We start from the raw sequence: 72,089 nt of genomic DNA, 5'->3' as shown, positions 1-72,089 counted from the left end.
AAATTCAACAAGTCAATAATAGAAGCTCAAAAAATTTTATTTGGCATTTTAATAATTAAAATCAACTAAAATACGCATTAAATTAAATTATAGTTTATCAAAATCCTAAAACCTCATCAAAACACCAAAGAAATGGCCATGAGATTTATCATAGGTCAAACAAGGTCAAAGGACCTTGGAGATTTTTTTTATCATTTTTGGAAACTTAAAACTATTTTTAAACAATTAAAAATATTCACAAAATCAATTCAATCATGAAAAATATTAATAATGATCCAAAAAATAATTTTAATTCAGAAAATGAAAGAGGAAATTATTTGAATTTTTTTAGTGAAACTCTCATATTTTTTGGATCAATATTAAAATTAATATGAATTAATGAAAATCAAATAATCAGAATAAACGTGGACCACTTGATCTCCTTCATTAATTGAGGTGGCAGATCAAGTGGTCACAAGCGCGCAATTCATGATGGACTTGAGTCAGCGCGCCACAAACATGGTAATTCAAACCAACGCACGAGATTATTTCATTTCAAATGGATCATGTGGCTCTGAACCTGCCAACTCACCATCGGAGCTACAACTCTGGTCTCCTTCCCCGGTGAGCTTCACCGGACTGGTTCAGTCATAACCATCACCAAAATTAAAAAGAATGACATGATTTAAAATAAAAATTGCACTGAGCTCGAATCTGGCCTCAATTCATCCTAACTCCAAGTATATTGAGAGATACAGGGAGCTAAAATTTGAGGTACACGATCTGAGTTGCTTCGATTTGACCTCAAAGCAACTCAATCTTGTTGCCTACATTGGTAGGACTTCAGACAACCAAAGATCCAAGAGAAATATGGAGAATTGAGTGAGAATCGAAGAGATGAAATTTTCTGAAAAATACCTTCAATGCAGGTCTGGATTCGATTGTTCTTGCTTTGGCTTGTGCTTGATCTTTCTCTGAATGCTTAAAGGAGTATATTAGAATGATCAAAAGGCTTTGGATCCCTGGAGTTTTGAATCTCAAAACAGTGAGATTCAAACTCAATTTCCAATGGAAATTCTCAGGTTTATCCTCTCAAATGGAAGGGTTTGGAAGTGTGGATTCAAAGTTGGCGCGCCGGCTCCTCCTTTATGAGGCTTAGAGCCTCTATTTATAGCCAATTCAATTGATATTTGCACACTTGAAGTGAACTTCCAAATTTAGCAATGTGTGATGCATGGGTGCATGGGTGTATATAGGCCCATGAAATCATTCCTTCAGGTCCATAATTGAGTGTACGCAAGTCTGAGATCCTGTTGGAATGCTAGGCAAATGTGCATGGATGTTGAAGTTCAATCTTGCCAAGTGATAATGCAATGTTCAAGCCATGCGCAGCCCATTCAAATTTTGTCCAAAATGGATGAAATTGGACTTTTAGGAAAGGTTAGATCAAGAGGAACAACTTTCATGTTGGACACATTTTCATTTTAAGCTTATATCATGATGAATTTTGAGGTGGAAGTTTGGAAAATTAAACATATCAAAACAACTTCTAAGTGTCAAGCCATATGTTCACTTATTCCACCTTGGCTAACTTTTTATGTGAGCTTCAACTTAGAAACGTTCCTTAATAAAAGTTGTAGCTCTCTAAAAGTCCTTAAAAATGGTCATAAATTTGACCTCATTTGGATTTGATATGAAGGAGTTATTCATTTTTGAAGTTGAGGAAAATCATGTGTTCAATGGTATTGGTCCAAAATGACCTATAATGTATCCTCATATCATATGCTCATAAAAGTTGAATTGGATTTTCATCCAAACATCAAAGTTGAATTGGCCACCTTTAATTTTATTGTGAAACTTGTAAATCTTTCATCTCATAAAAATTGAGCAAGTTATGACCTTGGGAAGTTGACCTCCAAATTAGGGTTTAGACAAAATAACCTATAATCTTTCACCATAAAAAAATGACTTTAAAAGCAAAACTAGATCTAGACCTCAACATGAAAGTTGTTTGGAATGTCATTTAGAGTAACTTTGATCTTGGAATCATTTTCATATGATAAACATTGTAGGAGATAGGCTCTAGGGAACCCCGGATTTGATTAGATGAATTCCTCTGGTCAACCACCATAAACCAACTTGCTAGCTTGCAATTTTATTGACTTTTTGGACTCATGGAGGATCATATATGCATAAGATGATTAAATTTTAAGTATCCCTTGAAACATTTTATCAATTGTTGGAGAAGCTTATTGGAGAAGTTACACAAGATACCTAGATGAATTAAGGTTTCCAAGGTAAACCAATTCCAAACTCTTGATGATTTCTTGATCAAAATAACATGTGAGGTTCATGGGGATCCATATATGATGCCTAGAGCCATTGTAGATCATCTTGATTGATCTCTTAGCAATGAGGGTCTTAAACCCTATATATGAGCTTGATAGATCAAAGGTGAGCACATCCCCTACCTACAAAAGAGTTAGACAAATACAAACACATATTTTCGGTATTTTGGTTAGTAAAGATGCTAAAATACAAAGTATGATACAATCTAATGGTGCTTGGTGATCTCTCCCAATGCAAACCCAATGAATGAGGGGTAAGGAGGATACCAAGATGTGATGACAATGCCAATGCATATGATGAGATAGCATGAGGGATCTTAGGGTCAAAATTGAGGTCTTACAGGTTCCTTCTTAAAATTTGTATCTCTTTCACTCCTCTTAAATTTGGTCACAAATTTGACACCATTTGAATCTTGCATGAGCGAGTTATGGATTTAGAAGTTGAGGAAAATTGCTTCTTCAATGATGGTGAAAATTGCTTGGTACATGCCCTTGCAGTTATATTTTGAAATTTATCAAAGAAGAAAAGTTGTAGAAGACATCTTGAAATTGATCATGAAACTTAGATGGCCTTCATATCATAACAAATGAGCAAGTTATGATTCTTGGAAGTTAACCTTCCATTTAGGGCACAAACAAAATGACCTATAATCTTTCACCATAAAAAGTGACTTTCCAAGCAAACTTAGCTCTTTATGCCAACATAAAAGTTGTTTGTAATGTCATAAAGAGTAAGTTGTCTCTTGGAATAATTTTAATATCACACAAATTGTAGGAGATATGGTCTAGGGAATCCTAGATCTGACCAATTGACTTTTCTGATCAACCTCTTTGAACCATCTTGCAAACTTGAAGTTCTTTTGACCTTTGGGGCTTATGAAGGATCATATATGATTATGATGATGTATAATGGAGTATACCTTGATAGTTGACCAATTTATGAAGAAACTTGTTGAGGAAGTCACACAAGATACCCAGATGAATTAGGGCTTCCAAGGAAAACAAGCTTCAAACTCTTGATGAATTCTTGATCAAAATAACAAATGAAAAGCATGGGGATCCATATATGATACTTAGAACCATTGTGAACCTTTTATTGATTGATCTTTTGCCTTTAAGGTCTCAAACCCTAGATATGAGCTTGGTGGGGGCACAGATGGACACACACACACACACACCTACAAAAGAAACAAAGGTACACATAAACATATTTTTGGTATTTTGGTTAGTAAACAAAATAAAATAAAGTATGATACAATCAAAAGTGCTTGGTGATCTCTCCTAATGCAAACCCAATGAATGGGGGGTGAGGAGGATGCCAATGTGTGATCCCAAAGTCAGTGCAAATGATGGGATATCATGAGGGATCTTAGGGTTAAAATTGGGGTCTTACATTAATGACAGGTTCATTAGGAAAAAAAATACTACGTGGTTTCCCAACATGGTGTTGGTGAGGAAATCAACAAATAAATGACACATGTGGATGGAGTTCATCAACCTGAATGTTGCATATCCTAAGGACTTATATCTAATACCAGATATTGATCACTTAATTTATGCGTCCTCGAGATACTGCACATTGAGCCTCATGGATGCCTAATCTAGGTACAACTAGATTTGAATGGATCCACTCGATGCCCCTTAAAACTGCCTTCATGTTGAATCAAGGTAACTATTACTACAATGCCATGGCCTTCGGCCTCAAGAACGTTGGAACCACCTACCAGCGACTCATTAATGTCGTGTTATTCCACTAGATTGTTCGGAACCTAGAATTCTATGTAGACGACATGATAATAAAAACTACCAAATGGCACATCCACGCTAAGAACTTGGAGAATGTGCTTCAATCGGTCAAAAAATACAATATGTTTTTTAATCCTGCCAAATGCTCTTTTGAAGTTCAAGCTAGAAATTTCCTAGGACTCTTGAAGAAAAAGAGAGGAATTGAAGCGAATATGGATAAATTACAGGACATCATTAATATAAGGAGTCCCATCAATGTCAAATAAGTGCAACAACTTACCGGTCTCCTGGTCGCTTTGTCTCGATTCCTCTCATGTGCGAGCGATAAAGTTCTCCTTCTCATTGTCACCCTGAAGAAAAAATAGAGCTTCGAGTGGACCAATGAGTGCGAGGAATCTTTCTTGAAGATAAAGGCATTCCTTAAATAACCAATCATTCTCACTCGCTCGAGAGAAAACTCACTGTTACTCCTCTACCTCGTAGTCACAAATCATGCGATGAGCTTAGTGCTCATCCAGGAGATATATAAAATCGAAATATTTGTGTATTTCGTTAGCAAGGTGTTCAAAGGCGCCAAAACACGCTATTAGAATATCGAGAAGGTAACATTGGTCTTCGTCATCGTTGCGAGAAAGATAAGACCTTACTTTCAGGGTTATAAAATCCTTGTTAAAACTAACTACTTTATTTTTTAAGTCCTGAAGAATTCGAATCTGGAAGGAAGAATATTATCTTTATAGGTGGAACTCTCAGAATATGACATCCAGTACGGCTCAAAAGGGAGCATCAAACCCCAATATCTAGTAGATTTCCTGGCATAATTGAGCTCATATATAGATGAGGAGACGCCCTGGGAATAAACATTATCTCTCTATGGCGCCTCGAACGTGAAAGGGAGTGGTGCATGAATAATCTTAGAAGGACCTAGTGACATACTCATCGAGCATGCGCTAAAGTTTGAGTTCAAGGCCAACAACAATCAGACAAAATACGAGGCACTCATTGTCGATATGGATCTTGCCTTAGAAATGGGAGTCTTCTGACTAAAGGCCAAAAGAAACTCCTAATTAGTTGCCAACCATGTCTCAGGGCAATACCAGGCTAAAGATCCTTAGTTGGTAAAGTATCTACATAAGGTACAGAGTATATTGTCTTGCTTTACATCTTTTGAAGTTAAACATGTTACCTGTTACTAGACCTTTAGAGCAAACCTCATGTCCAGGCACTCTAGTTCGAAAACAATAGGGTTTAACAAAACACTGATCTATGAGACTCACATCGCCTCTAGAATTAAGTCAAGCAAAGTTTACACCCTGGAAGTTATCTTTGATTTTTGTTAGATGTCATCCTTGTTGAGGTATGTAGGAGTAAAAACTTCCTCTAGATGAAGGAGAAGCAAGGAAGGTCCGAAAATAAGCCTCCAAGTATACCCTCATTGTAAGAAATATTTTTAAATGGGGAGAGTCTCCCTAATGTTGTAATGGCTAGGAGAACATGAAACCGGCCTGGTACTCATTGAGGTTCACAAATGAGCCTAGGACAGTCATTTCGGTGGGAGGGCTCTCTTGCCCCTAAATTACTTAGGACATGATACTACTGGCTTACTTTGATGAAAGACACCACTTCCTTTATAAAGAGGAACAACCTGTGCGAGAGGCATGTTGACCTTCACCATGCTCCAACCAAACTTCTTCACCCTATGACATTTCCATGACCTTTATATCAGTAGGGGTGGATATCTTGGGTCCATTCGCCTAGGCGTTAGGCTAACTAAAATTCTGGATTATGGGAGTATATTATTTCACAAAATGGATAGATGCGAAGGTTTTCACCAAAATCATGGTTAAAAGTTACTGTTTTTTCTATTAGCAGGAGCTATGTGTAGGTTCAAACTACCTGGAGTCATCATCTCTGACAACAGAATCCAGTTTTCCAGTGCTACAATCACCAATTTCTGTCAAGAACTAGGAGTTCAAACACAGTTCACATATGTTGCCCAACCTCAAGCTAATGGATAGGTTGAGTCGGCAAACAAGGTTATATTAAAGGGGCTAAAAAATAATCTTGATGATGACAAAAGGTTGTGGTCAGAACTACTCCATAAAATATTTTGGTCATATTACATGACCCCTACTATATTCTCAAAGAAACTCTATTCACCATGGTATACGGAGATGACACTATGTTACCTATGGATAATGAAACACCCTCATGGCGACGTTCCATATTTGACCAGGAGGTAAATAGAGCAGGAACAAAATGAGCAGTAAACTTGGTCGATGAGATAAGAGAAGTCCCCCACGTTCATGAATTCGCCACCAAACATAGAGCCTCCAAAAGGTACAATTCCAAAGTAACGTTGAGGGAGATATGGGAAGGCGACTTGGTCCTGAGAAAATGGTTCTACCTACACAACAAGGAAAGATACAACCAAATTGGGAAGGACTTTATCACATATACAAAAAGCTTCCCCACGAGGCGTACAAGCCGCATGAATTAGACATGAGGTTGCTACCTTGAACTTGGAGTGCCCATTGTCTTAAATATTATTTAAGTTAGATTGTTGTAATTCCCTAAGGAACATAAGTACCTGCCTTTGAACAATTTTGTGAATGTTCATTAAATACAAGAATATTTTCTTATATTTTGTAAGTTGAACTTCCTAGCGAAAATCCTTGTCGCCTCTTAAGGCAATATTTTGTAAGTTGGGCTTCCTGGCGAGGATTATTTCTGCCTCTTAAGGAAATATTTTGTAAGATGAACTTCCTAGTGAAGATCCTTGCCACCTCTTAAGGAAATACTTTGTAAGCTAGACTTCCTGACGAAGATCTTTCTCGCCTCTTAAGGCAATATCTTTATGTTGGACTTCCTAGTGAAGATCCTTTCCGCCTCTAAAGGAAATACCTTGTAAGTTGGGCTTTCTGGCGAAGATCCTTGCCTCCTCTTAAGGCAATATGTTTATGCTGAACTTCCTGGGGAAGGTCCTTGCCACCTCTTAAGGAAATATTTTGTAAGCTAGACTTCTTGGCGAAGATCCTTGCCGCCTCAAAAGGAAATATATTATAAGTTGGACTTCTTGGAGAAGATCATTGCTTCCTCTTAAAGGTAACAAACTATTTTAACTCTCTGCCTGAGAGACTTGGAGTTTCTTTAGGCAGGACCCAACATATAAATCTTGTACAGCAGGCACGACTTAAGTCTAGCCTAAGAGACTTAGTTTAAGAGTCTTGTCTGAGGGTTTGAAAGAAGTTATACCCAAGAGGTCCAATGACTCGCGTGAGGGACTTAAAGTCCCATCGGCTAAGTTCAGTATAACCCCGCCTGATAGACTTAGATTTTCCTCAGGAGGGACCAAACATATAAAATTTTCCCATGAGAAGCGACTGAAGTCTAGCCTAAGGGATTTAGTTTAAGAGTCTTGTCTGAGGGCTTGGTAGAAGTTCCGCCCAAGAGGTCTAATGCCTCACGTGTGGGACTTGCAGTCCCATCGGCTAGGTTCAATATAACCCGTCTTAAGAGACTTGGAGTTTCTTTGGGCGGGACCTAACATATAAATCTAGACCAAAAGGTGCGATTGAAATCTAGCCTTAGAGACTTAGTTTAAAGTCTTGCCTAAGGGCTTGGTAGAAGTTTCGCCTTAGAGTTTTAACACCTCGCCTAAGGGATTTATAGTCCCATCAGCCAAGTTCAATGTAACTTTTCCTGAGGGACTACGAGTTCCCATCGAACAAGCTTTCTAAATTTCTCTCTTAAGAGATTTAGAGTTTTCTCGGGCGGGACCCAACATATAAATCTCTCCCAGAAGGCGCGACTGAAGTCTATCCCCAAAGACTTAGTTTAAAGTCTTGTCTTAGGGCTTGGTATAAGTCCCACCATGAGGTCTAACACCTCACCTGAGGGACTTACAGTCCCATCGACTAGGTTCAATATAACCATGCCTGAGAGACTTAGAGTTTCCTCGATTGGGACCCTACATATAAATCTCACCTAAGATGCGTGACTAAAGTCTAGTCTAAGAGACTTAGTTTAATATTCTTGTTTGAGGGCATGGTAGAAGTTTAACCTGAGACGTCTAACGCCTCTCTTGAGGGACTTAAAGTCCCATCAGGCAGGTTCAATATAACCCCATCTAAGATACTTGGAGTTTCCTCAGGCACGACCCAACACATAAATATCACCCATGAGGCACGATTCAAGTATAGCCTAAGAGACTTTGTTTATAGTCTTGTCTGAGGGCTTGGTTGAAGTCCCACCCAAGAGGTTCAACTCCTTGCTTGAGGGACTTACAGTTCCATCAGACATGTTCAACATAAATTTGCTTGAGGACCCAATGCCTAGTAGATTTGGTTCGTCACACATCACCAAGAAACATAGGGCCTCATTATACTCCAACACTCTATGGTCTAAGAACATTATGACGTTTACCAAATCCTTCGCGCTTGAGGGACTATGTAGTGTTATATTTGTAAAGGGCCTAAAATGGGCAGGAGCTTTGCATCCTCTAGGAGAAGCTATAGCCATTATCACACTCCATGAGCAATCACCTCGCCCTAGGTACCTCTCACCCGCCCAATTATGGAAAACGTGAGGAAAATACATTTCTTGGTCAGAGAGAAGTTTGGGTCAATAGTTGATCCATGCCTCCCAGGGAAAACCTAGGCCCAAAGGCCTCTATAGATACTTCTTCTTTATATAGGAGATGGGAGAAATCATTACACCCTAAGCATAATGCTTACATACAAAGTCTTTCACCTCACGTGAGTTGACCTTATAAAACCACTGTAACCACCATAAACATCACCATACAAGTCATCTTACTGTCGCGGACAAGTCCTAGTTATCATAAACCTACTAAGACCTCTGAGTATCCCTTACTTGTGTAGGGATACCACACACACCTGTACTTTTTGACAAATACACTTGCGAAGCATATTAATTATCAATATGAATGTACTTAGATTTTAAGTATTTAAAAAAAGTTATTTAAGTTAGCAATTCATTATTTACTCAAGGTTTAATCTATTTTGTTGTAGTAGCAGTCCCTAGGAAAACATGCCTATTGGAACTAGAAAATATGGATATGACCTTATCTTAGATGAGATTTACTCTGAAAAATTCAGTACAGAAAAGGTATTTGATGAATTGACACAAATAAATTTGATTTGGTGAAAAATTTAGAGACCAAAAGAATTAGTCATTAAAAATGACGTTCCAGTTAACATATATGCTAATATCTACATCAATGTCACATAGACTACGTCATTGACTTTGACTAATAGATTAGACGGAAATGATTAACATTATATGTTTTAAAAAATTGAAGGACCTAAATAATATTTTTAAAAGTGAAAGAAATAAATTGAACCTCAAATATAAGATAAAGGATGAAAAACAATATTTAACCATCTTTACAATAAATTTGATGTTGAAAGAGATTAGAACTTAAGTTTGGTCTATGAATGCAGGACTGAATGGTATACTAGCGTGAGAGTTAAGACTAACCCCATCACAAATAACATACATCTATTCACCAAACTTATCTTTTGCTTAAAATTTACAGCCTTGCTTATTATTTCAAATCATTTGATGACTCCGCCTACATGTTCCAAATTAGGTGTTTTATAGATAAAATGATAAATTAAGATCCTTAATCTTTACAAATTCAAAGGTCATCTAATCTTGCAATTTCCAACAAGTGGATCTTGTACATATTATTCAATCTCTGAATCTTTAAGTCCCTGAAATGGCTTAGGAGGTATACTATTTTGGATTGTTTTTAGTTTATCTAAAGATTTGTTCGAGAGTTTGAAGGATATTAATCGAGAGGAATCTAGAGAGTTTGTTTTTATTCATGACACTAAAAACATTCTAATTTGAAAAACTTAAAATTTGTATTGAATGTGAGTTTTTTTTAGGATTTTGATGAATTTACATAAATTTTTCAAATATATTTTATGTTGTTATAGTATTATGAAAATTAAAATATAATAATTATTAATATTATTTTATCATTCTATATAAATTCAGTCTTCCAATATTTTTTTTTATATTTATCGTTCTATATAAATTCATTCTTCAAATACTCTTCTTTTATTTAAAAAAATTTGTTTTCGAAAATCTTTTTTTCTTCTCCCCTCAAAACTCCCAAACAAAATTTAAGGGCATGTTGTTTTAAAATACATCATGGAAATCCCTATTATAAATGAAAATCTCTTTAGGCATGTTGCATGTTTAGTTTCATCCTCTTGTGATTTTTTGGTGTAAATCAAAATGCACTATTTGCATTTGTAATTTTATGGAAAAAGACCTATATCATATCACAATATATAAAATTTAACCATGTGAAATAATCAATTAGAGGACACGAGGGTGAGGTCACAAACCTGCTACTGTGTTTATCTAATTTTTGAAAAGGGGAGGTTGGAATCATAATTCAAAAGATTTTTAAAGTGATTTAGATTAGAATAAAAAACTTTAGTTCATATTTTATATTTATGGATAGTTCTTACAAAACTGAACTACTTTTTAGTAGTAGAATCTGATGTTTTTTTCTAATTTTTTATTTTATTCTACATTAGTTTTTGCACCGGTATGGTGTTAGATTTTGTGTATAGGTCATTTGTTATTTATGATTTATATGTAGTCATAATTTGAGAAAGAAAATGTCTTTATTGTGTACATCACATCATGCTCTTTTTATGATTAGTATGTAATCATTGAGATAGTGCAAGAGTATAGTGATCCTAAAAGAATAGTCAACAGGTGACCCATTCTTAAGAAAAAAATTGTGCAAATGTTTTAGTTAAATTTGGAGTCACTAGTGGGGAAGACATGATATTTGGAAGACATGATATTTGGAGATGATATTCTAGATTATATTAGGCATTTAGTGAATTATGATGTTATAGGAACTTTCATTATGAGGTTAATTTTATTATAGGTTTTCTTTTTTGTTGAGCCTCGGCCCTCCCCTCCTTCTCACAAAAAAAAGTCACCTCCAATTAATAAAGAGCAAAGACACAAAAGAAGATTAAACTACAATTGAAAGAAGATTAAACTGTACTTGAAAGTTGAGAGTTGTTGGTGCAAAGGTAGAATAAAAGATGAATATTCTATTAAGAGAATGACGGCTACAAAAAGGATTAAAAGTTACAATGATTGACACCCTATTTATAAGCCTCTAACAAACTTAAATATGAATCAAATCTAATATTTAAATCTAATATCTAACAAACTTAAATATGAATCAAATCTAATATTTAAATCTAATATCTAACAAATATGAATTAAATCTAATAATTAAATCTAATACCATCCCTTAATTCATATTCCATCAAAACTTGTAACACCAATTCCATCCCTTAATCTGAGAAATTGATCAGTCTTGATAGCTTTCGTCAGAACATCTGCCAACTGCTTCTGAGTGCTGCAGTGTACAACTTCTAACACTCCCCTCTGAACTTGATGTCTCAGAAAATGATACTTGGTCTCAATGTGCTTGCTTCTCCCATGCAACACTGGGTTTCTGGCAAGATTGTTTGCAGACTTGTTGTCAATCATCAGCTTCAGAGGTTTGTTTACTTTAATCTTCAGATCCTGCAATAGATTCAGAATCCACACAGCTTGGCATGCAGTAACAGCAATCTTACAATTCTTCAGATCAAATCTCTTCAGAAGTTCTAATTCATACTTGAGCTGATGCAAAATAATACCTTTCTCAGAGTATCTGAACTCCATCCCTAGAAAGTATGTCATTTTGCCTAGATCAGTCATTTCGAATTCATTCATCAGAACTTTCTTGAACTTGGCTATCTCTTGTTCAGAACTTCCAGTCTTGTTTCTCTCTATAGCATCAAGTTCTTCTTTCATGGCCTTCAGCCAGAGCTTCTGCTTAAGAGCCTCTTCTGTACTTATGGGTTCAGAGTCTACTAACATGGCACACTGAATAACTTCTCCTTCAGAGTCTACTTCAGTGTCTTTCAGCATGTCAAATTCTGCATATCTTCTGGGGATGTTTCTGATTCTTTGTGGTCTCTGAACTTGTTCAGAGTCTTGAGCTTCAGAGTTTCTAGCTTCAGATGGTTGACTTCCTCCAGAGCCTTGACCATCTTCAGAGTCTGGCATATTTCCAGAGTCTGAATTGCCACCAGAATCTGGATTACCATCAGAGTCTGGGTCATCAGAGTCTGGATCATCAGAGTCACCTTCATCTTCTGAGTCTTCTCCAGAGTCAGAATCACTATCAGAATCAGAATCAATATCAGAGTTTACTCCAGCCTCAGAAATTCTGAACTCTGACCTTTCTTCAGATGTTCTAACATCAGAGTCAGATTGAGACTTATCCCAATTCCAAACTTCTGATTCCTTCACAATCACATCTCTGCTGAATTCAATTTTATTGGTTTCTGGACAATAGAGCTTGTATGCACCTGTACTGTGGTACCCTATCAGAATCATCACTTTGCTTCTATCATCCAGCTTCTGTCTTCTGGCTTCTGGAACATGTTTATAGCAAACAGAACCAAACACCTTCAGATGACTAACACTTTGCTTATCTCCAGTCCACTTCTGTATTGGAACTATTTCCTTCAACTTCTTCGTAGGACATCGGTTGAGTACATACGTTGCGGTGGCAACAGCTTCTCCCCAGAGCTTCTGAGGAAGCTTCTTCTCCTTTAGCATGCTTCTCACCATATCAAGCAAAGTTCGGTTTCTTCTTTCAGCAAGACCATTGTGTTGAGGGGTATAAGGAGCAGTAACCTCATGCTCAATTCCATTCTCCTCACAGAACTTCTGGAACTCTTTGGAGTTATACTCACCTCCACCGTCAGTTCTAAGAATCTTCAGCTTTTGACCACTCTGATTCTCAGCCTTCATTCTGAACTTCTTGAATTCATCAAACACCTCGTGTTTGAACTTAATAAGGGATACCCATGTCATTCTTGTGAATTCATCAACAAATAACACAAAGTATTTATTCCCTCCCATCGATGCTACTGGAAATGGACCACACACATCAGAATGTACAACTCCCAAGGCATGTTTTGCTCTTGGAGCAGTTTCTGACGCAAATGGCAATCGTGGTTGTTTTCCTTCCATGCAAACTTTGCATGACTTTTCAGGCTTCTTAATTGCAGGAATTCCATGTACCAACTTCTTTGAATTCAGATGTTTTAAGCTTCTGAAATTCAAATGACCAAATCTTCTGTGCCACAGCTCACTCTCCTTCTCAGCACTTGTTGCACTAAGACATTCTGAGTCTGCAGTTCTGACATTCACCTTGAATGTTCTATTCCTTCCCTGTTCTGACTCCATAATCAACTTCTGATTGCAGTCATACAGCTTCAGAAGATTGTCCTTCATGGTAACTGAGAAACCTTTCTCAATTAATTGTCCCACACTCATCAGATTGCTTCTGATGCCAGGTACATACCACACGTTCTGAATCAATGTTGTTTTCCCATTGTTCAGAGTCACTCTGACATTTCCCATACCTTCTGCATTAAGATATTTGTCATCAGCACATCTGATCTTTGTCCTCTTTTCAGAGTCAAAGTCAACCAGCCATTTCTTGTTTCCAGTAAGATGATTTGAACAGCCAGTGTCCATATACCACCAGTCTATCAGATCCATATCACCAGATTCAGAGGCCATTAATAGCACAGATTCGTCATCAGAACTTCTGGCTATATTTGCTTCTTCTGATTTTCTCTCCTTGTTTGACCAACAGTCTCTAGCAAAGTGACCAAACTTCTTACAGCAGTAACATTGGATTTTCTTCTTGTCATACTTCTCTTTTCCCTTCTGAGCATTCTTTTGTCTATCAGAGGTTGAGCTTTCTGACTTCTGACCACCATCAGATCTTCTCCTGGCTTCTGACTGCTTCTGATACCTCCTATCAGAAGTTGCTTTCAGAGCCTGCTGCTCTACTTCCCTTTCAGAAGTTCTCTCAGTCAAACGCAACTCTTGCGCTTCTAGACTGCTCTGCAGCTCTTCAATTCTCATGGTGCTCAGATCTTTGGAATGTTCTATTGCTACCACGATGTAATCAAATTGAGAGGTAAGGGATCTCAATACCTTCTCCATGATTGTTTCTTCAGAAAGAGTTTCTCCACACGCTTTCATCTCATTAGTGATCAGAATCACTCTGGAGATGTATTCAGAAACTTTCTCATTATTCTTCATGTTGAGATTCTCGTATTGCTTTCTCAAGGACTGAAGCTTCACCTTCTTCACTGATGCGTCACCACCATAACATCTAACCAGTGTGTCCCACGCAGCCTTTGCTGTCGTTGAATCTGCAATCTTCTCAAACACATTTACATCAACACATTGATGAATGAAGAACAATGCTTTCTGATCCTTCTTCCTTACTTCCTTCTGCGCGTTTTTCTGTTCATCCGTCGCATCTGCTGCTACCGGAACATAACCATCAGTGACAAGATCTAGAACATCTTGAGCACCGAACAGTACACGCATTTGGATCATCCAACGATTCCAGTTTTTACCGTCAAATACTGGAAGTTTGGTGTTCATGTTGCCGTTTCCGTTCATCTTTCTACCTTGCACAGTACACTCAGATTTCTCACACAGTGTTTCCCAACCCACAGAATTAAAATTCTGATCAGATTTTGTTCAAGATTCAACACGAATCTAAGAATCAAAATCAAACACACAAGACCTCACGTTCACTCGTGTTTCCCGTGTTTCCCAATGAATCCGAACCGGAGCTCTAGATACCAATTGTTGGTGCAAAGGTAGAATAAAAGATGAATATTCTATTAAGAGAATGACGGCTACAAAAAGGATTAAAAGTTACAATGATTGACACCCTATTTATAAGCCTCTAACAAACTTAAATATGAATCAAATCTAATATTTAAATCTAATATCTAACAAACTTAAATATGAATCAAATCTAATATTTAAATCTAATATCTAACAAATATGAATTAAATCTAATAATTAAATCTAATAAGAGTAACATCAACAACTTCGGATTGAATAACCCAACGATCTGTAATTTAGAATTTAGAGTTTGGACAAAGGTTCAAGCTTGTGAATATACTCACTAATACAAAATATATATTTTATAATATTTTTTTACAATAATCATTAATACGGTCGAAGTAATATTTATTCGTAAAATTTATTAAATAGGATTTTTTTATATATTTTTTAATTCATTTTTTTCTACATTCCAAACAAACAATTGTGGTGAAATTTTTAAGGGGCATACTTCGAATCCCAATAACACAATTTTATGTTTTTCTTTACAAAAGGGTGTTTTCACCACAATCCATATTAATATTCGTGGTTAAATATCAAAAACATTTTATCAGAGTTCCTTTATCAATCATAGTGAATGGTTTACCTATATAAACTTACTTAAATCATTTCAAATAGAACAAATGACGCTCTCTAAAGTGAAAACTTAACTTCTATCGTTTTATCCCAATCTCACATAACTCCAATATATATTTACAAAACTCCAACATAATTTCTCCAACGAGTATGAATCAATGAAATGTGTCACAGATCTTTCCAAGACGAAACACAAAACTAATTTTTTTTGTTCATTTTCCATGAATCTTTTCAAGAAAATGTACGTCGTGAAATATTTTCCACCATTCATTTTATGAATTATGTTGTTGTTGTTGTTCAAAATTACTTTGTCCTTTAGGATTTGTTGTTTTTCTTGTTTTTAAGATGAGATTATATGTTTTATAATGTTGTTTTTGTTGAGTTATGTTGTTATTTTTGTTGATATAAGTAATAGTTTTCGTTAATGTTGATGTTTTTGTTGACTAATATTGTACTTTTTGTTAAGTTATGTGTATGATTTTGCTGATACAATTAAAAGGTTTTTGTTAATGTTGATATTTTAGCTAAGTTATGTATTTTTTTTTTGAGATAAGTAAATATGTTATGTTATTGTCAAGATTTTTGTTAGTCTGTGTTGTTGTTATTTTCCCTATGTTGTTAATGTTGAGCTTTATGTGTTTTTAATGTTTAGTTACATTATTAATGTTTAGTTATGTTGTTATGTTTTTTTGCAATATCTTGTTAATATTTAATTTTGTTGATAATGTTAGAGTTGTCGCAGCTTAAAAATTACAGAATCGTCATAATTTTTTATTCGTTTCTAATGAACAGAAAAATAATGATAAAACATAAGGTTAAGGATGAGATCTAGGATTCGGGAGTCAGTTAAGTAAAGGGAAGATGTTAAGCACCTCTCACCTCTATTGTACTCAATGAGAGTCTTCTCTAGTTCTATGGTTACTATTTTATCTAGGGGTGTACGCGGGTCGATTGGACCGCGTTTGACCTAACTCGTTACTCAACCCGTTCAAACTTTAATGGGTTGGGTTCGTTGTCCAACCTGTAATTCCATTGTCAAAATCGACCAGAACCGACCCGTTCATTAATGGGTTGGGTTGGGTTCATAGGTTGTGTATCCAATTAAAAAAAATTATGATTCTTTTTATCGGTTTTAAAAAAAATAACACAACTCAATACAATCATACTCATTTATAACACTCAAATTCAATGAAACACATCATATAATGTCTAATAAAATTCATCAACACGACATAATACTTTATAATAGTATAAAATTCAATAAGACACGTTATTTTTTTAAAATACATAAGTTGAAAATAATACAAAAGAAAATAAGAAACAACATTTGATCTTAGAATGACGTAAACTTATTGGTCTAGTAGTATTATTGGTGGATAATAAGTTTTTTTGAAAATATTATGGTTATTAGGGACATATTAAATTTTTATTTTTATTTAAAATAATAATAAAAATAATATAAAGTTATTAAAGTCATATCAATGGGTTAGGTCAACGGATCCACGAGTTGCAAAATTCAAACCCGATATCCGAACCAAAATTATATGGGTTGTTGTGGGTTGGGTTGGGTATACCCGTAAATGAATGAGTTCGGGTAATTTATGGATTGGATTGGTTTGGGTCAACGGGTTCGTGGGTCGACCCGCACCCATGAACACCCATAATGTTATCTATGAGATGTTTGTTTAATTTTTATCTACTACTTTCCTAATTGTTTATTTACAGGGGATTATTTCATTATTATTTATAAGAAAATTAAATTATCGATAAAAGAACATTTTAATCATGAAAGAGGATAAAGAAAATATTTTTTTTGTTATTGTACTCGTCAGAGTGTTACAACTTTGTGCCTACGTGCCCTTAAATCATATTGGGGGTCAGAATGTCGTAGTTCGTCTAGAAAATGCTTGAGTGTTTTTTGGTTTTAGATTTTGAAAAATTCTCAATGCATCGGGACGGAGAAAAGTTTGTTTTGGAAATGTTTCCGTGCACACGAGCCTACAACATGAAGTTTGAATGAGTTGAAATTTGATTTTAGATTGATTTTGTTGATTGGTAAGGTGTGACACCAACCAATCAATTTACAAAAAAATATGCTCTTTGATTTAGAAAATAAAGTCATTTTTTTGAATATCTTTTGTATTTTTATTGATGATTAAAATTAAGCTTAATTTTTTTATCAAACTAATTGAAATTAAATTAAAATAAAAAATTAATCCAATTAATTATAACTAATATCTTTTGTATCTTTATTCTTTTTATTATTATTTTTTTTGTTTTTGTTTTTTTTACACCCCAACTAATAGAAACTTGACAAGTGGAAAGTTTAATTTTAAAAGTATGATTATTAAATAAGTCACGTGAGAAGAGAGAGGATCGATTTCTCATATCCGAATCTCCTCGTCTCTTTCGTTCCTACTATTTCACTCCCCCAATATTCTTCCTTCCTTACTCCTTTCTCAAAATTGAAACAACAAAAACTCACAATTCCTTTGAATTTCAGACATCAATAATCAACACAGCACCATACTTACATAACATCAAAGAGAAAAAGAAAGAAAAGGCTTATCTGAGATCAAATTTCACGGCGGCGCAAGACTGAAGCGGCAAGGATGTGGTTGGCATGCTTAATGCGTCGGAGTTGGAAGCATGGTACGGAGAACGAAGTGTTGTGGATGTGTTTCGAGGATGTGCGATGTTTCGACGACAAAGTGCGATTAGTCTGAGTGGTGCGGGCTTCATGGTGGTCAGTTTTGCAACAGTTGCACGGTGGAGGTCGGAGCAGTTCAATTTGGATGGTGGAGCGCAGTCGCATTGTGGGCTTCGATCGGAGGGGCGTGGAGCTTGCGACGGTGTGATTCGCGCAGTGATTTCGACAGTGTTGAAAGACTGTGGTTTTTTTGATTTGCTTCCTATTTACCCTTCACCTTTGTCTTTGACTTGTTGTTGCATAGATTTGGACAAAGTTTATGATTTTTGGTTCTTTGCTTTAGATTTCATAGGCTGTTGGTTTTGCTTGCAATTTGTTAGGATGATAATGAAAAAATTGGTTTTGTTTCATGTTTGGATTTAGTTTTGGTTTAAGATGACATTGTGTATGATTATGGGTTATACTCAAGGTTTATGTATGAAGGGTGGTGATGGTTTCTTAAATGGTATTTGTGATGAGTTTACAGGTTGTAATGAAATTGGTGAGTAGTGAATAAAGTTGGAAGAATAATTTTTAGACGTTTATGGATTTTTGTCAAAGTGATTTTTTTTGGTAGTGAAAAAGTATTGTTTTTGTGTGTGCGGAAAGTTTTGTATAGAAATTAGGTTTAATGGATGTGTGTGATACGTACAGTAGGGTTTTATGTATAATGTATGTAAAAGGATGTAGCAGGTTCTTTTGTGGTGTAATGGTTAAAAGTGGTTGTTAGAATTATTAGTGTAAAATTTGTATGTGAGTGAAAGGTTGTGTATGCACAAATGTGAATGCGAATATGTTGGAAATATGTACAAGTGGGGTTACTAGTGTGTTAGAAAAAGTTTATACTGTATACGTGTATGTGTGAATATGTTAGTAAGGGGTGAGTTGTTATTTTGTTTTAAATGATGAGAAAATGGATGAAGTGGTGAGAATGGATTTTGGTGAAAAAAGTTACTTAACATGTATAGGTTAGTTGTTGTTTTTTTTGTACAAGTGAGTGCAAGAATTATCAAGTGTATTGTTAGTTACAAACAAAGGTTAAAAAAATACTTAAAAAAACATGAACAAGAAATCGATTTAATGTATGAAAAAAAAATATAAGTTATAATAATAAAAAACATGTAAAAGAAAAAAAAAAAGGATTGAGACTCGAGTGTTTGGGACTCTGTGTAATCGTGTCCGAAAAATTGTGAGAAAAAGATCATATTTATAGGACAAATTAGGTCACTACAATGCAAAGGAATTAACTATGACAAAACACATCCATTCAGAAATCAGATCTGAAAAAATTGACCAATCAAAAAAGATTATGACAACATTCATTGAATCTGAACACTTTTTGATATTTTATTTGTTTTTAATATTTTTGATTATTTTTTATTAAATAAAAGGAAAATAAAAAAATAAAAAAAAATATTTTAAAAATAACTATTAAAAAAACAAAAATTAATTTAAAATATATACCTTTTGTGAAAAAGGTACAAAGAGAAAAACATAAAAAAGTGGAAAAGGTGCGACTTAAACCCATGACCTAGTCTTTGCTTGTAACTCCTTACACATGTTCTTTTATCAACCGTGTCATTTCACTCATTCAAAATAAAGTGGCACTAAAAAATATAGGAAGAGTAAGCAAAATTTGGGGTATGACAAAAGTTATATGTGTTGTTGCTTTTGTTGATATAAGGCAACAAAAACAACAACATTAACATAACATTTACATATCGATAAATTTTTATATTATTGTTTTACAAATTATATTAGTATAGAATGGAGTGTTAGATTGAAGAATTAGAAGAATTAAATCAAATTCTAACCGTCAAAGAGCGAATATGGATAATATGTTATAGAAAGCTAAAAAAAATAATGATTTTTGTAAATTATTCTTCAAATATACCTCTTTCACTATGATTGGACATAAAATTATGGTGAAATATTGTCAAATCTCCCAAAATTCTGGCGCTGTGTAACAAACTCATGACCATTCAACTATTTACTATGGTTTGTTTGTTCAATTGAGGTGATATGGTATGCATTATTGCCTTTTTAGCATGGCTACTAGCCTATGATGGTAAAAAGGATACACACACACGCGCGCACACACACACACACACACACACACACACACACACACACACACACATATATATATATATATATATATATATATATATATATATATATATATATATATATATATATATATATATATATATATGTGTGTGTGTGTGTGTGTGTGTGTGGTTTTAAGGCTAGCTCACAGTGAGGAAAACCTTATTTTTAGATGATGGTGATGAGGAGAGAGCAAACTCACGTGAGATGAAAAGATATTTATTTTTGGGGTATTTCGTGTGTATCGAATTGTCCTTCCTCATTCTAGGGATGAAATATTTATACATCTCAATGGGTCTGAAGTTAGGATTTTCTAGAGTGACAATCGCCCACCTAGTCATGGTAGCGTATCGTTGAATCCATATTTTCTAGGAAGACGTGGTTAAGTCTCTTGACTCTAAAATCTCTCTAACCAAGACATATCATTTCCCATGTTTCCATAAATTGGGAGAGTGGGGAGTGTTTAAGGCAATGTTGTCCCTATTGTGGACAGTTGAAGGATGTCCTCCTTTATTGGAGGCACAATCTCATCACCCTTAACGAACCCTTCACAAATATATCACTATATATTCCCTCAAGCACGAGGGCTTGATAAAAGGCATAGTGATTTAATTTATTATGCGGCAGGGTTGTCTCTCTGATGAAACCTTCAGTCCCTTAGGAGAGAACATACGTTGAGCATATCTGATGAGATTCCAAGTCCCTCAGGTGAGGCATTGATTCTCTCGAGCAAGACTTCAGCCAAAACCCTCAAGCAATAATTTTAGTTTAAGTCTCTTGGGGAAAACTTTGGTCGAGTCCCTTAGGCTAGACCTTGTCCGGTGAGACTCTAATTCGCTCACACGATGCATTTAGATGACCCTATTCAATGGGACTTTAAGTTTTTAAGGCGAGATTATACATTCAGTCTGTCTAATGAGACTTCAAATCATAAGGTGAGGCATTGAGTCTCTCGAGAAATATTTCATTTGAAACCTTCAGGCAAGAATTTTAAGTTAAGTCTCTCGATTCAGACTTTGGTCGAGTCCCTTAGGCGAAACATTAGCCTGGATTTGTCTGAGGAGACTCTAACTCCCTTATGCAACACGATTAAATGAGCCTATTTGATGGTGATATAAGTCCTTCAAGAGAGATTATATATTGAGCCTATCTGGTGAGACTCCAAGTCTCCTAGGTGAGGTGTTTAGTCTCTCGGGCAAGATTTTGGTCGAAATCCTCATGTAAGATTTTTAACTTAAGTCTCTCGGGTCAGACTTTGGGAGAGTCCCTTAAGTGAGACCTTAGGTTGAACATTGTTTGAGGAAACTCTAAGTTCATCAAGAGAGGCATTTAGATAAGGTGACCCCCATCGTATATCCCATTTGTATTTCCCTTAAAGGCAACAAGGAACCTCCTATGGAAGTCCAACATTTTTGTATCACCTTAAGAGGAGACAATGATTTTCATGTGGAAGTTTAACATATTTGTATTTCCTTCAGAGGCGGAAAAAATCTTCCCGTGAAAGTCCAATGTGTTTTGTTTCCTTAACAGGCAAAAAAGAACTTCATGTTGTAGTCTAACATACATAACAGTAAAACTAAAATGTTCTCATTACTCATAAACATTCAAAAATTCGTACATAGGTGGGCGATATTCACCATCTAAAAAATAATAAATAACTTAACTATAATAATATTTTAAATAGATGGAATTCCAAGTTATGGGAATGAGTCGTCCATCAAATTCTTATAACTTGTATTCTCTAAGTGGCAGCTTCTGGAATTTGCGATATGGTCCTTCCCCATTGGGATGCAATTTTCCCTGCTCCGCAAACATAACCACTTGTCTTATCACCAATAAACCTCTTGAATTTCCCTTGTCATTACTTTAAAGTTGTATCTTTTAGTTGTATCTTTTAGTTGTTCTTTGCTTAAAAGAGAACTCCCGGACTTGGGCAGCGTTTCTTACTTCATGGATCAAATCAACAACACACTTTAGCCCCATATCATTCACTTCCTAATTGAACTGAGGATATCGCCATGAGGGCATATTGATCTCTTTGGGTAGCATAACATCTGCCCTGTATACTATGGTGAAAGGTGTCTCCTTATTAGTTGAGGCGGGAGTGGTATGGTATGACGTTAATAATTCACAGAGTAATTCATCCCATAACTTTTTGGCATTGTCCAACTTCATCTTGACCCCCTTTAAGATCACCTTGTTCATCGAATCTGCTTGTCCATCGGCTTGGGGATGGGCGATAGAGACGAAATTTGATTAAACTCCTAATTTGCAGAATAAGTCAATGATTTTGGTGTTGGCGAATTGTGTTAAATTTTCGGAGACGATAATGCCTGATATTTCGAACATACACATGATTTTCTTCTTGTAGAAACGAAGAACTCTTTCCATTATAATCTTGGTGAAAGTCTCCGCGTATATCTACTTTGTGAAGTAGTCGATTCCCACAATCAGAAATTTCAATTTCCTAGGACCTAGTCTTTGCTTGTAACTCCTTACACATGCTCTTTTACCAACTATGTCATTTCACTCATTCAAAATAAAGTGGCACTAAAAAACATATGAAGAGTGAGCAAAATTTGGGGTATGACAAAAGTTATATATGTTGTTACTTTTGTTGATATAAGGCAACAAAAACAACAACGTTAACATAACATTTACCTATCGCTAAATTTTTATACTATTGTTTTACAAATTATATTAGTAGAGAAGGGGGTGTTGATTGAAGAATTAGAAGAATTAAATCAAATTCTAACCGTCAAAGAGAGAATATGGATAATATGCTATAGAAAGCTCAAAAAAATAATGATTTTTGTAAATTATTCTTCAAATATACCTCTTTCACTATGATTGGACATAAAATTGTGGTGAAATATTGTCAAATCTCCCAAAATTCTGGCGTTGTGTATCAAACTCATGACCATTCAACTATTTACTATGGTTTGTTTGTTCAATTGTGGTGATATGGTATGCATTATTGCCTTTTTAGCATGGCTACTAGCCTATGATGGTAAAAAGGATACACACACACACACACACACACACACACACACACACACATATATATATATATATATATATATATATATATATATATATATATATATATATATATATATATATATATATATATATATATATGTGTGTGTGTGTGTGTGTGTGTGTGTGTGTGTGTGTGTGTATGTGTGTGTGTGTGTGTGTGTGTGTGTGAATGTGTGTGTGTGTGTGGTTTTAAGGCTAGCTCACAGTGAGGAAAACCTTGTTTTTAGATGATGGTGATGAGGAGAGAACAAACTCACGTGAGATGAAAAGATATTTATTTTTGGGGTATTTCGTGTGTATCGAATTGTCCTTCCTTATTCTAGGGATGAAATATTTATACATGTCAATGGGTCTGAAGTTAGGATTTTCTAGAGTGACAATCGCCCACCTAGTCATGGTAGTGTATCGTTGAATCCATATTTTCTAGGAAGATGTGGTTAAGTCTCTTGACTCTAGAATCTCTCTAACCAAGACATATCATTTCCCATGTTTCCATAAACTGGGAGAGTGGGGAGTGTTTAAGGCAATGTTGTCCCTATTATGGACAATTGAAGGATGTCACCCTTTATTGGAGGAACAATCTCATCACCCTTAACGAATCCTTCACAAATATATCACCATATATTCCCTCAAGCACGAGGGCTTGATAAAAGGCATAGTGATTTAATTTATTATGCGGCAGGGTTGTCTCTCTGATGAAACCTTCAGTCACTTAGGAGAGATCATTGAGCATATATGATGAGATTCCAAGTCCCTCAGGTGAGGCGTTGATTCTCTCGAGCAAGACTTCATCCAAAACCCTCAAGCAATAATTTTAGTTGAATTCTCCTGGGGAAAACTTTGGTCGAGTCCCTTAGGCTAGACCTTGTTCGATGAGACTCTAATTCGCTCACACGATGCATTTAGATGACCCTATTCAATGGGACTTTAAGTTTTTAAGGAGAGATTATACATTCAGTTTGTCTAATGAGATTTTAAATCATAAGGTGAGGCATTGAGTCTCTCGAGAAATAGTTCATTTGAAACCTTCAGGCAAGACTTTTAAGTTAAGTCTCTCGATTCAGACTTTGGTTGAGTCCCTTAGGCGAAACATTAGCCTGAATGTTGTGTGAGGAGACTCTAACTCCCTTAGGCAACGCGATTAAATGAGCTTATTTGATGGTGATATAAGTCCTTCAAGAGAGATTATATATTGAGCCTATATGGTGAGACTCCAAGTCTCCTAGGTGAGGTGGTTAGTCTCTCGCGCAAGATTTTGGTCGAAATCCTCAGGTAAGATTTTTAACTTAAGTCTCTCGGGTCAGACTTTGGGAGAGTCCCTTAAGCAAGACCTTAGGTTGAACATTGTTTGAGGAGACTCTAAGTCCCTCAAGAGAGGCATTTAGATAAGGTGACCCCCATCGTATATCCCATTTGTATTTCCCTTAAAGGCAACAAGGAACCTCCTATGGAAGTCCAACATTTTTGTATTACCTTAAGAGGAGACAATGATTTTCATGTGGAAGTTTAACATATTTGTATTTCCTTCAGAGGCGGAAAGAATCCTCTCATGGAAGTCCAATGTGTTTTGTTTCCTTAACAGGCGGAAAAGATCTTCATGTTGTAGTCTAACATACATAACAGTAAAACTAAAATGTTCTCATTACTCATAAACATTCAAAAATTTGTACATAGGTGGGCGATATTCACCATCTAAAAAATAATAAATAACTTAACTATAATAATATTTTAAATAGATGGAATTCCAAGTTATGGGAACGATTCGTCCATCAAATTCTTATAGTCGATGATGAGAGGTTTGTATTCGGCCTGGTTGTTGTTAGCTTTGAATTCAAATTTCAATGCTTGTTTAATCAGTATGTCGGTCGGCCTTTCTCACATTATCATAATGTTTCTTCCTTTAACATTTGAGGCACCATTGAATGTTAGTGTTCATTCTGAAGGCGCATATGTCGTCTATTGGAAAGCTGAATTCCGCCAAGAAAAACTGCCAGAACTTGGGATTTGATGCTTCCTCTTGGGACATACTAGATATCATACTTGAGTGTTTTACCGCCCAAGATACCATTCTTCCCTCCAGGTCAAGTTTCTTAAGGACCTGTCAGACATGGTGGTTGGTTTTTATGAGCATTTCATTACCATGAAAATAGGGTCATAGCTTCCTCGTTGTGACGACGACGACCATAACTAGCTTCTATATCTTCTAATAATGTGCCTCAGCACCTTTGAAAACTTTGCTTAAAAAATACACAGTCCATTCTACCTTATATGTCTCTTGGATGAGTCTTAAACTTATCGATTAATCTATGACTAGAAGGTAGAGGAGCAGTGAAGGCTCTTGTTGGTGTAAGCCCTAGAGGCCAATACTTTTGGTACTTGTATCGAATTATTATTAATAATAAAGGCTTTTTCTTTATTATGTTTGTTTAATAAAGTTCCTAGAATAGCTAGTCCGTTTAATGTATCAAGTGTGACTTAATCATGAGATCCCATTAAACATAAGGACACTATTCTTAAAGTATCTGTAGTCGAGCTTTGTTGTGAAGTGGGATAACATTAAAGCATTAAGACTATTATGTATATAGACTTATGATCACATATCATGGATCATAGATAAGGAGTTATCAAGTCTTAAACATAGGTATAAATATTAGGAGTAATACTTATACTGGATTGACCCGCTATGAGAATACTACGTAGAATATTATGCAAAGTGTCATAAGTTATTCTCATGGTGATAATGGTGTATACCACTCTTCGACTGAAACCACTATGGACCGAGATGTAGAGTTACATGCTTTATTGTTGATCAAACATTGTTTGTAACTGGATGACCATAAAGATAGTTGATGGGTACTACACGAAGCATGCCGAGGAACATGAGTGACCTAGATGGAATTTTCCCATCCTGCGTAATAGGATAAATGTCTAAGGGGCCAATATTGAACTAGAAAAGGATGACACGGTCTATGCCTTGTATTCAATATAGACATAAGGGAAAAAAGGGTAATTATACACACACGTATTATCACAAAAAGGGATTTGTCAGATCACATGACATTTTCGTATCTTTGGTAGTAGTGATGTGTTGCTAGATACCGCTCACTGTTTATTATGTTAAATACATGATTTAATATAATTGTCAATATCACGAAAACCTACAAGGTCACACATAAAAGGACGAATTGATGAGAGACAGAGTAAATAAGGAACACCATAAGGTACGGTGCACTTAAGTGAATTGTAGAACATCGTAAGGTACAGTGCACTTAAGTAGAATACGAAATATGGTAAGTGTAAGACCCCAAATTTGACCCTAAGATCCCTCATGAAATTCCATCATAAGCATTAACATTGGGATCATACCTTGGCATCCTCCTTACCCCTCTTTCATTAGGTTTGTTTTGGGAGAGATCACCAAGCACTTTGTGATTATATCATGCTTATATTTTATCATTTTACAAACCAAAATACCAAAAATATGCCTTTGTAGTTGTCTAATTCTTTTGTAGGTGAGGGACATGATTTCCTTGATTCATTGATCACATATAGGGCTTGAGACCCTCATGAACAAAGAGCACCATCAAGAGTTGATTCAAGAATGGTTGTAAGCATCATGTATGAGTCCCAATTGTTTCTACATATTATATTTATCAAGTTTGCTTCAAGAGTTTGAGGGTGATTTGCCTTGGAAACCCTAGTTTGACTAGGTATCTTGAGTAACTTCTCCAACAAGCTATCTCACCAATTGATCAAATTTCTCAAGGGAAACTTCAAATTTCATCATCTTATGCATATATGATCTACCATGAACCAAGAAAGTCAATAGAATTGGAAATTAGCAAGTTGGTTGATGGTGGTTGGCCAGATGAATTCATCTGATCAAAACTGGGTCTCCCTAGACCTTATCTCCTACATTTTTCACCATATGAAAATGATTCCAAAATCAAAGTTACTCTAAATGACATTATAAACAACTTTTATGTTAATACCTAGAGCTATTTTTTCTTGGAAAATCATTTTCTATGTTGAAACATTATAGGTCATTTTGTCTAAACCCTAATTTGAAAGTCAACTCCCCAAGGCCATAACTTTCTCAATGTTTATGAGATTAAATATTTCCAATTTTCACAATAAAATTCAATGTGTCTACTTCAACTTTTATGTTTAGAGTGTGAGCTAATTCAACTTCTTTGCACATATGATATGAGGCTACATTATAGGTTACTTTTGACCTATACCATTGATCAAGTGATTTTGCCAAACTTCAAAAATGCATAACTCTATCATTTCAAATCCAAATGATATGAAATTGGTGACCATTTTGAATTTCTTTGAGAGAGATACGACTTTTATGAAAACACTTTTCTCATTTGAAGCTCCCATAAAAAATTAAGCAAGGTGGAATATTGAGACATATGGCTTGACACTTAGAAAATTTTCAATATGTCAAATTTTTCCAAACTTCCACCTCAAATATCTCCAAGTTCCAAGCCCCAAGTGAAAAAGTGTTCAACATCAAACTTGTTCCTCTTGATCTCACCTTTCCAAAGAGCTAAAATTCATGCATTTTGGATGAGAAATGCATAGGTTGCGCATGGCTTAAACAGACTGGTATCATGTGTCATGGATCAAACTTCAAATTCAAATTCTGAATTGCCTTGCATTCCAAGCTTGCTTCAACATATCTAAACTTCAAATTTGGACTTTTAGCAATCATTTGATGGGCCTAGGCGCGCCCATGCAGTTGCTTACCTCACTTTGCCAATTTTAGAAACTTGAATGGAGTGTGCAATTAACACTTGAATCCTCTATAAATTGAAGCTCATTTGCTCACAATCAAGACACACACTGCGCCAACTTTGATTCCCCACAAAAAACCCTTCACATTGAGAGGATAAACCTGAGAAATTCAACTGAATTTGAGCTTGAATCTCCACTGTTTTGGAATTCAATTCTCCAGGAGTCCATTGATTCTAAGCCATTCCATTCCTCTTGTGCAAGCTATTGGAGTGAAGCAAAGCACAATTCAGATCGAGATCTAGCAAGTTCAGACCTCCTTTGAAGGTAAATTTCAGAAAATTTGATCTCTTCGATTCTCCTTGTTTCTTGCTCAATTCTCTTGATTATTGTGTTGGCTGAAGTCCTACCAATGTAGGCAAGGTGTTTGAGTTGTTTTGATGATGAATCGAAGCAACTCAGATCATGAACCTCATTTTTCAATTCCACATATCTCTCAATATAGTTGGAATTGGAAGAAATGGAGGTGATATTCGTGCTCAGTGATGTTTTCTCTTTAAAATCATGTCCTTGTTTGAAATTTTGGTGATGGTTGATGATGACCAGTCCGGCGAGGCTCGCCGGAGAAGACAACTGGAGCTCTGGCTCCGGTGATGATGTGTCTAAGGTCCAGACCGTGTGATCCAACTCTTGCGTTCTAATCTTGGTCGTGCATTGTGATTACCATGTTTACAGCGCGCTTGACTAAGGTGTTGGTGGAACGCGCGCTGTGGATCATCAGATCTGCCACCTCAATTAATGAGGGAGATCTGATGGTCCACGTATTTTTGTGATTTCTGATTTTCCATTTAATTCCATTATTTTCAATGACTCATAATAAATTTAATATTGATCCAAAAAATATGGGACTTTCACCAAAAATTCTCAAATATTTTTCTCTTTCATATTCTGAATTAAAATTATTTTTTGGATCATTATTAATATTTTTCATGAATTAATTGATTTTTCATTTGTTTTTAATTGTTTAAAAATATTTTTAAGTGTCCAAAAATTATAAAAAAAATTATCCAAGGTCCTTTGACCTTGTTTGACCTATGATAAATCACATGGTCATTTACTTGGTGTTTAGACGTGATTTTAGGATTTGGACAAAACATATTTGAATTTAATGCATTATTTTAATATTTTTAATTGAATAAATGCCATTTTAATTGTGTTGCCCATTTGGATTGACTTATTTGAGTTTCTCATTTGTTGTTGGGCCTTGGTCAAGGTTGGTTTGACTTTGTCAAGTTAATATTATTGGATTTAGGGGACTGATGGAATGTACATTCCATCTCCGAAAATGAATGAATAATATTAATTTGGTAAAAATCCTCCTTTGACCAATTTGTGATTCCATTCATCCATTTCCCTTTTCATCTAATTCCCCTTCTTTATCCATTCATTTCAATTGGCCAATGATATCTCTAAGTCCTAATGCTAGTTGATTGAAAGATAAACATGAGTATTGATGAGATTAGGCCACACCTTTGCATATTTTTTTTGTGTGTGGTATGTTTAATGAGCATAGTTTTTAATACTATGTTTCCAACATGCATTAACACCAAAAGTTTATTGTCCGACCTCAAATAGTTGTGACTTCTACATAAGTCCAATTATGATTGCTTAACATAGCGCTAAATTTGTGACACAAAGGCATAAGCATTCTAGTTAGTGAGATTGTAAGTCTCCCCTCTTCCATGGTATCGTGTGGAAACTTGGCCTTCTTTCCTTACTTTGAAAGATGTTTTGGTTCAAGGATCCATGCTTGTGGCAAGTGGGTTGAGTGTTCTCCAAATAATGTCTTGAATGAAAAAGCAAAGCAAAACTAACTATTGACTTACTAACCATTAACCTTTACTTTCAAGCTTTTATTCTTAATGCAATTTATTTTTATTATCATTTGTCATTATATATATCATTCTAATTGTTTATGTTTATGCAATTTTCACTTTGTCCACGTGGACCATATTGTGTGATATACTTTGTTGCCTTGTTTGTTTGGTCTTTGACCATTAATGCACATAATAATAACAAGAACCCTAAAAGACTTTTTTGAGTGGACTGTTGTTTTGATCTCCCCAATTGGACTTAGAATTTAGGCAACATTCCTTTGCTAATGGACTTGTCCAATGCCAATTTGTTGAAGAATCAAGTCTTGCAAGTTTGAATTCATCTGATACATCATTCAAGATCTCTCCGGTTCATCTGCAACATTGATCCTTGTTAAGCTGTTATGTTGAACATGTGACTTGTGGATTTCATCTGCTACATGGACTATATTTGAATGAGATCATTGAAGTGGATAAGCTTGGACGAGGCCATCTTTATTTGATGTCTTTGCTCTTCAAGATTGATATAATTTTGCATTTGTGTGTTGCTTGATTCTAAAAAGTCCAAGAAAATTCTGGGTTTCTATTGACATACTTGTCTATTGGATTGCTCCCATTTGGTCAGATCTTTTCAACTTTAAACTTTTAAATTTCTTGTATCTAGGGTAGTCTCTTCATCTTCTCCCCATTTCTTTAATTTCAAAATCTCTCCCTCCATTTTCAAAATTTTCTTTGTGTGAACTACTTTTGTTCTAAAACTTTGACCATTTTCAAAAAGGTAGAAACTTTGGCCTTATGCCATTGCATTTTCAAACTTATTTTCTTAAATCAAACTTGTAAATGAATTTAACTATACTTGACCTAAACTTTCAAAAAAGCCAAAAAGAACTAACTCATTTAAACCATTTTTAGGCCCTTGTGCCATTCAAACTTAAATTTTGTTAAAAAACCAACATACTCACTTTGAAATTTCTAGCATGAACTACGAGGTTTTGATCCCTCATGTATATGTTGGTACGTAGGCACAAGACCGAAGGTCTTGTCAAACACAAAAAAATATAATTAATCAATTCTTTTCTCATCCCCCAATTCTATTTGTTTGTAAACATCACTTTTGTACAAAAATACATATGCACACAAAAAGGGCTCCCTAGGAGTACCTAGGACACTTTGGGTGCTAACACCTTCCCTATTTGTAACCAACCCCCTTACATGTGATCTCTGATTTTTATTAGTTTTTATTTGAAAACTTCTTACTATTTGGGTTTTGTTCGCATTTTTTCCCTTTTCCCTTGGAAACAATAAAACCGTGGTGGCGACTCTTATTAATTGATCTTTAGCTTGTCAATAACTTAATGATCATGAATTTCCCGCTACATAAATTAAGCGGCGACTCTGCTGGGAGTAGTCTCTAGTGGGTTTAGCCTACTTTTTATGTCAATATATTTGTATATATGTGATGTTTGTATATATGTATGTGTGATATAATCTGCTTGTTGTGCTTGGTGATCTCTGAGTGGTGAGATAAGTTCTAACCCAAACTTGAGTGCAATTAAGATAGGAGGATGGTATAGTCATGTTCGACTTGTGTGGAGTAGTTCTTAACAAGTTGGCTTGAGATTCATCTGCTCAGTGGAGACTCCTTTGGATTTGGAAATGTCACACAAGTATTTATGGTTAGGCATGACTATTTCTAATTGGGTCTGAGAAGCTGAGGACTTTAGAACATCTAACCCATCTTGGCCTATTTAGGACGTAGTGCGGAAACTGTTCAAGTGTAGACTTGATAACAGTTGTTACGCGATACTACACTCAGACGAGTTTCTCTTGAGAATATTATGGGTCGATGAGTCAGTCATCTTAACCTGTAATATCCGATAGATGGAATTAAGACTCTAGGAACTTTTTAGAACATGATCTATAGGTTTTACCCTTAGTTCACTCCTTTGGTATGGTTCTTACCCAGACTTCATGCTCGTGACTTGCAACAAACCCTTGATTCTTGGTTGATCCAATCAAGTCTTGTCAATGTCAATGGAACTTGGGTATTGATAAGGTGTAAACCATGATCCACCAAAATGGATGATTGATCTTAACAGTGATGGGATTCATCCCTTGACCTTTGTTTGCCTTGTGTGTGGTCCCTTATTTGTGATTGTTGCATTCATGCATTCATGTGCATCATGACATTCATCACATAAGATTTCAAGGAACTAAGGTATCATTTGCAAATATTTTTAGACCATGGATTATGGACGAAGGAACACTAAGAAGTACAGTTTCAGATGCCCCGACTTGAAAGAGTTAAGGAAGCTAGCATCTTTTGTATTAGATCCCTTGGACTTCAAACAACGTCATGGGAAGCTTCTGTCCATTTTGCTTGCTGATGTAGTGGAAGGATTGTTGAGTGTGCTAGTGCAGTTCTATGATCCTCTCTACCATTGTTTCACTTTCCCAGATTTTCAGCTTGTGCCTACCTTGGAGGAATATTATCATCTTTTGGGGATACCTGTTTCTAGTAGAGTACCTTTTAGTGGATTGGAGGAGATTCCCCGGTCTAGTATTATTGCTGAAGCTCTTCACTCGAAGAAGTCTGAGATAGAGGCTCATTGGGTGAAGAAAGGAGGGTTATTTGGGTTGCCATCTGTTTTCCTCATCAAGGAAGCTACTGCTTTTGCTCAAGCTGGTAGTGTGGATGCTTTTGAAGCTATCTTTATGTTGCTCATCTATGGATTAGATTTGTTCCCTAACATTGACAGTTTTGTTGACGTTAACGCCATTAGACTTTTCTTGATTGGGAATCCTATGCCTACTTTGTTGGGTGATATGTATTTCTCTTTGCATCTAAGGAATTCTAAAGGTGGTGGAACTATTGTCTGTTGCATTCCTCTTCTGTACAAGTGGTTTATTTCGCACTTGCCTCAGACGCCTGCTTTTGTGGAGAACAAACAATGTCTAAGATGGTCTGAGAGACTTATGTCTCTCACTAATGATGATATAGTTTGGTATGATCCGTCCTTAAGCAGTTTGGAGATTATTGATAGTTGTGGTGAATTCTCTAATGTGCCTCTCATTGGTACACAAGGAGGAATTAACTACAACCCTGCTTTGGCTCGTCGTCAACTTGGGTTCCCCTTGAGAGACAAACCTAATAACACTTTGTTAGAAGGTCTTTTCTATCAAGAGGGTAAAGATCCCCAACATTTGAAGCAGAAGATTATGCACGCTTGGCATAATATGCATAAGAAAGGAAGATCCGAGCTTGGTTCGCGCAATTGTGTAGCTTTGGAAGCTTACACTCTTTGGGTGAAAAAGAGAGTTATGGGAAGAGCGTTTCCATGCTTTGAACAAGAAGCATATGTAGGAAGAGCGTTTCCATGCTTTGAACAAGAAGCATGAAGAATTGCAGTTGGAATCTAAGGACAAAGACACACTGATTAAGCTACATGAAGACCGAGTGACGAAGAGACAGAGAGAGCCAGAGGTTTCATCTTCTAGCATGCCTCAACCTTCCTTTGCTTGGAAGAAGATTGTTGACCAGCTTGTCCTCGAGAAGACTCAGATGAAGGCTTCTTTTGAGACCGAGATTCGTCGCATTCGAAGGAAGTATGCGCCTTCAGTCAGATCTGCTGACACTGTTGTTAAGGATTCTTAGGATGTCTAGTCTCCTTTTCTCTTGTATCTTTTATTTTGGTTTCTGAAATTGTACTCAGTGTAATCCTTCCAATTTATATAAATGAAAAGAGATTTTTTTTGGTCATATCAAATTTATTGCAATTGCCATTTCAATTATATATATATATATATATATTTGCAAATGATATAGTAAGTTCCCTGGAAATGAAAATAATAATCAAGCATTGCATTTCATGCATCATTTGCATAAGCAGGTTTTTGCCAGGTGTCTGATCAGTGTTCTTTTGTACTTTAGCCAAGCTGACTCACCGGTACAACACTCGAGCCAATCATTCAAAGATCATGGAACACCTTGAGCAAGAGAACCGAGACTTGAAAGAGGAGATTGTCCGACTGACTGCCATGATGGAGTCAGTTCTTGCTGCCTAGAGCCAAGCTTCTCCGACTCCTGCAACTCCTCCCGCGAGGACTGTTATCTCAGAAGTGGTTACCTCTATAGTGCCTGCTGCCACCGCCCACTTCGCTCTGAATCTGCCCGCTGGATTCCCTTAGGGAGTGCCACCTAATTTTATGCCAGAGGGTTTCGCTCCCACTTTTGCTTCCATGCCGGCATCTATCCCGGTCATGTTTGTGCCACCTCCCGTTGTGCACACTTTGCCGCATGTAGAAGATACCATTTATCACTCCAAGTCATCTGAGGGCCCAGACGTCTATGAGAAGATGGATGAGATGAAGGATCAATTCCTTGATCTGCGCAAGGAACTGAAGACCCTGAGAGGCAAAGATCTATTTGGGAAGAGTGCTGTTGAACTGTGTTTAGTGCCCAACGTGAAAATCCCAGTCAAATTCAAAGTGCCTGACTTTGAGAAGTATAAAGGGAACTCATGTCCACTCAGTCATCTTGTGATGTATGCCCGCAAGATGTCGACCCAGACAGATAATGATCAACTACTGATTCACTATTTCCAGGATAGCTTGACAGGTGTTGCGCTCCGTTGGTACATGGGGCTAGATAGTGCAAGCATCCGCACTTTCAATGATCTAGGAGAGGCTTTCGTGAAACAGTATAAATACAACGTGGATATGGCGCCAGATAGGGACCAGCTGAGGTCCATGTCTCAGAAGGACAAGGAGACATTCAAAGAGTATGCCCAACGATGGAGGGATTTGGCTGCCCAGATTACTCCTCCTTTGGAGGAGAAGGAGATGACGAAAATCTTTCTCAAAACCCTGAGTTCATTTTACTATGAACGCATGATCGTCAGTTCCCCTAGTGGTTTTACCGAAATGGTAAACATGGGGATGAGACTTGAAGAGGGGGTCCGTGAAGGACGATTGTCGAAAGAAGAGGTGTCAACTAGCAAGAAGTATGGGAGTAATTTTAGTAAGAGGAAGGAAAATGAAACAAATGTAGTAAGCAGTGGGAGGCAGAGGAAGCCTCAAGCAAGAAGGAATTTACCACCCCGTCAACATCATTATCATCAAGTATCTTCTATTATTCTAGTATTTTCCAATCAGTCAACAATACCAATTCAACAACAACAACAACATCAGTATCAGAATCAACGTCAACATCAACAACCGCAACAAAGAACAAACACCTACAACAACAACAATTCCAACAACAATCATCATCAGCAACAGAACTTCGAGAGGAAGAAGGTCTCTTTCGACCCTATTCCTATGGCATATGCCAAGCTGTATCCATCTTTAGTCCTCAAGAATTTGATTCAACCGAGGAATCCACCACAGATCCCAGAACCACTTCCATGGTGGTACAAACCTGAACTTCGTTGTGCTTTTCACCAGGGTGCACCTGGGCACGATATTGAGAACTTCTATCCGTTGAAGTATGAGGTGCAAAAGCTTATGAAGAGTGGCATGGTGTCTTTTGAAGACCGCGCGCCTAATGTGAAAGCTAATCCCTTGCCCGCTCATGGGAATACCTTAGTGAATATAGTGGATGGCTGTCCAGGTGAATTCAAGGTTTTTGATGTCCGGTTTATCCGAAGGTCTTTGGTGCAGATGCACAAAGATATTTGTTTGGTGAGTGAATGTGAACATGATCAAGAAGGTTGTGATATTTGTAGCGTGAACCCAAGGGGGTGTGTTGTGGTGAAAAGGGACATCCAGCGTATGATGGATGAAGGCATGATTCACATTGTTCAATCCCGTCATATAGACGACGATGTCAACGTCATTGTTCCTGTTTTCAAGCAACCAGAGTGGTTGGTGATGCAATATGATAGTAGCAAGAACGTCAGCAGTAGACCAGTTTCGCTGTTGGTAATACGGTTGGCGGACCCAGTCCCGTATGCATCTGATAAAGTTGTACCGTATCAATACAATGCCACGATGATTGAGAAAGGTCAAGAGGTCCCGTTGCCTACGACCAGTTCAGTAGTGAGCATTGCAGATGTTACGAAGGTGACCCGCAGTGGTCGAGTTTTTGGGCCAGTTGTCCCTGAAAGTAAGGAAGATTTGATTGTTGGTAAGAAAGCAGAGGTGCCTAGTGTAGATCCTGTGGGATGTTCAAGAGATAAGTCTGGTGAATCCAGCAATTTGAAAGCCAATAATGATGATGATGAGGTACTCCGACTGATCAAAAGAAGTGAATTCAACGTGGTTGAGCAGTTACTTCAGACCCCCTCCTCGTTGATGGAGGCTCTCTTCTCTCCAACAACTCTCCGCTTTCTTTGTGACACTAATCTCACAGAGGGGTTGATGGAGCGGTGATGGCATACCACTCTGGTATCTATGTCTGGCATGTCAGAAGGGGTTCACGTGAACAATTCAACATTTCTCATGAGTTGGTCGACTAGTTTGCGCTCTTCTTCTTTGTAAAGAGAGATGTCTATCTTTTTCACTTAGAGAGCCAAAGAACCTATCTGAACTTCCTTCAGATCCTCTTTGGCTGTGAGTCTCTCATTCTCCATACCCAATCTCTCTCCTTTCACTTCAGAAAAGGAGGCGGACTCATGAGTGACATCCTCCTTCCCCACTTCCAGACTACTATGGTAACATTCTTGGTGCTTCCTGGTATCCTTGCACCGTCCTGACTCACCCACTAGGTAACGTGTATTTCAGGACCAAGTGTTGGGTAATATAATCACGCCTAACGAGTTGGTGACATGCCTTCCAAGGATGACTTTATCAGGTGACAAGACATCCACTATGAGATAATTGACTTCAATTGCCTTGTAATATGATCCAACACCGCAAGTCGTTTCTAGGGTTATGTCACTACGCCAAAAACTGGAATAGACAGCGCACCTTAGAGGGCGCTTTCTTAAAGAAGCGCACTCTAAAGTGAAGAGAAAAATAAGGAGGAATAGACAGCGCACTTTAGAGGGCGCTTTTGTAACAAAGCACCCTCTAAAGTGAAACGAAAAAATAATGAGGAAATGGAGGGACACCAATAGAGGGCGCGTTTATGAAAGCGCCCTCTAAGGGTACCCTTAGAGGGCGCTTCTAAAAAAGCGCTCTCTAAGTCCATGTACATTTCAGTTTATAAGGCGCTTTTGGAAAGCCTTAGAGAGCGCTTTTTAAAGAAGCGCACTCTAAAGTGAAGAGAAAAATAAGGAGGAATAGACAACGCACTTTAGAGGGCGCTTTTGTAACAAAGCGCCCTCTAAAGTGAAGCGAAAAAATAATGAGGAAATGGAGGGACACCAATAGAGGGCGCGTTTATGAAAGCGCCCTCTAAGGGTACCCTTAGAGGGCGCTTTTTTAAAAAGCGCTCTCTAAGTCCATGTATATTTCTAGTTTATAAGGCGCTTATGGAAAGCCTTAGAGAGCGCTTTTAGAAGCGCCCTCTTAGGCCCCCTTTAGAGGGCGCTTTTTTTACACAAGCGCCCTCTAAGGTCCCCTTTATTTAACATTAAAATTATAACATATATACTGCATGTCTCTTTATTTTCCCTCTCTATATGCTATTTCGTTTACGTAACTGGGTTTTCTCTCTACTGCGATTACTCTCTACTGCGATTACTCTCGTCCTCCGTTCGTTCTCCCTCCTTCACTGTCGTCGTCGTCGTCGCCTGTTTCTGCTGCTGCGTTCACGTTCACTGAGTTATCTGCGTCCACCGTCGCTGTTCACTTTCTTCTCCATCGTTACCGTCACCTTGAAGGTATTTCTCTTCTCCATCGTTACCGTTCACTTTCTTCAGGTGTTTGATTAGGGCATTTTCTAAACTGAGTTTTACATTTTGTGCATTATGTTGATTAATGTTGTTTAGGGCAAACGAGCACTATATGGTGTTCATGAGCACCTTGTTGTAAGGTTTTTTATTTCTGATTGAAAACTGATGTCATTTGGAGTGTGTTTGAGCTTGTGCTTGGAAGTTTGATGATTATGGATGCAAGTTTGTTCATGTTCCAAACACCATAAGTTTGCATTGGTCTTTTGTATGCAGTAGGTGTGTGTGAGTTTGTATTCAATAATGATGAAAAAAAGAGAGAGTTTAGATTGTTGTAACATGAGAGAAATGGAAGGTATATGAATGTGTTTTTTGTGTAGCTTCACGAATATGGTCATTGTCTTACTTGGGTCTTATTGAATCATTTCTATATTACAGATAAAATGGCTAACCAAGACGATACCCATGACGCGAGTGGATCACGTAACAATGTTGAAAAAGAAATCAAACGAGGATTGACTGTTATGAAGTCAATCATTCGGGCAAGAGACAAGGGTGAAAAATTCAAAGTACATTGGAGTGCTGAAGACCAACTAATTGAGCCTAACGGTTCAATGTTGGCAAGTTACATTGGTTCCCTTGTTCGACAACATATTCCGATTACATGTGATAATTGGAGAAGTCCGGAATTGAAGGTTGGCAAAGAAAAAATATGGTCCGAGATACAGGTACTTACCATATATTATTATATGTTTTTTTTGTTGACTATTTGTTGACCATATATTGTTATAATATTACTTATAATAACACACTCCATTTGTATGTTTTTTAGAGATCCTTTCACATCGATGAAAGCCGGCAAAAATATTGTATTCAATTGGCCGGAAAAAGACTCCGAGGATTTCGATCCTTTTTGTCCAACAAATTTCTCAAGGATGAGGAAGGAAACTTTGTTGAAGCAGAACGGCCAATGAAGTATGCGGAGATTATTTCAGCCGAAGAATGGGATAACTTTGTCGCCAAACGAAGAAACGAAAAATTCCATGTAATGTCTATTAATTATGGTATTATACAATTGTTAAGTTACTTGGTTCTAATATGCCTTAAACTTTTTTATCCAGGAAGTAAGCGACAAAAATCGGAAAAGGGCATCAAAACCCGCGTATCCGTACAAAAAAGGGCGTACGGGATATGCACGGTTACAATAAAGAATTGTGAGTATATTCAAATGCTATGAGCTTATACATTGTCACAATATGTTATAATTGATGATCTTATAATCTGATTCAATTTGTAGCTAACCGAGGAGAAAAGTGACGCAACATCTCTTCCGGAGCACGTATTGTGGAAGGCTGCTTGGGTTGGGAAGGATGGGGCTGTCGTTGAAGCGGTTCAAAATGTTTATGACGAATGTGTAAGTATATGAAACATTATTTCTTTAATTATATCGAAAATTTTGTTAGACATATAATTCATTTTTAATCTCCTCTAATAATATTTCAGGAGACTTTATCCCAAACCTTACCTTCAACCGAGGTCCAGGATTGTAGGAGCGTACTTAGTCGAGTACTAAATGTTCCTGAGTATTCCGGTCGTGTGAGGGGTAAGGGTTTTGGTGTGACTCCGTCGTCATTTTATAAAAAACCAAAAACAAAAAATCCTACCAACAAAGAGGTGATGGACACCTTGGCGGAGTTAAGGGCACAAGTACTCGAACTGCAAAAGGAGAATGCAAGGTATATAGAGGAAAGGTGCGGCTCCGAGGCAAAAGATACTAGTGACCGAGCTAGTATCAATTGTCAACCGAAATTTCTCGAGGTAATTATATATGTTATTATGAAATTAAAATAGCACTTTTTTACTTGACACATATACACGTTAACAATAGCATTTATTATTGGTTTAGGGCATTACACCTTGTCAGCTGTATCTATCGTCACCAACTTATCGCATGGTTGGCAAGGGAAAAGTGCACAACACTTCGGGTGAATTACTTCACCATAATCCCCTCCCGGTGGGATATATGAAAGTTTTGGTTGACCTTGTATTAGATACCGACGCGCTTCTACCATTACCTGACGTTGTTTCAGAGACAACGTTGATGCGAGAAGCAGTCGGATCCTTTGTTGGATGGCCGTCAGATCTAATTTTCCCAGATGCCGAGGTATATATGTTCTAAATGATTATGAATATTCAGTATTCACATTTCAATTCAGCTACAATTATGATATTTAATCAATCCTTATTACATGGTAATGTTAGACTCCTACAAGACCCACACATAAAACTGGTAAAGGGATTTCAAGACGCATCGAGTCGGTTGCATCTCAAAAAGAGGTACAAATATATATACCCATTGAATTATATACGCAACGATTCTGTTGCATCACAAAAAGTCATGATTTAATTTATATGAATTTTTAGGTTCCCGGTCGAAAGTTGAAAAAAGCTGGTAACGATATTCCAACGACGTCCGGGATAAAATCTCAAATTATGACGCGTCTTGAGAAAATGGTGGAAGAGTCCGATATTATGCACGGCGCCATCCGTGGTGTAGATTTTGATGAAGGTGTTTTCGGATTTGCTCATTCCGAAATAATTGCAAAGGAGGACATGCAACAACTTTTTGAACACGAAGAATTGGGCATCGCTGTCATTCATACATACATATGGTACTCCGATCAATCTATTATTTACTTAGTTGAACAATTTATTTACACATTTCAATGAGTAGTCTAATGTTTATTATGTTTCTATTTAAGGTATATGTATGTAACATTGATGCGGGGAACTGAATTGTGTAACCGATTCAATTTTATTGCTGCTTCCCGTATCAACACAATGTTTATAACGAAAAATCCAACATCCGTAAAGAATGAACTAGTCGATAGATTCATGGCGGCCGGCGATAATACTACACCCAGTTTGTATTTTTTACCGTTTAATTCTGGCAACGGGTTAGATTTTCTTTCTAATAATTTCATTCTAATCTATGTATATCTTTTACGTAGAAAATTTTCATGCATCTAAATTTTTGTTTTATTTTACAGTGGTCACTGGGTGTTGGTTGCTATGGATCTTTCGAGACTAATGGTGTATTATCTTGATTCGTTATCGGGTGATTGGAGTAAATATCCGAGTATGAAGAAGACGGTTGACGCGTAAGTGAAATTCCCCTAAATATTCGTGTGTATTTGTATATTTAATTATGTCTGTCAGATTGATCTCAATATACGTTTTTATTTTGTTAGGGCAATACTAAAATTTAGATCGAAAAAGAATTACCGTAATAGGAAGGACATTACCTGGATCAGAGTTCAGGTATATATTAAGTATCTTATTTTTGCTTATAATAGTGTTTGTTTTTTTGCTTATAATAGTGTTTGTAAGAAATTAACTATATATATATTGTTTGTTTTTCTGTGTAGTGTCCTCAGCAAAACAATTCGGTCGATTGCGGATTTTTTGTATTGAGATTTATGAGAGATATCATTGCGTTGAATCGTATAGACATCCCAAAAATGGTATGGAATAATAACTTAGGATTTATTTTAATATTATCGGATATTTCATCTAATTTGTTACTAAATCATGAATATGTTTTATTCTCTTAATTGTAGTACTTTGAGGAATACGAATCTTACTCAAGAGCTCATTTGGATGAAATGAAGGATGAATTGTGTCAATTCATTGTTGATCAAAGAATCATATAGCTAGGTTGTATATTGTTGTACATATATGTATGGAATGTTGTTGTTGTATGCTGTTGTTGTATATATGTTGTATATTGTTGTTGTACTTTTACTAAATCATGAATATGTTGTTGTATATTGTTGATCAAAGAATCATATATTAATGTTGTATATATGGAGGATTAATGTTGTATATAAATGGATTCATGTTGTATATATCAATGGATTAATGGTGTATAACATTGGATTAAAGGATGAAATCAATATGAATTTTACACTTTTGCAGCATGCGAACAGGTTACCAATTAAATATCCACTGTTTTTCAAACAATTTTTTTTAAAATAACTAACACTTTAGAGGGCGCTTTCTGTAGGAAGCGCCCTCTAAACACTTTACATTGACAACTTTAGAGGGCGCTTTGTCCAGAAAGCGCCCTCTAAACACTTTACATTGACAACTTTAGAGGGCGCTTTTTCCAGAAAGCGCCCTCTAAGGTGTCCCTTTATGGATCACTCCAGAGGGCGCTTTTTTCTGAAAGCGCACTATAATGTGGCCCTTAAAGGGCCACTTTAGACAACACTTTCTCCAGGAAAACAAAGCGCTGTCTTTACCTATGCCAGCGCCACTTTAGAGGGCGCTTAAAAGCGCTGTTATAGGCCAAAATAAGCGCCCTCTTTTCCCTTATTTGGCGTAGTGTGTGACTTCTTACTTGGACCTGTTCGCCAGACAAGCCGGCTACTAAACCCTAGAATGCCTTATTGGTTCCAAGATCAAGTCAAAGCTTCTGGAAGATGCTCCAAAATAAAATGTCATATGAGCTTTCTATGTCTATTAATACTCTATAGATATCCCAGTTACTTATTGTACATTGATGACCATGTGATCGTTGTCATGAGGATGGACTTCAACGACGTCACTATTAGAGAAAATGATGTTGGCCCTAAGCTTTTTCCGCTCAACTTTCGAAAGTCCTGAGGACATTGCATTCGCAGTCTGCAAATGTCTGGCGTATTTCATCTAGAAGGAGCTGAAACATCCTTCGTCGGTGAAAAATCCTTCAATGGTGTTAATCACGAAGTCTGATTTTTTTTGGCCATTTCTAGAAGAAGGAAATGAAAATGGTGGTGATAATGGAAGGTGTGACCTAGGTTAGTTTTACCAGGGCGCTATTATACTTCCTAAAATGGTCGTGAAGCCATGAGGACATGAAAAGTTACTCGATTTGGCGCTCAATGCAACGCCACCTCTACGGTCGCTGCAACAACCAATACTCCCGATCTCGCAAGACAGGATCCACTTCCTCCTCCAATTAAGGACGACCCAATCCTAATAAATCCTCCTCCGACTCCAACATCGTGATATCATCTCCTCCGACGATCAACCCAGGTACATTCCAAGTTCTCCCAACCTTTCAGTCTTCTCAATAACCACTTTTAAGGCCAGACATTGAAGCAGTCTCCATCGTATTCGTTAATTCACGGACGTGAGATGCTTTAAAACCTCCAACAACTATAAGCTAATTTAGACATTCAAGAGGCGAACGGCCTGCTTAACAATGTTTATAACCTAGTGCACCAGTAAAATTCACACTTTTTAGCCGAATGAATACTTCGAATCAAAGAAAAATTGTAGTACACTCCTCCAAGTGACAACTCTGTGTGTGAGGTAGCTTCGTGCGGTGACAAGAGATTTGTATCATAAATGATCCTTATTGAAACCGTTTCTCTGCATGGAGATGTCCCTAGATAATTAGATCGTATTCGGCGTCGGGAACATCAGACTCCAGAACATGATTATGGAGAAATAGGTGGTAGTCACACTCTAGAGGAGGTTCTTCATACCCAACGTTATCCATCATGACACCCTTGAGAGAAGAGATATGATGTCAAAGTGTATGCTTTTCAGTGAAAGAAGAACCTACTCTTGAGACGCATTGTCAACACTATGATTCTGGAATCCCTCGAGAAACCTCTAAAGTTGAGCGACTATGATGTCATGGGAGATCTAGACGAGAATATTGAGCATATAGATGCCATAATGGGCTACTATCACGCCCGAGGGCCATGAAATGAAAGTTATTCTTGCTAACTCTCAAAGGAACCGCCACGACGTGGTTCAAGACTCTCCTGAATGGAAGTATAAACTCCCGGATGGAATTATGTGACTCTTCTACTACCCAATTCACCGCTCGAAAAGGGACAACCCAAAATATTATCAAACTCAGTGGGAGCCAACAAAAGAAGAAGGAGACCCTGTGAGAGTACATTGACTGATTCACCAAAGTGGTGGTACAAGTAAGGGGACGAATGACAAATTAAAGTGTAGAATATTCAAAAAGGGGTTGAGACCGAACTGCATGTTTTGTAAGAATTTAGGTTAAAGGAAACCTGTAACTTAAATGATCTCTTAATTGTCTATTCTTAAACGAACGATGGATAGTATGTTTCACGAGTTTTATCTATTGAACCTTTCACTCTTTGCTATGTAAACGGTTTAAAAAATAATCCTAAACACATTGTTCATATTTGTATATACTTGTGACTCTTATAATATAAATTAAAGTTTTACAATTTTTTTGTTTAGATAACAAATTTTAGTGTCACATTTTTTGTTTATTCTTTTGTCGAAACAATTATATGCAATTATTTTTAATTTGTATATGATATCGGTATAATACTGCATAAAAATTATGTTTTAAATAATTTTGAAAGAAGAAAACTAAATTTATCACTTTAAAAATAAAATAAATTATCAGAAATGAAATCCATTCAAAAATATAAATAAATTGGGAAACCAAACAAATTACATTCACCAGAAAAAAAATAAAATTCAGTCCCACTCTTTAGATGCGGCAGCAGTCATCTTCATGGAAACTTCAGCTCCACCACGCACAACCTTCCGCTCTTTCCGCTGTTCTTGCTTCAGACGCTGCTGTCGTTGCTTCTGTTGTTTCTACTCTTACCCATGAGTAACCAACTCCAACTGCTTTTCTGCAAACGCGCGTTCGCAGCTTTGTGATTCTATTGCTGGCTAAGGTGAAAGTGAAACTAATTATTCTCTTTGTTCTTTACTTGTGAAATATTTTAGGGTTTAGTATTTCCCCCTTAATAACATATATCCTTTCTTCGATTTTGATATATTTGAATGTTCTTTGTAGAATTGATTATGCTTTCTAAAATTGATTTTAATTGAAGTCAAAATTTGTAGTTTTGGAGTCTAAATGTGATTTTATTTGATTTCACTACTTCAAGTTACTTTTAAATAAATTTTATCCAAATATAACTCATTTTACTTTCAACTAACTTTTAACCGGAATCAGTCTTACATAATCAATTCACTCAAAATTAATTATCTTTACCACAGAACCAAACACATGCTAAAGGTTGTGGAGTTTGCTGTAAATATTTTTTCATCTCAGTTTACGTGAAATTGCCCATGTTAATTGATTACAAACTACACTTCATTGTGTGTCAATTACAGTGTAATTTATTTCTTTTTCTAGTTGTAATATGATTCTATTGCAAAATGTAAATCTTTTTATCAATGTTTTAAATCACATATATTGCTGAATAGAAGTTTTTTTTTCTGTACCACCCACACCTTTGAAAAAATATGCGTGTCCGTGTCGGTGAACGTTCAATTTATTCACTTTTTTTAATTATTATCAGTATCGACGTGTCGGTCATGTCCAGTGTTCGTGTCCGTGCTTTATAGGGGTTTTTCAAGTGTTGTGTTCCTGCTATAACCGCTATTGGATAACACTTTGTATTAAATAGCTTATTGTGGAACAACAATGATTTGATAGAATTCTACTATGTTATATTATAGTGCTATAGCCGCTATTTGACAACACTACTTTTTATTGGGTTTGTTTTGTAAAGGATTTTAATTTAATTTTAATCCCACATGTGAACTTACTTTTGATTATATAAAAAATGTTGTTCATAGTTATCTTTTATGTAAGAGGGACTAGACCGAGGAAGTAAGACTTGGTTTTGAAACATGTTGATGAGAGGGTTTAGGGTTTGGGAAGTAAGACTTGGTTTCGGAACATGTTGAGGAGAGGGCGTTGAGAGTCCCATGTTGAGGAGGCAAATGGGAAACCACTTGAGCTAGCTTTTGGGCTTGTGTTAGGCTCAAACCCCTATATTCTAAGAAATTCAATAATCATCGCTTTTGTTTTTCAAGGTGAATAGTTCAGTTTTAAAGCGGCTAAATGATTGTCTTATTTTGTAAAGTCAGATTATTTTATCCTTTATATATGACCTCCTAATCTAATCTAATCTTCTGAACTGATGCAAAAAATTAAGTATCTTTCGTTCTATCTAAGCTTTTAAGCAATACATGTAAGGTTATTTAGATATGAAGATAAGTTAAAGCCAGGAAATTTGGATGGTTGGAAGTTTATTAAAATTGTCTTAAACAAGGTTACTTAGAACTTTAGAACTTGAATGATATATGAAGTCCTAAAATGTCCGTTGTTGTCCCTCTAATACATCTGAAATGAATTCAGATTTTCAATAACTCCTGTAGGATGTGTACATGATACTTGTTTCATTTGTCTCCACTTATATTTTATTCATGAAGCTGCTATATTCATGAAACTTCCATTGAAGTCTATTTTACAAAGGAAGGTGAAGACTAACAAAATTATCTGATGTGCGTTCCTTGCTGACCCTTTTCTCCTATAAAATCTTATTGTTTTGAGTAATATGTATTTTACTTGGTTTGTCAAATTTTTCCAGTTTTCATGTGTGAGCTAATGGTCTTTTATCATTCTCCATTAAATTATATTTTTGAAGTCATAGTTTCAGTATCATTTTATTATTTAATGCAGCCAGAAGTATGAGACCGTAGAGGTGTGTTACACCTAACTCAACAAATGTGCCATTTATAGTTTATTCTCTCCCGGAGGTGTGAGTGAGAATTGGTGAGCAACGCTCTCCTATCATAGTTGTCTATTCTGGAAAACGGTGTGGAGGGGGGACCTTGAAATTGGAATAGTTATGCCCCCACTCAGCTTACATTGCAGCAATTATTTGCATTAGTATTTACACAAGTAGTTATGTGCTAAATTTGTAAGAGATGAATTTCCACTTTCAAGAACCCAAAGAGGCATCCACCCCTCTAATGTTCTGCCAACTTAGCTTTAATCATGTCATTGACTTTATTACAATCATTAAGTGTCTCACTGCATTTACAAAGGTCAGTCACCAATAAACGTTGTATCTCCTAGGTCTACGAATGTAGTTTTTAAGAGGATTGGTTTTGCGATCTAAAAAGGAAGGAATAGCGGCGCTACTTGTTGTCCATTGACCTTCTATTTCTGAATAAACTTTATAAATTCATCTAATCATCTGTCACCAATTTATCATCATTCTGGATTTCTAAATTGCTATAAAAATACTCAGGATTTAAATAGTGACCTGCTGCATGCAATGGATGATGTCTAACCAACTCATTATTGTTGGTGAACTTCCTCATTGCATTCAAAGCTATTGAGTGGTTATTAATGAAGCCTACAAGACTAATACCTCTCCGGCTAAAATTTTTATATGAAGAGGGACTCAGTATTGTTGGTGAACAATGTTTTGGATTCCATGCATTACACATTGTTCTCAGATGGACAATTCACCAAGAAATGTATTAAAATTCTATTTTTTCTTTCTGTCTAACCATCTAACGTCGTTGAACATTCATATTTTGCTCGTTCTTTGTCATAACCCTTCAGCCTCTCCTTTCGTCATAGGTTGAAGCCTTCAGAATAGAACTATAGTTTCCAACAGCCTCGAGCGTCAACTTGAAGCTTTTTGATCTCGCAACACTAAAAAGAGTTCTATTTTTATAAAGTAAATTGAGTGATATATTCTGCAGTTCTTTCTCTTGCTTCTTCATCACAAGCACCAATTATGCTTGTTTGCCTTTTCCCTTTTCTTTAGTTTGTTATACTTCTTTCAAGAACATTACATCCAAATGAGACTTCCCTAAATTGTCATTTTTCCACTTTGAATTTTCTTAATTTCATCTACATGTTCATTATCATCGTCTTCTTGCAGGTAATGTAGTTATTTTTCTACAGGAATCACGTGTCACCTTCTTTCTACTGTTTTTGTCCATGCTAAGTAAATATTCTCACCAGTTGGTTTAAATATTTGAGCACAAGACGACACCGATGCAGAGTTTGATGTGTTCTTACTTTGTGGGATTGCGTATGAAGTTGCCATGGCTGTGTTGCAAAAATAGAGTCGTGGAAAAGAAGAGCAAATGAAAAACATGCGACTCTGCCGTGGCTGGAGGAAAAGCAAAGGAAAAAAACTGAAAGTTATTAACAGAGGAGGAAAATGAAGATCTGTAGACGCAGTCGATCAATTGAAACTATAGGAATTTCTCTAAACTGCTTCTTTCTCTTAATGCATTAACTTCCACATTACAACTTGGCTTACCATAGTAACCTATGTAGCCCGATACCTATTGAAAGTGTGTTGCTGCCAGACATTGAACCATATGGTTACATTGGATTATTGTATTTCTTAGTATTATTTGAAAATATCTAAGTATGAGGGTCGTGTTCAGTGTCAATGTTTTATATATGGTATCCCATTTTGTTTTGTTCTTAACTTGAATATCATTTCATCAATTCAATTTTTATAAAGTGCCTTCTATGATTTCATAGATGCTCATTTCAATTTTACCTACAACAAGCCGTCATTATTTGTAGACTGAGCATGATACTTTTTACAGTGGTAAATGCTTTTTCACCTCATGCATTCATTGCTTTTATTATAGGGTGGCTCCCTAGAACACAATGTATGGCATCCAGCATGTTAGATTTTGGTTTTTTCTGTATGTATTGTTCCTTTAGGATTATTTTGTTGTTGGGTTTGAAAGCAGCACTCATATGAACCCTTGTAAGGAGGCAAGGCATGAATTTCCTCAAGGTAAAAAGCATGAGATACGTTTATAAACGAGAGATGAGAAAGTGACCACTGAAAACTTTTGAAATAGTACTAAAAAAAAAAGTAAAATAAACTTTGGATTTTGTTATATTTTTCATCATCTTTCCATTGCTTTCCATATGAACCAAACTAGATCAGACAAAAGCTTTTCTTAGAGTAAAAGAAGTTTTCTTTTGAGGTTAAAGTGGTTTAGGAATCTTAAAGAGTGTTCCCTACAGTACTAACCTTTCGTTTTCTATTGTTTCAGAAGTAGAATGATTAATCATTAGCCATAATTAAATAAGAGAGCACTCTTTCAATGACCAAAACTAGTCACTGTCATACAAAATGAATTCATAATTATACTCTTTTTTTAGGGACTGCGATTCATTTTGATAAATATACACGGTAATAAATCTCATAAATATTACAATTACGTAAATGTGGCAAAATCTGACTATAGACGATCCAATCTCTTTTTTTTTTTCATTCAACTTTACCTACACTAATACTGACTAATTAACAAGGTTATTAAAAAAAGTCCTCAACATCAATTATATTTTATGTTCCTGTAACTATAATGCCATTATAGATTGAATCAAGTGTCATCATCCACTGAGATAGATTTAACTCTGGTGCTTTCGACTTTTTCATATAATAAACTAAGGACTACATCACCATCACTTGATTGTATATTTTTTTAATAAGATGATTGCATAGTGGCACACCATAAATGTTACCGCAACTATAATTTCAAACCATAGTAGTACTAAATTACCTATGACTACAAAAATCCAAAAGCTTCTTCCTACCTTCAACAATTTCGTCAAAGAAATCATCAAGCTGACAAACAATATTATCAGCACCAGATTTAAGCACACCAAAACACATTCTAACACTCTCTACTTTCTCCCTCAAACTATCTTCCATTTTCCATTGAACAACCAGCGCATTCATCTCCAATTCTCCTCTCAGCTCCTCCACCGCCACCCTCGTCCTTCTAAACTCATACAATAACATCCCCGGCACAACCTCACTCATCTCCGCCGCCACTCTCTGCTGCAATCTCGCAGCAGATATCATTAGCCCCGACCCAAGAGACAACCGACCCTCGAACCCTGTGACTGTGTTCAATGTCTCGGGACAATGGTACACCAAACCGTGTAACAGGATTGTGAGCAGCATTGAACTAATGTTTCTCATTGCATATAAAACTCCCCTGAAGCCGTTGAAACCGTTTAGCTTTGATTCAACCGATACTCTTTCGTCAAAACGTAGAGAAAGTAGTTGGACTCTTGTTTCCATCAATGCACGGTTTTCTTCTTCCATTCCCATAGCTTCTGTTCTACACCCTGATATTCCCCTCAGAGCCTGAAAATTAAAACAGAGTCTTTAAAACATTGAATAGTTTCCAAAAGGGTGCATAGCAAATAAGAAAAACAATGAAACTTTAACATGTGATATGTGATGTGAGTTTTTCAAAATGTTAGATACTCCTACAATTCTAGTTTTATTAAATCCTCTCCAGTTCAGTCTAGTCTAATTCTGATCGTTGCAATGATCAAAAGTCTTAATTGAACAATGATCAGAATCAGGCTAGCCTGATATTAATGGAGGATGTAAATTTGGATTGTTATAGACAAATTTGTATTTTAGTTAATTAACCTGACGGCGGAGTTGTTGAGAGAGATGCGAGTGAGAGTCGAAAATCGAAGTGATATTAATGCCAGTTGAGTAGTAACTCTCAAAGCTAGAAATACCAGACTTGAGAAGGTGACATGTTTCCCAAAGTTTGGAGCTTTCATCCATGTATTCATCAAGCCATTTATCACCAACAGGGAGATGAAGTTTTTGAACCAAAAGTACTAGTTGGGTGTGAAAGGATCTAAGTATAGAGAGTACCCTTTGAAGGAATTGGATTGACATCAAGTTGCTTGAAAGAAAAGCTCTCTCTAAATCATCAATTCCTCTGCTTAAGAATGTGTAGAAACTGTTCACTGAGTTTGTGGAAGAAGGAAAGGGGTTCATTTTGTGTGTGGGAAGGGAAGGGAAAAGGAAAGGAGGGAGATATTTAAATAGGTGAGAGAGAATGGAATATGATTTTATTTATTTGTTTATTTTATTTTATTTTAGAGAGGAAATAGAAAGAGAAGGAAGAAAGTGGAAAAAGAATATTGGAAGAGAGGGAATATGTTAGAAATTCTCACAAGTTTCTATGGTTGAAAAAGATTGTTGAGAGAAATGATGGGTGTTTCCTATATAGAGGAAAGGATGATTAGTAATATGCCATTTTCATTGTTTTTATTGGCATCAAATAAGAGAGGAACGAAATTAAAATATAGAGAATATAAATTTTGAAAAGTGAAAAAAAAGTAAATATTGAAGACAATTTTTTTTGGTAAAAGAAATATTGAAAACAAAGTTTTTTGTTTTTTAAAGTAAATATTAGTAATTAATGTAGGAGATGTTTGTTTCAAGGTTTTAAAAAATATTTCTGAAAATATTATTATGAAAATGCAACATTCTCATGTTTGATTCAATTTTTAAAAAATTATTCTAAAATATATTTTATTTTCAGAAATTTTATTTATATATGATTCTTTTATTTTTATTCCAAAATTTAAAGGGTGAAAATCCATGGGTATAAAGTTTAACTAACTACAACTCTTCGCTATTCACATTTATTTATTTATTTTATTTTTTATAATTTTTAAATTAAATAAATATTATAAACATTTCTAAGAAATTTAGTTTTTATCAAACACTTGGATATGAATATTATTTCAAGTAATAATAATGATGTGAATAAGATTTCAAAGAATATTATTTCTAAATTTGAAACTAACACACCCTCGTACTCACTTTAATGACTTAAAATATTTGTTTATTCTTAATTGTTTTTCTTTTTTTCCCTATTATATGAATGCATGTTCTAATTAGGTTGATTCAAATAACTTCTGAATTCAACCAAATTAAATTGAAATTAAATTATAGGTTAAATAGTTTTTTTTATCCCTTTAAGTTGAGTGTTTTCATTTTTTGAAAATAATTTTTGAATGTTAAAATCTTTTTGATTTTAGTAACTAAAATCCGTAGAAATTTTGTGGATTTTAACTTTAAAGACTAAAGTCAAATTAAATTCAAAGATTTTATAAAGCAAAGAATACATGGATGAAAAACAAAAAGACTTGAACTTACCGTGTATAGCCTGAAAATTATTTTGATCAATCGATGTGTAAAATCGGAAGAAGTTTGTGACAAAGTAGGAATGGTTTGGGTGGAATCCAGGTAGTAGTCAGAGCTAGAACACGGACTCGCTTAAGGGATACTCGAGATATAACTTGGCTTAAAGAAGTCATCGTATTGTCGGGTTAAGGGTCCTGGTGGACCGAGGTGGAAAGCCTTGTGTCGTCGAGTATGGAACTCGGATAAGTCGAGATAATAGTCGGACGGAGGGCCACTATTTGGAAACAGTCTCATAAAATGAAAGTTCATAACGACAACATAATGAAGCATGTGTTACAAGCCATTAAGAAGTGAAATTAAATGATAAAGGGATGACGATTTTCTAGGCTTTGAATGCAGGAAGGAAGAGGAAATGGTTCTTCATGATTGTTAGGGGGGACATCAAGAAATAAGGAAAGGGAGACAATAACTACCTGAGAAAAACATTTACAGACACTTAACCAATCATTTGAGGCTCTCCTTGACTAGTATCGTGGAAGTCAACCTTTTAGTGTTTTTAGGAAGAACATTTGGCGCCCACCATGGTGCTTTAGTAAAATTTTCCCAGGCCATACAGAAAATCATCATCAAAGTCGCTAATAACACAGTTGTGCGATGTTCAAATCATCTCCCATCCGAAATGATCCACCTCCGCCACCAGATTTAACCCAATTGTTCATATTGGTGGAGGCTCTCCGTCAACAAAATGAAACATTCTAAGATAATGTCCACATTTTACAAACACAGAGTCAACAAGATGGGGATGTAGAGAGGAGCTTATGGATTCCTAACCATTGTCCGAGGCGATCTGGGATGATTAAGTTCTAGATAACTTCAAACCACCATCGTTGATATCTTTTGATGGTAAAACCGACCCACTGAAGCACATTATTGTCATGAATAATCATATGGAAATAGTAGGGGATTTTGAGTCCCTTAAGTGTAAACTCATGGAAGGTATCTTTAAGGAAAAGGCTATGCAATGGTATATGAGCTAACCCAGATTCTCGGTCGTTAGCTACCAGGACCTAACTAAAAAGATGGGGCAACACTTTTCAGCAAGCAAACACAAAAAAGTGTCGACTACCAGTTTATTCAACGCCCGACAAGGGTACTCAGAGTCTCTCAGAGAGTATCTGGTGAGGTTCAATGAAGAAACCATTAAGATGTCTCATCCGAACCAGGTGATGTTCGTGGGGGCATTTCAATATGGCCTTAAAGCTAGGTACTTCAACGAATCCCTAGCACAAAAGTTGGCATCCAGCATGGATGAGGTTATTACCAGAGCAAAATTCTATATCAAATGAGAGAAGAGCAACATGGAAAAGAGATCTCGAGACGCCAAGGAAAAAATGTGAGCTAAAGAAAAGAGAGTCAGGCATAGGAAGGAGCACCCTAAGCCCAGACCTAGAGACCGAACAATGATAAGACCATCCCGACGACCCTTTTACAAAGATGCAGAGTATACGCCAATGAATTCCAGACGTGAAGATATTTTTAGATAAGTCTATCATCTCAAATTACTCTGCATCCCGAGGTGGAGACACAAGACTTGAGCCTTTTCCCTGTCAAAAGCATCATCGCCTGTATCAAGAACGTCGATTTGAGATTTCTGCAAGGCTTTCTACAATTGGTCATTTGATTCTCAAGTTGATTTCACCTCCTCAGATTTCTTGGTGACAGTGGACTGCAATTCTTGACTCTTAGCCTCATACTTTTCCCTTTTTGTCTTCTCCTCCTACAATTGTTTCTCGAGGTTGGATATTTTATCCGCCTGCATCTTCTATTGTTCCTTCAGCTGATTGATCTCTTGGTTGAGTTTGACTTCATTCTTATCATAATCGTCCCCGAATTCAAACAGGCCTCAGGTCAGGACAACGCCTTTCATCAGATAGGAGCTGATGTTTTGGGTTAGTTTTTGCTTACCTATCTTCACCTTGTTCACATCTTCTGTGGCATTCAGGTGGTCGTATAGGAATTTCAATCTGTCAAATTTGTTACCCAGGAATTTAAACTCATTGGATGGTTTGGTTTGGTCGCTTCCACCGGCCTATTGCATCAAAGAGGAAATTTTCCCAATCGGCTTTGCAAATCTCGTCACCCATCAAAGTTTTCATCTTCTTTGGGGAGTCCAGACGAGAGTCCTCCGGTGGCTGGATGGTTGAGACTTAGGGCTTAGAAACGTTTGGAGATGTTTTACTTGTTGCTACCTTTCTCTTCTTTAATTCTAGGGTTTCTAAACCCAACAAGTCTGACTTAGCCACAGATCGGTTAACTCCTCTTCTCGCCGCCCGGGCTCCCAACATAAGCTTTTTCTTCTCTTTCACAGACAAGTCGGACATTTTTTCTGCAAAAAGGACAGGAAAACAGTTAGGAAAATAAAGTGTAATGCAATGAATAATGAAAAAAGCAAATAGATGAGTATTACCTAAAAAGGAAGCACTTGTTCCTCGGGTAAAATCAATAGATCTCGAACCTTCATCACACGAAAGGAATCTAATTTGGCCAAAGACTAGATTTCTAGGGCGTTTAGCTTATCAAAATCAAACCCAGATACCGAAAGTGGGTTTCCAGTCTAGTAGATAGGAAAGCGATGGGATACGTCTAATACATACAATACCTAAGGACATCTCGGTTCACATCTAACTTAGAGAAACCGGTCTTTAAAGCCTTTATAGTTGGTATTGTAAACTTGAAGAAAAATGTTGCCGAGAAGGTCACTAATTGTGATCCAGCCACCCTTCTCAACACCCTTGATTTCAAAAAAGGAGAAAAACAAGCCTGTGGTGAACTCTATGTTTATGGCCTCACAAACTATTTCGAAAGCCTTGATAAACCCCCAGCTACTGGGGCAGAGTTGGGAAGGGGCAGTGTTTAGGGTTCTTAAGAGGTCGGATTCGAAATTGATAAAGGGTAAATGAATTTTAAAATCCTCTAATACACCATCATATAAGTGGAAATACTCATCTTTGACTCCTCTAGGACGGACTATACAAACATGTTCCCCTTGTATGCATGGCTCCAATAAAACATCATACTCATTTCGGGTAGAGAAGATATTCTTCAAAGATTGGAGTTTAGCAATCTCTCCTTCATTAATGGAGCTATAATCATAGCTCATCACCTCTTGATCACAGGAGTCGACAATCTCCATCAACACTTCTATTGACGAACTTGATGAGGAATATTAATAATCAGTATCGCTAAAAGAGGCGTAAATATCACCGTAAACTTCCTTTATAATACGATCGAAGTCGGCTTGGCTTAGGGCATCCTTACATTCTCTCATACTTAAGTCCCATATATTTTTCCTTTCTTGGATACTTAGGGTTTTTAACGCATTTCCGTCATCGTTACGTTCATGTACATTATCAATTTTTTAAAAGAAAGAAAAACGGATAAGGAGATAAAAGAAAATATGTACATCCCAGAAATTATTTTGACTAGTTGATGTGTAAAATCAGAAGAAGTCTGTGATGAAGTAGGGATGGTTCGGGTGGTAGTCGGGTAGTAGCCAGAGCTAGAACATGAACTCGTCTAAGGGATACCCCAGATATAACCCGACCTAACTTGTATTGTCGGGTTGAGGATCCTGATGGCCCGAGGTGGATAGCCTCGTGTCGTCGAATATGGAACCCGGATAAGTCGAGATAATAGTCGGACGGAGGGCCACCATCTGGAAATGGTCTCGAAAAATGAAAGGTCATAACTGCCCCATAATGAAACAGGCGTTACAAACCATTAAAAAGTGAAATTAAATGATAAAGCGACAACGGTTTTCTAGTCTTTTAATGCAAGAAGGAAGAAGAAAGGGTTCTTCATGATTGTTGGGTGAGGAAACAACCTATATAAGGGATATCAAAAAATGAGGAAAGTTAGACAATAACTACGTAAGAAATACATTTACAGATATTTAACCAATCATTTGAGGTTTTCCCTTACTAATATCTGAGAAGTCATTCTTTAGTGTTTTTTGCAAGAACATACCAAAATCAAAATACTATTTCAGTATAGATTATATTAAGTAATGATATATAAAATATTTTAAAACCAAATTAAATAATAAATAAATCGAAAAAAATTAAAAGCAAATCGAACCAAAATTGAAAATAAAAAATATCAAAAACAAATTAAAGTTTTTTATTAAAAAATTAGTAAATATAATAATTCAATTGTTTAAGATTTGAGAAACAATATTTTTAATAGTTTAGTATGATTAAGAATTCCAAACCATTATAATATACTAATAATCTTGATCCGGTTTGATTTTAGATAAATTAAATCATTTCGGTTCGATTTAAATGAATATTTACTATTGTCCTAATGGTACTCAATCTCTTCAAAATAATAAATTAGTAAGGGTTAGAACCATAGATGGAGACGGTGTGGTCACAAACAACTCAAGTGATTCCATAAAATAACTTTAAGTGATTCTATTATGTGATTTTGGGACTTAGAAAAGCAAAGATGCTTCCACCTTTATATTATAGTCAATGCATTTGAATATATATTTATTACAAAATATATAAGTATAAAATCCAAACTAGAAGTGACATATAGTATCAATGAATGTGACGTGATAAACAGATAAAAATATTCGTTAACTGATTGAGTATGCCTTACTACCCCATCCGAGAAACCTATGTAGGAGAAGAAAATTATATTTTATCTTGGGTCCCATAATAATAATGTGTATCAAATGTGTTTTAATTGATCCATTTTTTTTAGTCACTAATTAATGGCCATAGAATCTTTTAGTATGGACTTATGACCCTATTCAAGTAATTTCCTAATTCACAGCCTTACTAATTAGTACCCCATCCTTGGTACCAATCATCTCAAGGCCAAGAAATAACCTAAATGGACCAACTCTTTATTTGGATACTTTCATCTAGAAACTTTTTGATTCAAGTAGTACTCGTTAGCATCTAATCGAGTTTCTATTGTTGGGCACCTTCTACTTTTAATTACTCTTCTTTTGAGCAGATCACATGTCTAAAGGAAGAAAAGTCCAATCATAATGAAATCGAGCTCAAGAATGTGTGTACTAAGATGTTAAAGATTTAGTGTATACACAACCATGCAATCCGCACTCAATTCTTGCCTCTAGACAATCACTCATCATCAGATGTAATCGAACGACCGTCCACGCAAGGAGTCGGATCAAACGAGGATGGTTTTAACTGTCTACACTATATAAAGTCTAACACGCTTCGTTTCAGATATTTTCTCATTCACACTTTTTAACTACATTCTCATTCATTCACTAACTTGGACGTTAGAGTGATAATCTTACAGGTCCACACCCACTCCTTTGTATCAGAAGCTCGCTGCACCGCATCAAAACATTGTTTCATTCAATCTCCAGCTATTTCTAAATCCAATACGAAATAATGGCGCCATATGTGGGAATCAATGTCAGATTCTCATGCATTTGCAAGATCTGATTCTTATGATTTCAAAGTCACGAATTGTGACTGTGATTTCGCTCGAAAGAAGAAGATGATGTCTAAACCAATTGTTGAAGTCACCACAGATCTATAAACTCCAAGATCATCCCCTTACCTTGTCGTTTCTTCGATTGATAATGAATAATTTAATAAGGAAAAAGAGAATGAAAAACATCCAACGCAAAACTCTTCAGGACCATCGATGGTTACTACGAGGTAGAAAGAAGACATATATATCTTAGGGTTTCGAGACCATAAGAAAGTGGATGGATTTTCTAATGCGACGCTTCCACTATTCATAGTTGATACCGTAGAAAATCACTGAGTGCCAGGGATCCTTATCGACAATGACAGTTCTTGTGACATTATGTACATTAGCATCTTCAGGATGTTAGGATTATACGAGAGGTACCTCACATTGTATGAAGGTGTGAATCTCTTAATATTTAATGACTCATATAATCTCCCGTGGGAGGCTGTAGAATTACCAGTTTCTATCATATAAGGAAAGAACAAGAGGACAGTAAACACATGTTTCTTGGTAATTTATTTCAAAATCATATACAATGTCGTCCTAGAGAGATTGTTCCTCACAACACTGGATTTAATGGCTTCTATAGTCCATATGAAGGTGAAGTATCACAATGATTTTGACAAACCGGTTGTAATTTTGAATGATAGACGCAAAGCTCTCCTAATACATGAAACCATACTAAAGAACCCATTGGCGACGATTGTCGACCCTGACAAGAAAAGAAAGAAGGCTTGTGAGACTACCGTGTTGAACTTGGGACTTCACACACAAGAGGGGAGGTGAATTGTGTGGATTGGAAAAACTTTGGGAGATAAAATTAGAGTTTAAAAATATTTAAAAACATAACAGCGAAAAAATAAAATGCAGAAAATAACTTGCAAAAATAAAAAGGAGTTAAGGGAAAAGAGGGACACTAAGAATTACAAAGGTTTGGTAAAAAAAAGTATCTACTTCTCTCCCCAATAATTGATATTGAGAGTTTTCGATAATACTTTGAGAGATTTTAGAAGGAAATACTAACGAACACCCTTATACAAAGGAAATGGTGATTGATCTTCAATCACAACATACAAGACGGTGGATTTGTGCTTTTGCGTCTGTTCTTTACAATAAGCTTGAGAGTGAAGGGACCAATCTTCCTTCTCAAACGATGGATTGAAGTGGTTAGTCTTATCCCCATAGACACTGACCTTGGAGCGGTTAGTCTTCAAGTTCCAAAACCTTTGAGCTTAATACCTTGGTTTTACACGATCTAACCAAACACATGTGAATCTTTTAAGTACTGGGATGAGCTTAAACCTTTCTTAGTTTTAATATCGAGATGACGAAGAACCTCAAAGATTTTATCACAGGCTGATCTCCAACCTAAACTAGGACTGAAATACCCAATCTTAAACAAAAGCTTTTTACGGGGTTACCTTTAACCCATACAAATCCCTAATTTGAGAGATAGATCTCCCTATCCTGATTGGACCTTAAACTTTCCGAATTACTTTCCAGGTTATGGATATTAGGCCTGCCTACAACTGTCTTTTAGGTAGACGATGAATCCATGTTGTTGGAGCTCTAACCTCGACACTCCATCAGAAGCTGAAGTTTGTCACTTATGGTAAGTTGGTTTCAATATCCGGAGAAGAAGATATTTTGGTCATCCATCTGCCTTCACTCAGATACATTGAAGTAGATAAAGAAATCATGGAAACTTATCTCCAGGCCCTTGAAGTGGTGAACATGGTACAAACAAAGCCAAAGCCCATGGAAGAACCCAAGATGACCATGTCCTCATGGAAGAATGTTAAAGCAGTAATTGAAGCTGGTTGTCCTAGAAGCTGGGGCACAATGATTGAATTACCAGAGAAGAAGGATAAATATGGATTAGGATATCTACCTTCTTTTGAACAGTTCATAGATCAGAAGATAAAAGGAAGGTTCCTAGTATGCAATAAGTGTTCTCTAAAGTAGGTTTATAAAGTGATGATCAAGTGAACATTGTTGAAGATGAAGATGAGGAATTATCCTAGATAGTATTTTGTGGACCTTCGTATGCTGCTCTTACAAACTGGAAGGCAACAGATGTTCCGAAGATAGTTTCTTATTCAAAGTAATTTTTTGTTTTCAAAAAATCATATGCCTTACCCAAGGCATACAGATAGCTTTGTAGGGCCCATTTTGTGTTAATACTTGACTTATTATCAATACAAGTACATTTTGAGATCTTTGTCTTTCACCTTTTTTAATTTTACAAATAGTAAACAACAAATTAAACATGGCAATTTTTTTCCACATCACTTTCATTCTTCAGATTATTTCCTCTAAAAAAGGAAAATGATTTCCATGCAGATCATTAATAACTGAATCTTTTGAACACGATAATGCTATAATTCTCTATGAATTTGACCTCCCGATTAACCAAGCTGAAAAGATGATTCAACCTCATCAGGAACCAGTAGATGTGATCAATTTGGGGACTGAGAAGGATTGAAAGGAAGTCAAGGTCGGAGCTTCCTTAGAGCAAAGTGTAAAAAAGGAGTTGGTCAAACTGCTAAAATAATATGTGGATGTGTTTGGTTGGTCATATCAATATATGTCAGGACTCGACAGTTGTGCACAAGCTACCATTAAAGCCAGAATGCCCGCCCATCAAGTAGAAGTCGAGAAGAACTTGACCAGACTTGGCTGCCAAGATCATAGAGGAGGTCAAGAAGCAGTTAAATGCAGGTTTCATGGCTATTACAACATACCTTCAATGGATTCCTAATATTGTGTCTGTTTCAAAGAAAGATGGAAAAGTACGAATGTGTGTAGACCACAGAGATCTAAATAGAGCTAGTTCGAAGGACGGTTTTATTTTACCTCACATCGATGTATTGGTAGATAACACAACTTAGTTCTATGTATTCTCCTTCATGGATGAATTCTCTTTCATTACACCATGGGAAACTTTTTGTTACAAGATGATGCTTTTCAACCTGAAAAATGCTGGGGCAACCTATCAAAGAGTCATGATAACTCTCTTTCATGATATGATGCATAAGGAGATTAAATTCTACATGGATGACATGATTACCAAGTCTAAGACTGAAGAAGGGCATGTTATTCATCTGAAGAAGTTGTTTTCTAGATTGAGGAAATACAGACTACGCCTGAATCCTGCTAAGTGCACTTTCAGCATTAGATCTGGAAAACTTCTAGGGTTCACTATGATCCAGAAAGACATAGAAGTTGATCGAGACAAAGTCAAATCTATTCAAGAGATGCCAGAACCTCGTACCAAAAAAAGTACGTGGTTTCTTGGGCATGCTGAACTATATTTCCAAATTCATCTCGCATCTGACAGCCACTTGTGAGTTGTTAAGAAAATATCATGCTGTCAAATGGAACGATGACTTCCAAAGAGCATTTGATAAAGTCAAACAATATCTACAAGAACCACCAATCTTGGTGCCACCAGTGCCAGGAAGGCATCTCATTATGTATTTGATGATACTCGATGAATCCATGGGATGTATACTGGGACAACATGATGAGACAGGTAGAAAAGGACATTATATCTACTACCTGAGCAAAAAGTTCACAGAATGTAAATTCGAGTACTCAGTGCTAGAAAAAACTTGTCGTGCATTAGCATGAGCCGCTTATCGCCTAAGACAGTACATGATTTTCCATACAACAATGTTGATATCTAAGATGGATCCCATCAAATACATATTTGAGAAACTTGCATTAATTGGAAGAATCACTCACTAGCAGATGTTGTTGTCTAAATATGACATTCAATATGTGACCCAGAAGGCCATTAAGGGTAATGTGTTGTCAGAATACCTTGCACACAAGCCAGTGGAAGACTATCAATCAATGATGCTCGATTTTCCAGATGAAAACATCATGTACATAAGAGACTATGAGATTCCAGACCCAGAAGAAGGACCTGAACCAGGATCGTGATGGACACTTGTGTTCGATGGTACCTCAAATGCATTGGGTAATGGAATTGGAGTTGTCATAACTTCTCCAAAAAGTCATCATATTCCCTTCAAAATAAGGTTTTATTTCAAATTCACCAACAACATGGCATAGTATGAAGCATGTATCTTGGAAATTGAAGAAGTTATTGATCTACGAATCAAGATTCTTGAAGTGTATGGAGACTCGACACATGTCATCTATCAAATTAAAGGAGATTGGGAAATTCGCCATTCTAATTTGATTCCGTACTGAGTGCATGTCTTGAAGCTAATCCCCTAATTTGATGAGATTACTCTCTATCACTTTCCTAGGGAGGAGAATCAGCTAGCCGATGCATTGGCTACTTTGTCATCCATGTTTAAGGTCAAGTGAGCTAATGAAGCACCTGATATTACAATTCAACATCTAGACTAACCAACATATTGCTTACCAATTGAAGAAGAACTCGATGGAAAGCCATGGTTTTATGACATCAAGCAATATTGAGAAGCCCGAGTATCCAGACGACGTCTCCATCACAAATAAGAAGACCTTGAGGAAGTTATTAACCAATTTATTTCTAAGTGGTGGTGTGCTATATAAAAGAAATTTTGACATGGTTTTGCTCAGATGTGTGGATAGACATGAAGCAGACCTACTCATCAAAGAAATCCATGAAGGTTCTTTAAGTATTCATGCAAATGGACATGCAATGGCGAAGAAAATCCTTAGAGTTGGTTACTACTAGTTGACGATGGAAACAAACTGTTATTGTCATACCCCAATTTTGCCTGGGTATTTTAAATTCATCTGATACAAGTCCATTTGTCAAGTTTTATAGTTTTAGCCATATGCATTTTTATCATCAAATAAAGTCACCATAATCATGCATATATGCATTATAGTAAAAAAGTCAACATAAAGTCAAGATTTCACATGTTGAAGAAATTGACTAAAATTGCATTTTTTTCATTATTCACTTTGAAAAATAAATTTATAATCATTTGATTTATCATCAAAATATTCAGTTAAATTTTATTAGTCATTTTCATGCATCATAAAACAAAAATCAATGTTTCTAGATGATCCAAAATATCTCTCATATATTACATCATTATTCCATGCATATATTACATCATTATTCCATGCATATATACATTATTATTCACTATTTAATTAATAAGTTTCTAGAAGACACTCATACTCTTTACATAATTCCTAAACTATCCTTTCTAGAGCCTATAAATAAAAACTCCATTTCATTCACAAATGACACCAAGAATCATTCACAAAAATCAAGCCAAAACTCTCTTCATTTTTCTTCAAGTCATTTCTTTCTTTCTTTATTGAATACATTTTAGGTAGTCTCTTATGCTTGTCACTTATTTAATTTTATTGTATTTTTATTCTTGCTTCAATTATTTAGTACCTTAATCATCACCGTTTTGTATGGAAACTCAATTGATTTTAAATCAAGAGTTGAAAAATGTTCTTGAACCTCCCTGATCAAAAGTGATTAAATGTGAATTAATTTTTATTTATTTAATTTTCTTTGCATTATTATTCTTGCTGCACTTAATTAGTATCTTAATCATCACCATTTTGCATAAAAACTTCATTGACTAAAATCAAGAGTTTAAAGTGTTCTTGAACCTCCATGAACAAAAATAATTGAATGTGATTTATTTTTTAATTTTTTTTCATTGCTTATTTTTTAATTTTGAGCATTCCATATTTTGGTGAGATCGAGTAGATGAATTTTCATTATTCATTTGCTTAATTTCCTGAAAATTTGAACAAGATATGACCAAAATAGAGATGGATACTATTGTTGTTCTTGAATAAGCCCAGATTTAATCTAGACCATACATCCTGCTTTTTTCCTTTCATCTTACGCTGACATGTGACGTTGAGAGTTTGGACAAATTATAGTTTTTTCCACCCTCTAGTTTGCCTTTTATTTTATTTCTTTTATATAGTTAAATTGGGTTGGGCCTTAGGCCACTTTCTTTTCTCCTCTTTTATTTACTAAACTCATATCCCCCATCTACTTCATCATATCTCTCACTTTATTATTTTATTATTATTTATTTATTAATTAATTAATTATTAAATAATAAATAATCAATTTAATCAAATATTAGTTAATTAATTCTTTATTTAAATACCATTTGCTCAATCATATCTCCCATGCTTCATGCACTTCCACATATCATTTTTGTCTCACTTAAAATTATACTTCTATTATTATTATTTGTTAATTTGTTTAATTAAATAATTAAATTGAATGAATGTTTATAATAGTGAAAAATATATTTTTTAATTTAAAAACCCTTGGTCCAACGCCAAGTGAATTTTCAAAATCCATTGATTTTATTTATTTTATTATTATTGGTTTTTCTTTCTTTCTTTCTTTAATTGTTATAATTAATTAAATAAATAGATGATAATATTAATAAATATAGATAAATAGTTAAGGGAGTATTTTCAAACATACAAAATCTTTTGTCCAATGCCAAGTGAATTTTTCCAAACTCTTTTGCCTCGATTAATTTTGTATCAATGTGAAACAAATCTTCTCCCGAATAAAACATAACATTAAAAAAAAATTCTTAAAGAAATACACAAGAAATGGATCCTTGGAGTCTCGCATTCCTTGAATCTTCGAATGAACAATCTCGAGGCACACGTCTTGGGTTGACTTTTCAGTCACTCTTTACGTTTATGAAAACACTTAACATAAAAGCTTGGACAAAAAGAGGGACCGTTGAAGTCTAGCACTCCGATAGAACCTTTGAAGAATCTTTTCGAATGTTCGTTGTCCATCAAATAAATTTTATAAATACATTGAATGAAAAATGTATTGTTGGAGTCTAGCATTTCGGTAATACCCCGATAAATTGGTCTTGAGACTCATGTCTCGTTCTCATCAAGCATTCGTCATTCACCTTTAAAAAACATTCAAAAACATCAAATGTATTTCCTCGCCCCGTGCGATCAAAAACTTTTCACAAGAGAATATTTGTCTAATCCTTCCTAATGTGTATACAAACTAGTGCTTAAATCTCCATCGTGAGTACGCAAGCCAATATTTAACTGTTAGAATGCGATCTAAACACGTGTTCAATCCAACACACTTTAAATCAATCAAAATCTTTTCGAAAGAACGACGCATAATCCTTTATAATACGTATATAAACTAGTGCTTAATGAAGGAGAATTTGCGACCCAAAGCGCAGCGGAAATTAAAATCTCTCCTTTAGAGATCCTTACGAATGGTCATGATCAGTGATAGAATATTTACCTCTTGTGACGGTTGAAACCTTTGGTGCAGATCTCTTGTAGCGATCAAAACCCTTTGATGCAGATCTTTTGTGACGATCAAACCCTTTGATGCAGATCCACTAAACGATCACGAACGTTGAACGATGACAACGTCTCTACTCAGTCCACACGAACGGGTTCCTTCAATCTCAGTGCTAGCTGGTACGAATGAAGGCTTTGAGTAAGAGAGAGAGAGAGAGAAAACGAAAATAATGCAACCGCACTTAGTGCTTCTGCACAAGGGTTCTATTTATAGAACCACTTGTGTGGGCTTCAAGCTAAAAGCCCACTTAAGTGTATTTTGGCCCATATCTTATAATATGCCCAAAATCACTTAAGCCCATGGTACCTTACCATATTTCGTATTCTACTCAAGTACACCGTACCTTACGATGTTCTATAATCCACTTAAGGGCACCGTACCTTACGATATTCCTTAGTTACTCTATCTCTCATCAATCCGTCCTTTGTGTGTGACCCTGTAGGTTTTCGCGGCGTTGGCAATTATATTAAATCATGTATTTAACATAATAAACAGTGAGCGGTATCTAGCAACACATCACTGCTATCCAAGACACGAAAATGTCATGTGATCTGACAATTCCTTCTGTGATAATACTTATGTGTATAATTACCCTTTTGCCCTTATGTCTATATTGAACACAAGGCATAGACCGTGTCATCCTTGTCCAGTTCAATATTGGGCCCATAGACATTTATCCTGTTATGCAGGATGGGCAAATTCCATCTAGGTCACTCATGTCCCTCAGCATGCTTCGTGGAGTACCCATCAACTGTCTTTATGGTTATCCAGTTACGGACAACGTTGGATCAGCAATAAAGCACTCGACTCCACACCTAGGATCCATAGTGGTTTCAGGTCGAAGAGTGGAATACACTATTATCACCATGAGAATAACTTATGACACTTTGCATAACGTTCTATATAGTATTCTCATAGCGGGTCAATCCGGTATAAATATTACTCCTAACATTCATACCTATGTTTAAGACTTGATAACTCTTTATCCATGATCCATGAGATGTGATCATCAGTCTACAAACATAATAGTCTTAATGCTTTAATGTTATCCCACTTCACACTAAAGCTCGACTACGGATACTTTAGGAATAGTGTCCTTATGTTTAATGTGTTCTCATGATTAAGTCACACTTAATACATTAAACGGACTATCTATTCCAGGGACTTAATTAATCAACCATAATAAAGAGAATGCCTTTTATTATTCGATACAAGTACCAAAATGTATTGGCCTCTAGGGCTTACACCAACAATCTCCCACTAGCACTAGAGCCAATCAAGCATACCCCGTATGCCCATTGATCTAGTATGGCCATCATGCTTCTGCTGCGCAAGAGGCTTTGTCAGTGGGTCAACTATATTGTCAAGTGTAGGTACTCTGCATATTCTCACACAACGTCTAAGTATGTGTTTGGATCGTCGGTGAGATCTAGGCTTCTTAGCTTGTGCGATAGCACCATTGTTATCATAATAGATACCAATGGGATCCACAATGCTAGGGACTATGCCAAGTTCACTAATGAACTTTTTTTTTGATCCAAACAACTTCTTTTGCTGCACTTGAGGCAACAATATACTCGGCCTCGGTTGTAGAATCAGCAACTGTATCTTGCTTTGAACTTTTCAAGCTCACAGCGCCACCATTTAAGCAAAACACATAACCATTGGAATCATTCATATTAAAGCGTCTCAGCACCTTGTCTATGTACTCTGACTCAGGCCGAGCATTTTATGATCTATAGATTCTAATTCCTAATATATAGGCTGCTTCACCTAGGTCCTTCATAGAAAAGCATTTCCCCAACCAAGACTTTGCTTGTTGCAGGGTAGGGATATCGTTTCCAATAAGTAATATGTCATCTACATATAATACCAGGAATACGATCATGCTCCCACTAACCTTCTTGTAGACACAAGGCTCATCTTCGTTCTTAACAAATCCATACAGTTTCACTGTTTCATCAAAACGAAGATTCCATGAGTAGGTCACAAGTTCATCTTGATCCATGAGTAATACATCACCTAGACCAGATATCCATATATCTTAGTCAGGTGACGTATCCTGCCTGACCTACGCTGGTCTTGTTCTACTTGAGCAGATTGCTCTTACACAACTACTTGTGTTTCCTGCTCTAATTCCTCCATAGGTGTATCGATGCTTTGTGATTCTTGAATTTCTTCAAGCTCTACTTTCCTCCCACTGGTTCCTTTGGAAATAAAATCCCTTTCTAGGAAAACTCAAGTTCGAGCGACAAACACTTTGTCCTCTGAAGGAACGTAGAAGTAATACCCTCTTGTTTCTTTAGGATACCCCACAAATAAGCATTTGTCAGATTTGGGCTCAAGCTTAGTTGAAATTTGTCGTTTCACATAAACCTCGCAACCCCAAATCTTCATGTAAGACATATGTGGTTTCTTACCACTCCATATCTCATATGGTGTCTTATTAACCTTTTGGATGGAATACGGTTAAGTGTGTAAGCTGTTGTCAATAGTGCATGTCCGCAAATGGAGTTTGGAAGATCAACGTGACTCATCATGGATTTAACTCATTAGGTTTCATCCTTTTAGTATTAATGTTATAAGTTGGCATTATGAGATCAAGGACATATAGTCCATTGCTCATTTGTGCAGTAGCATAGAATATATCATTCAAATAAATTGAGCAACAATTGTTCTTTATTATAAATGAAAAACCAAACTTGTCCAAACAAGAAATGGAAATAATATTCCTGCTAATTGCAGATACATAATAACAGTTCTCTAACTGAATTATAAAACCACTCGGTAAAGTCAATACATAAGATCCTACGGCTAAAGTAGCAACCTTTGCTCCATTGCCAACTCGTAGGTCAACTTCACCTTTTGCCAAATCTCTACTCCCTTTCAGCCCCTGCACATTTGTACAAGTGTGAGAACCGCATCCAGTATCTAATACTCATGATGCATAAGTAGATGAATTAATAACAAAAATACCTGAAGTTGAAGTCTCTACTCCATTCTTCTTATCTTCCAGGTACTTTGGGCAGTTTCTCTTCCAGTGTCCGGTCTTACCGCAATGGAAGCAGGTGCCTTCTTTTGCTATGCCTCCACTAGGCTTCAAAGCAGCAGTGGGTCTGGGATTTGCAACTTCCTTGCCCTTCCCCTTATCACTCTGCTTAGTGGGCCTTTTGTTCTGCCTCTTTCCATTTCCGATCATCAGAATGGACTTCCCTTTTGACTTCAGATTCTGCTCAGCAGTTCTTAACATGGCTAGCAGTTCAGGAAGAGATTTGTCCATATCATTCATATTGAAATTTAGGACAAATTGACTGAAACTATCTGGCAACGATTGCAAGATCAAATCAGTCGCAAGTTCCTTTTCGAGGGGAAAGCCCAATCTCTCAAGGTTTTCCACATACCCAATCATCTTGAGTACATGGGGACCTACAGGGGCTCCCTCTGCTAACTTGCTTTGGAAAAGGGCTTTTGAAACTTCAAACCTCTCATGCCTTGCTTGCTCTTGATAGAGCAACTTCAGGTGTTCGATCATATCGAATGCTGACATGTTCTCATGTTGCTTTTGCAATTCTGAGTTCATGGTAGCCAGCATGAGACAAGCAGTTTCATTGGCATCATCGACATGCTTCTTATAAGCATCTCTTTCTGCCTTAGGTGCAGAACTAGGAGGTTCCTCTTCAGGAACAGGTGTCTCCAAGACATACAACTTTTTATCATGTTTGAGGACAATCCTCAGGTTTCGGTGCCAATCCAGAAAATTTGTCCCAGACAATTTTTCCTTGTCAAGGATTGATCGCAAGATGTTGTTAGAGGTGTTTGCTGTCATGGTTATCTACATAAGGATTAAGAAAATATAAGTATCATTGACATATTTAATTAGGCCTTTAATCAAATATGCTCCCACTATTTTACTCAAAACAAATGACCCTCATCATTTGATTCGGAAAATCCCGTTGGAAGATTTTCTAGTGGGTCGAGATCCCTATTTCACTTCGTTCTAAGTCCGCGTAGGCGGATTACACAAAACTAGGTTATTTAGGTAGGAACTCCTTCCAATTGTATCTCATACAACTCTCGAAATTTCAGTTGGGTGAATAACTCCTTATTCCAATCCATCATATGGATCATTCCCAACTCTTGCTTCTAAACATATATAAGAAAATTATAATCAAGTTTGACCCATTGTTTTAGCAGTTGGATATTACAATTATCCCATCGCACCTTACCAATATAGAACATGCACCTCGCTTTGGCGAAACCTACATTATTCGATACTAGTCTTGATGAGTGCTAAAACTTGGAAAGCAAACATATATAATATTCTCATAATTTGTTTAGTTAAGTTTGACCCATTGTCTTAGCAGTTGGATATTACAATTATCCCATCGCACCATACCAATATAAAACATGCACCTCGCTTTGGCGAAACCTACATTATTCGATACTAGTCTTGATGAGTGCTAAAACTTGGAAAGCATAAACTTAATATTTTAGTTTGAGGGAATTGCAATTGTTATGATCTCACCGGCTTGTTTATCATATAACTCGTCTCTCACATGCACCAACATACATTCACATGCATCAACATACATACACAATGAAACAGTTATGGCCCCTAGCGCAATTGTTCTCCCAAGCCAATGAGAGAACCTAAGCTAACCTAATAACGATCTAAGCTTCTCCAAGCAAGATCTTCAAGGTTGTCCTCCTTTAGTATTGAATTCTTCTCTAAGCTTCTCCAAGCAAGATCTTCAAGGTTGTCCTCCTTTGATCTTGAATTCTTCTCTTTCTTCATATCATTATTCTCCTTTGATATTGAATACTTCTCTTTCTTCATATCATTACATTACAGAAGAAACTCGTTTTACATACGAGGGATTGAGATGAGAAAAGAATTTACATTAAGAGATCAAAAGGAGAGGCACGACACGCAGGTCGTATTTAAAAACCCAAAACAAAATAAAGGAAGACTAAGGCCATAACTGATCACAACAAGGCAACAATAATAAACACATTATTATTATTATTATTAATCTCAATTCCTTTAATTAATTAAAACCAAATTAAATTTCGGCGACCGATCATACCACGCAGAGTTAGCCGGGGGTTCCGCTGCCCGGTCAGCGGACGGTGGTTCCGCTGACCGATCAGCGGACGGGGTCAAGGGGCAGCGCCCTTGCGGGGTTGGAGGGGCAGCGCCCCTGTCCAAAATTTTAATGAACAATTCATTTGAAATGGACATTGTTTTTGCCTCAACACAACTCTTGCGTAGGCACAAAATCAGAAACCCCAAAATTTTGACTCTGGGAGTGTGACGACCGTCACAGGCGTGTGACGAGCGTCACAGGCCATGTGAGTGTGACGAGCGTCACAGGGCACGTTACGACCGTCACTGGTCAAAAAACAGAAAAGCCTAAAATTCTGTGAGTGTGACGACCGTCATGGGTGTGTTACGACCGTCACACATCCAGTTTGTTACGCTTGTTACGCTCGTCACACGAGCCTCACGCAGCCAAAGTAACAAACTTTGAAACAGTCAACACGCTCGTCACACGAGCTTCACGCAGCCAAAATAATAGGACTTTGAAACAGTCTACGGACCTCTTCCAAAAAGCCCTAAATTCACAACTCCTTGACGGCACAACCCTTGCGCCGTCACCAACCCTAATGCGCCAATTTCAGACCGCCAAACACACCTCGATTGTTGATTCAGTATGATTGATCAACAGGTCATTGCTTCACCATACTAATGTCGGATTCCGAAGCAAATGACCATTGATCGCTCAAAGGAAAACAATCATTTAGTGTTCGAATGAACGAAACAGAAACAGTATATCACATATACCGTATTTTGCATTAGGATTACTTATATCATATATAAGTTGATCGGTCTCAATTGCGTAACCTATGGACGATCGATGTATCGCTGCTTCACCATACTAATGTCGGATTCCGAAGCATAGTCAACATCAATCATCCAACTTATACACTCATGATGCCAAATTTAATTACTCTTTTAATTAATTGATTCATTCTGTCTTTTAATCATATTAATACAGAAAATAAACAGCTATCCGAGTCATGGTTTCGTAAGTGGCTCTGATACCACTGAAGGAGAATTTGCGACCCAAAGCGCAGCGGAAATTAAAATCTCTCCTTTAGAGATCCTTACGAATGGTCATGATCAGTGATAGAATATTTACCTCTTGTGACGGTTGAAACCTTTGGTGCAGATCTCTTGTAGCGATCAAAACCCTTTGATGCAGATCTTTTGTGACGATCAAACCCTTTGATGCAGATCCACTAAACGATCACGAACGTTGAACGATGACAACGTCTCTACTCAGTCCACACGAACGGGTTCCTTCAATCTCAGTGCTAGCTGGTACGAATGAAGGCTTTGAGTAAGAGAGAGAGAGAGAGAAAACGAAAATAATGCAACCGCACTTAGTGCTTCTGCACAAGGGTTCTATTTATAGAACCACTTGTGTGGGCTTCAAGCTAAAAGCCCACTTAAGTGTATTTTGGCCCATATCTTATAATATGCCCAAAATCACTTAAGCCCATGGTACCTTACCATATTTCGTATTCTACTCAAGTACACCGTACCTTACGATGTTCTATAATCCACTTAAGGGCACCGTACCTTACGATATTCCTTAGTTACTCTATCTCTCATCAATCCGTCCTTTGTGTGTGACCCTGTAGGTTTTCGCGGCGTTGGCAATTATATTAAATCATGTATTTAACATAATAAACAGTGAGCGGTATCTAGCAACACATCACTGCTATCCAAGACACGAAAATGTCATGTGATCTGACAATTCCTTCTGTGATAATACTTATGTGTATAATTACCCTTTTGCCCTTATGTCTATATTGAACACAAGGCATAGACCGTGTCATCCTTGTCCAGTTCAATATTGGGCCCATAGACATTTATCCTGTTATGCAGGATGGGCAAATTCCATCTAGGTCACTCATGTCCCTCAGCATGCTTCGTGGAGTACCCATCAACTGTCTTTATGGTTATCCAGTTACGGACAACGTTGGATCAGCAATAAAGCACTCGACTCCACACCTAGGATCCATAGTGGTTTCAGGTCGAAGAGTGGAATACACTATTATCACCATGAGAATAACTTATGACACTTTGCATAACGTTCTATATAGTATTCTCATAGCGGGTCAATCCGGTATAAATATTACTCCTAACATTCATACCTATGTTTAAGACTTGATAACTCTTTATCCATGATCCATGAGATGTGATCATCAGTCTACAAACATAATAGTCTTAATGCTTTAATGTTATCCCACTTCACACTAAAGCTCGACTACGGATACTTTAGGAATAGTGTCCTTATGTTTAATGTGTTCTCATGATTAAGTCACACTTAATACATTAAACGGACTATCTATTCCAGGGACTTAATTAATCAACCATAATAAAGAGAATGCCTTTTATTATTCGATACAAGTACCAAAATGTATTGGCCTCTAGGGCTTACACCAACACTTAAGCCTCCATCGAGAGTAGGCAAACCAATGTTTAACCGTTAGAATGCGACCTAAACATTCATTTATTAAAAAATGTATTGGTACTAACCCATACACACATGCACCATCCATCATACACTATAAAGAAAACATACATGACAAAAAGACACTCCATAGTACATATATACCCCCAATCTTATAGTACCCTCAAGCATACATGACTATAATACCATACAAACATACATCAACAGCGAAAAATTCGTATATAACATGA

The 72,089-nt window shown here is 36.4% G+C and overlaps 1 protein-coding gene and 2 long non-coding RNA genes across 3 annotated transcripts; 2 read left to right on the top strand and 1 right to left on the bottom strand.

Annotated features, from left to right (window-relative positions):
• Positions 1-40,771: 40,771 nt before the first annotated feature.
• On the top strand, positions 40,772-41,190 carry LOC127121302 (uncharacterized). The gene is made up of 3 exons (XR_007803387.1): positions 40,772-40,827; positions 40,918-40,987; positions 41,095-41,190. It is a non-coding gene; the product is annotated as an uncharacterized LOC127121302 (long non-coding RNA).
• Positions 41,191-44,078: 2,888 nt separating this feature from the next.
• Positions 44,079-48,050, top strand: LOC127118843 (uncharacterized). Its single transcript, XR_007802386.1, has 2 exons — positions 44,079-44,394; positions 47,416-48,050. It is a non-coding gene; the product is annotated as an uncharacterized LOC127118843 (long non-coding RNA).
• Positions 48,051-48,915: 865 nt separating this feature from the next.
• On the bottom strand, positions 48,916-50,449 carry LOC127118842 (uncharacterized). Its single transcript, XM_051049088.1, has 2 exons — positions 49,960-50,449; positions 48,916-49,665 (listed from the first exon to the last, which is right to left on the bottom strand). The coding sequence occupies exons 1-2, from the start codon at positions 50,320-50,322 to the stop codon at positions 49,069-49,071; spliced, it is 960 nt and encodes a 319-aa protein (XP_050905045.1). The 5' UTR covers positions 50,323-50,449; the 3' UTR covers positions 48,916-49,068.
• Positions 50,450-72,089: the final 21,640 nt, after the last annotated feature.

This window comes from Lathyrus oleraceus, chromosome 2, assembly GCF_024323335.1.
Source record: "Lathyrus oleraceus cultivar Zhongwan6 chromosome 2, CAAS_Psat_ZW6_1.0, whole genome shotgun sequence".
Lineage (NCBI taxonomy): Eukaryota > Viridiplantae > Streptophyta > Magnoliopsida > Fabales > Fabaceae > Lathyrus > Lathyrus oleraceus.
The sequence above is the reverse complement of the archived record's forward strand: the minus strand, read 5'-3'. Positions and strand labels throughout refer to the sequence as shown.

What these genes read in the sequence shown, in the direction of transcription:
- LOC127118842 (XM_051049088.1), bottom strand. Translation starts at nt 50,322, where the DNA reads ATGAACCCCTTTCCTTCTTCCACAAACTCAGTGAACAGTTTCTACACA. An exon ending in CTCAACAACTCCGCCGTCAG is followed by an intron (nt 49,666 to 49,959) that starts GTTAATTAACTA and finishes TTTAATTTTCAG; the next exon opens with GCTCTGAGGGGAATATCAGG.